At 43.3% G+C, this 71904-nt stretch overlaps 1 protein-coding gene, 1 long non-coding RNA gene, 1 other non-coding gene and 1 pseudogene across 4 annotated transcripts; 2 read left to right on the forward strand and 2 right to left on the reverse strand.

The window, feature by feature from the left end:
* Positions 1 to 21531: 21531 nt before the first annotated feature.
* On the forward strand, positions 21532 to 23142 carry LOC145513128 (uncharacterized). The gene is made up of 2 exons (XR_014059151.1): positions 21532 to 21705; positions 22205 to 23142. It is a non-coding gene; the product is annotated as an uncharacterized LOC145513128 (long non-coding RNA).
* A 15792-nt stretch (positions 23143 to 38934) lies between these two features.
* Positions 38935 to 39507, forward strand: LOC145515478 (nucleolar protein 56 pseudogene; annotated as a pseudogene). Its single transcript, XR_014060899.1, has one exon. The product of XR_014060899.1 is annotated as a nucleolar protein 56 pseudogene (transcript).
* A 5642-nt stretch (positions 39508 to 45149) lies between these two features.
* Positions 45150 to 45222, reverse strand: TRNAE-UUC (transfer RNA glutamic acid (anticodon UUC)). Its single transcript has one exon. It is a non-coding gene; the product is annotated as a tRNA-Glu (tRNA).
* A 13722-nt stretch (positions 45223 to 58944) lies between these two features.
* Positions 58945 to 60549, reverse strand: GSX2 (GS homeobox 2). The gene is made up of 2 exons (XM_081574431.1): positions 59973 to 60549; positions 58945 to 59285 (listed from the first exon to the last, which is right to left on the reverse strand). Exons 1-2 carry the CDS (start codon positions 60547 to 60549, stop codon positions 58945 to 58947), a joined length of 918 nt encoding a protein of 305 aa, XP_081430557.1.
* Positions 60550 to 71904: the final 11355 nt, after the last annotated feature.

A 71904-nucleotide genomic window follows, 5' to 3' on the forward strand; every position in this document is an offset into this window, starting at 1 on the left:
GAATGTTCGAAGATATTCTTGGACATAAACCTACATGAAACACAGCCAGAAAAACAAGTTATTAAAAGTCTCTTCAACAAAAGTCAGCCTTAGAACCATGCTGGAAAGAGTCTTGTCAGCTACGTAGATTTTAAACAATTTTCTTGAGGTATGTAATATGCCTGCCACGAAAGTCATCCATATAAATGAAGAGTCCAATAATTTTTAGTAAATTTTTACAGTTGTGCAATCACCACCAAACTGAGCCTTGGAACTTTTCCATCACCCCACAATATTCCCCTGTGCCTGTTTGCAGACAGCCCCTGCTCCCTCATTTGGGATCATAGAGTCAAGATCAACCACTTATTCTTAAATGAGTCCAATTAAAAAATGTTTGTATTATGTTCCAATATTTTTCTGTAACATTCTGATTGTTTTGAGACAACTATAATTAACTACAGATTCCTCTTCTCTCCCATTTCTTTTAACTGCCCCCTCAACATGGAGATTTAATATTTTAAATCATGCGTGTGTATGTTTTTATCTATATATAGACTTCCCTGGTGGCTCAGACGGTAAAAGCGTCTGCCTACAATGTGGGAGACCTGGGTTCGATCCCTGGGTTGGGAAGATCCCCCTGGAGAAGGAAATGGCAACCCACTCCAGTACTGCTGCCTGGAAAATCCCATGGACAGATGGAGGAGCCTGATAGGCTACAGTTCATGGGGTGTCAAAGAGTCGGACAAGACTGAGCGACTTCACTTTCACTTTCACTTTCAGTCTGAATTTATATTCATAAACAAGGTGTACTGTTCTACAAACTTTAGAACTCTGTTATCTGAAATCATGGTGTTTGTTTTTGTTTTCAGTTTTGGTTTTTTACTCAAAACTGTGTTTTTGAAATGTATCCCTTTTGATGCAGGCAGCTCACAGTCATCCATTTTAACTGTTGAATGCTGTTCCATGGTGTGAACATCTTACAGTGTATTTATTTATTTAATTTCCTATTAGTGGATATTTCACTTGTCTTTGTTTCCAACTTGTGCTTTATCCAGCCCAGCGTTTCTCATGACGCATTCTGCATATAAGTTAAATAAGCAGGGTGACAATATACAGCCTTGACGTACTCCTTTTCCTATTTGGAAATCTAGTAGAGTCTCAACAATATTTGTTAAATAAGTAAATAAGTTGATTAATGGATAAATGGTTTGTGTATTTTGTGTCTTAATACATCCTTCCAAACCCTGGACTCATAAAGATTTTCTTTTAATATTTCCTCCTAAAAATTTAGAGTTTTGCTTTTGTCTTTAATCTAGCCAGAACTGACATTTGCATATGGGGTGATGTTGGAATCTATTTCTCCTCCCCCACCCATCTGAATAACAAATTATCCCAGTATTATTTATTGAAAAGTTGCTGACCCTAGTTTTCCAATATGTGAGTTTTAAGGATCAGGTGTGGGAAAGAAAGTTACCTCGCCTTTTGTTTTGGATTCCATTGCCTCCTAGTGCTGCATCTTTAAAGGAAATCTATCTCAAAATGTTTGATCCTAGTGGAACATGACTGAATATTCTGGCAATATGACACAAGTTTTTCACTTTTCCTTCAAACACATGATGGGTGTTTAGTCAAATGACCTCCTGTTCCACTTCCAAATTCATAAATACTGAAGCATCTTTGCCTGGTATAGGATAGTCACCTATTACATGACAAATATTTCTCAATTCTTTGCATTTGGGGAAGTCTACAGGTTGCCAACTTGTAGACAGTTGCGATGTCTATCACAGACATTACAGCTAATCACACGAGTTCTCAGTCTTTAAGCACAAGATAAGGTTTCACTTTCCTAAAAGAATCGAAAAAGCAAGAGAGTTCCAGAAAAACATCTATTTCTGCTTTACTGACTATGCCAAAGCCTTTGACTGTGTGGATCACAATAAACTGGGAAATTCTTAGCGAGATGGGAATACCAGACCACCTGACCTGTCTCTTGAGAAACCTGTATGCAGGACAGGAAGGAACAGTTAGAACTGGACATGGAACAACAGACTGGTTCCAAATAGGAAAAGGAGTACGTCAAGGCTGTATGTTGTCACCCTGCTTATTTAACTTATATGCAGAGTACACACATCATGAGAAACACTGGGATGGAAGAAGCACAAGCTTGGATCAAGATTGCTGGGAAAAATATCAATAACCTCAGATATGCAGATGACACCATCCTTCTGGCAGATAGTGAAGAACTAAAGAGCTTCTTGATGAAAGTGAAAGAGGAGAGTGAAAAAGTTGGCTTAAAGCTCAACATTCAGAAAACTAAGATCATGACATCCGGTCCCATCACTTCATGGCAAATAGATGGGGAAACAGTAGATGACTTCATTTTTGGGGGCTCCAAAATCACTGCAGACAGTAACTGTAGCCATGAAATTAAAAGATGCTTACTCCTTGGAAGGAAAGTTATGACCAACCTAGACAGCATATTAAAAACCAGAGACATGACTTTGTCAACAAACGTCTGTCTAGTCAACGCTATGGTTTTTCCAGTAGTCATGTATGGATGTGAGAGTCAGACTATAAAGAAAGCTGAGCACCGAAGAATTGATGCTTTTGAACTGTGGTGTTGGGGAAGGCTCTTGAGAGTCCCTTGGACTGCAAAGAGATCCAACCAGTCCATCCTAAAGGAGATCAGTCCTGGGTGTTCATTGGAAGGACTGATGTTGAAGCTGAAACTCCAATACTTTGGCCACCTGATGCAAAGAGCTGACTCATTGGAAAAGACTCTGATGCTGGGAAAGATTGAGGGCAGGAGGAGAAGGGGACGACAGAGGATGAGATGGTTGGATGGCATCACCGACTCAATGAACATGGGTTCGGGTGGACTCCGGGAGTTGGTGATGGACAGGGAGGCCTGGCATGCCGTGGTTCGTGGGGTCGCAAAGAGTCAGACACGACTGAGCGACTGAACTGAACTGAACTTATACATGAGAAGAAGCACAGAGCTGGAAAAGCCCCTCATTATTAAAGGTTTTGGATATTTTTGTTACTGTCCTGTATACAAAATAAAAAGTAAAATTAGAAAAAGATCTTAAACAAACATAAAAAGATCTTACTTTCCTGCCATCCTTAAAGTTACAAGTGGTCATGTGATTTACTTGGGCCAATGAAATGTGAGTAAGGGGAACATTATACCTCTAAACAGATAAATTTAAAATCAAGCTCCTTTCCTGCCCCTGTGTCCTTGAATCCTGTGTCAAGATGTAACCTCCATGAGCCTGATTCACGGGATGACTGACTCACTGGACATTTTGCTTAAATTCTTGGTTAAGTTGTTGTTATAATATACCATGCTGGCTTATTTTTAAGCTACTGGGGCTGCTTGTTACCATAGCATGACGTACCCTACCTTAACTGATACTCCACTAAAACCATCTCAACTTTGCTAAAAACAAATAATATCTTACTACCAAAACAGAACAGGATTTAGAGGCTGAAAGCAAATAAGAAATAAAGGTGATGTCTCACTCTCTCACTCAAAAAAAAAAAAGTGGAAGGCTGAATTTTGTCCACAAGCCATATTTTGTCCACAGGTTCAATACAAATTTAGTAAAGGTATCTCTAGTTTCCACTTAGCTTGAGATTAGAAAAAATCCAGATATGCATTGTCCAACACAGTAGCCGCTAGTCATGTGTAACTATTGAGCACTTGAAACATGCCTTATGTGAAGAGATGTGCTACAGATACATGAGATTTAGAAGACTCAATCTGAAAACAAGAATGTAACATAACTCAAGCCTTTTTAATATTCATTAATTGCAGAAATAATGATATTTGCATATATTGTACTAGATAAAACAACGGACATGAGTTTGAGCAAACTCCAGGAGATAGTGAAGGGCAAGGAAGCCTGGTATGCTGCAATCCATGGGGTTGCTGGTTCAGACACAACTTAGACGTGAAAAGCAACAAAAATTGATTCTTAAATTTTTAGTGTAGCTTACAGAAAATTACATATGTTTTGCATTTGTGCCTTGAATTATAGTGTGATTGGGCAGCACTGATCTAGACCAGGGGCCAGGAAAATATGGCGTGTGGACAAAATTTAGCCTTCCACTTGGTTTTTTGGTTTTTTTTTTTTGAGTGAGACAATGAGACATCACCTTTATTTCTTAATTTCATCACCTTTATTTCTTTATTTCTTCTTTATTTTCCATTTCTTTCTGTCTTACTTCCTAAGAAATTGGAGTGGTGAGTCAAGGACTGAAAGTGCCTTCTGCTCCGGAGGCACTTTCCATTGGAAGGACAAGTAGGAACCAGAAACACGAGTCACATGCTTGTTTTAAAATTTTCTAGCAGTACCCTCCAATGAGAGGAATCCTTGTCAAGGAGGGGTTGGTTCAAGATGACAGAGTAGAAGGACATGAGCTCCTCTCCTCCTGCTAGTGTGCGTGGGCAGTGACTCACCACAGGGACAGAGGAATTGGCGGTAGCAGTCCTGGAAGGTGCCCCATCCACCACTTGTTTTTATAAATAAAGTTTTATTGGAAATTAGCCACACTCATTCATTTCTATATTGTCTACAGCTGTTTCTTGCTGCAGTGGCAGAGTTGAGCAGTTGCAACAGAGACTGCATGAACTACAAGGCTGAGGTATTTACAACCCAGTCCTTTACATCAAAAGTTTGCTCACCTCTGATCTAGCCAATACAGCTTGGGAACACATTCCAGGGGTAATGTTCTAATCTAAACATTTCTTTCAGAGTATTTCTGCAGAATGCTCCCTCCCCAATTCAATTGATTATACACGTATTGAGGGTTTCATGTGGTAGTGATAGAGGGCAGATTGAGGGCAGATTGAGGGCAGTTTGGTTTCAATATCTACAATATCCTGACCTCTCATTTTCTTAGTCTCTTCATCTGTAATGATTTTGAATCCATCCTGCTACAGTCACTCACTCCTATAGCCATCTGTAGATTTTTGTCATTTCATACTCTTTGTTACCCATCCATCCATAGTCTCAGTAAAGCATTCCAGTCTCCAGTCACCATCTTATATTTCCAGCTCACTCCTTTACATATTCAGACCTCCATTCTTCTGGGTCCTCAGGCCAAAAACCTTGGAATCATCCTTGTCACCATTTCCTATGGCAAAGAGAGGAAATGTGTAAAGAAGAAATGCAGGGAAAAGGATTTCCTCATGTGGGGTCATTAGTGACCTTGTGAAGAGCAATGATTTTGGAGGGTGGGGACAAAATCCTGATTATAGAACCTTGAGGACAATGTTGTATTTCCCCTGCAATTTGCTGGAGTGTGAAGAGTCAAATTCAGCAAATGATGTGGGCTAATCACAAGCTAATAAATAGCAAGGGGAGAAATATCAACAACCTCAGATATACAGATGACACCACCCTTATGGCAGAAAGCGAAGAGAAACTAAAGAGCCTCTTGATGAAAGTGAAAGAGGAGAGTGAAAAAGCTGGCTTAAAACTCAACATTCAAAAAGCTAAGATCACAACATCTGGTCCCATCACTTCATAGCAAATAGATGGGGCAACAACGGAAACAGTGACAGACTATTTTCTTGGGCTCCAAAATCACTGTAGATGGTGACTGCAGCCATGAAATTATAAGATGCTTGCTCCTTAGAAGAAAAGTTATGACCAACCTAGATAGCATATTAAAAACCAGAGACATTACTTTGCCAACAAAGGCCTGTATAGTCAAAGCTATGGTTTTTCCAGGAGTCATCTGTGGATGTGAGAGTTGGACAATAAAGAAAGCTGAGCACCAAAGAATTGATGCTTTTGAACTGTGGTGCTGGAGAAGATTCTTGAGAGTTCCTTGGACTGCAAGGAGATCCAACCAGTCCATCCTAAAGGAAATCAGTCCTGAATATTCATTGGAAGGACCGATGTTGAAGCTGAAGCTCCAGTACTTTGGCCACCTGATGCAAAGAGTGAACTCATTGGAAAAGACCTGGATGCTAGGAAAGATTGAGGGCAGGAGGAGGAGGGGATGACAGAGGATGAGATGGTTGGATGGCATCACCACCTCAATGGACATGAGTTTGAGCAAACTCCAGGAGATAGTGAAGGACAGGGAAGCCTGGTGTGCTGCAGTCCAAGGGGTCACAAAGAGTTGGACATGACTTAGTGACTGAACAACAACAATCAGTTTATGAAGCCCTTTCAGAAAGGCTTGAAACTTTAGCTTTGAAATTGTACTTTCTTGTTTTCTGAAGGTCTTTCAGAGTTTTGCATTAGGAAAATTACTCAGAAAGAAACTGGCACAAAATATCTTGATGAGTTGAGTGAGTTGAAGAGTATGCTGAAATATTCCAGCTACAAGCTAATGAGGTACTAAGATGGGAGGTAGAGGGACCAATAGCAACACGAGGAATCAAAAGAAGAGATACTTGGGATTTCCCTAGTGGAAGAGTGGTTAAGAATTGCCTTGCAATACGGGGGACATGGGTTCCATCCCTGCTTGGGGAACTAAGATCCCACACGCCTTGCAGCAATTAAGCCCACACCCCACAAATACTGAGCCAGCATACCACAACTAGAGAGTCCATACACCACAACTAAGATGCAACTCAGCCAAATAAAAATTTTTTTTTAAAGGAGAGATACTTGTCAGATGTTCCCAGAATTAATCAGATTTGGAACTCACTAGGCATGGGTGAAGAGAGAAAAGATTGAGTCAAAGACAGCCAGGAGTGTTTGAACCTGGATCTTTGGGAATCTTGAAAGCAGGAAGAGACACTGTACCTCAGAGTTGATTTGAGGGGAAGATGATGGCTTTGGTCTCAAATACTTTGAATTGATACAGCTGAGAGACAGACTGGTGAAGGTGGCAACTGGAATATGGTCATGGAACTAGAAAAAGTAACTTAATCTGCCGGTTTAGTGATCTGTGTAGAAATAAAAGTCGAAGTTCCAAATGACTATGAATAATAATACTCTCTTTCATTCTTTCTGCTAAGAACTACCTTAAATATCCTACATATTTCTTTCCCCATCTGTACTCTACACTGTAAGTAATCAGTAGGCAGGTCTGGTCTGTGTTAAAGACCAGAAAGCTGAGATGCGGGAGGATTAATCAACTTGTATTCACAGAGCTCACAGATAAAAGACGAGAACCTGAACCCAGACCTGCATGACTTCATGTAGTCTGAGACTTGAATTTGATCATAGAAGAAAAAGTCAATGAAGGAGACAGAGAAGAACCTTTAAAAGAAAGAAAATTTTAAGCTATAGGCTACTTAGGATAAAGAAAAAAGGAATTTCAAGGAGAAATTGACCAGTCAAATGCCAGCAGAACTTAAAAAAAAAAAAAAATGACCAATGGGTTTAGCTGTTAGTGTCCATTTCAGTGGATGGAGAAGCAAAAGGGCAGGTTCCCAAGGTTAAATCTGAACAAAGCCCAGAGTGATGAATGAATGAGCGTATTTTCCAGAGAATTTTACTTTCGTTTCAGGTTTGAAGTATTCGTTAACAAAAGAAACCACCCATTACACACAAATAAACAATTTTATTGTTTAATAGAGGATTATTTAACTTAATTTCAACATACAGTCATTAAAAAAAAAAAGAAATAGAAACAATAGAGAAGAGTAACAGCACATACATCACCCAGTTGGACCAACCAGCATCAGGGTTTAAACAGCCCGCTGGGAAGTCCCTTGTCAACAGCAATCTGGAGTCCCAACTGGGAAAAGGTCCCTGATAGGGGCAGTGCATCCACTCTATGAGACTTCAGTAGTTTTTGGGGTTCCCGCTTATAATCCCAGACTGCAAACTGATATCATCATCAGTTTGTCCACAAAAACGCAGGTTTGGTTTTACTTTAAACTTTTTATAGTGCTTTTTGTTTTTCCTTGTGAGTCGTAGGTTTCTTTAAACCCTTAGCAGTTGACCAGTGGCTCAAGAATTCCAAGACCCAGTCCTTTTCTTATCTAAAGCACCATCTGACTAGCTGTGCTTGCGGGCAGGCAAAGAATCCAGGAAGTGTCCAGGCAGGTCAAAACAAGAACAGAGGCCTGCTCTGCTGCCTCTGAAGCCTGAATAAGACTGCCTTCAATTTAATTTCTTCATCAGAGGATGGTGCCACCACGGGGTCACTAACTCTCCTGGTTGCCTAGGACTCTCCCAGTTTTAGCCCTGAAAGTCCTATATGCCAGGAACTCCCAGCTGTTTATCCTAGAGGTGACAGGTGGTACAGACTACTTTTCTCCATGTGTGTGTGTGTATGTTAAAATACACATCACATAAAATGTATCATCTTAACCATTGTTAAGTGCACAATTCAGTGATACTGAATACATAAAAAATATCAGCCATCACCATCATTCATCTTTATAACCCTTTTCATCTTCTAAAACTGAAACTCTATGCCCATTAAAAAATAACCCCGTCTTTCCCCTTCTCTGCTGTAGACCACTTTGAAGAGGTTGGGCAACAAAGAACAGAAAGATAAGGTGTGTGCTTGAAAGAGGAGCAAGTTCAAGGAAAGAGTCTTCTTAATTTAATTTCTTTATTTTTGGCTGAGCTGGGTCTTCATAGCTGGGTCAACTTTTCTCTAGTTGTGGCAAATGGGGGCTACTGTAGTTGCAATGCTCAGGCTTCTCATCGCGGTGGCTTTTTCTGTTGGGGAGCACAGGCTGTAGGCATGTGGGCTTCAGTAGCTGTGGCTCCCAGGCTCTAGAGCACAGGCTCAATAGTTGTGGCATGCGGGCTTAGTTGCTCTGAGGCATGCGGGACCTTCCCGGATCAGGAACCCAATCCTGTCTCCTGCATTGGCTGGTGGATTCTTTACCACTGAGCCACCAGGGAAGACCAGATTTTTTAATTTTTATTTCAAGATAAACAAACCTGTGAATAAGTGAAGAGATTTTAAAATGTGGGGCAAAAAAAAAGCAACCAAGAGCAGGAAAAATTTTTGGACCCAGATTGTCCCAGAGGAAGTGAGACTATATTGTCTTGAAAGGCAGAGAACCCTGTGCCGTGTTTACCCCAGTCTTCAGGTTGGTCTTGCAGCTAGCTACCTAATCCTGAGTCTCTAACTAGCAAGAGGTTCCTAGATCTCAGCCTTCACACACCTTCACAGATCTGCAGTGCAGCGTTGGACCCAAGTCAGAGACTCAAGGTCTTAAATTCCAGTTTTGCAGTACTTGTGAGACCATGGATATGACAACCCATCTGAGTCTCAGTTTCCTTCTCTGTGAAATGCAGTAATATTACCTTGCTTGGTTGGGTGGTTACAAAGGTAGAGTATGGCAGGTCGCAAATTCCCAAGCACTGACTACTTTTACTATTTCTCCTAGCTGCTGCTTAGGAATTTTCTCACTGGATATCTGTAGCCTGTAAATACCTCTTCCCTCACTCACCCCATCACCATCTGTCTTGAGGTGTAATCCGGGCGATAACAGGGCTGGGGCAAGGTGTAGAGGTGTAGTAGGGTAATGAAAATTCATTTCATGGCTCTGCTATTAAGAGCTGGGCTTAGAAACTAGCCTTCCTGCTTCCCTTTCCACTGCCAGTGGAAGCCTAGTGATGTGTTTTTGGATATAGGCAGAGGAAAAGTGAGATTCATATATGTTTCAGTAGAATCCCAGACTCTATCTAGCACAGGAGACCTAGGGTGGAGAGGAAGGGCAGCAAGATGGTGGAAAACCAGATAAAAAGCAGGGAGCACAGCAGCTGGCACATGATGGATACTGAACTATTGTTGCAGTGAGTTGGACTCTTGGCTTCCCAGTTCTATGCTTAAATTGTTTAGTTGATCTTCCCCAGGGCAGATCTCTGCTGTGCTCTGTGGAGGTTTTCCCATCAGATTGATACTCTGACTTCCAGGATATCTGGATGGAATATCTATGGGGAGATAACTGACAGGGAGATAGGGCAGGGCTTATCTACATGAAAGAAAATGAAAGTCGCTCAGTCATGTCCCACTCTTTTTGACCTCATGTACACCATACAGTCCATGGAATTCTCCATGTAAGAATACTGGAGTGGGTAGCCTTTCCCTTCTCCAGGGGATTTTTCCAACCCAGGGATCGAACCCAGGTCTCCTGCATTGCAGGTGGATTCTTTACCAGCAGAGTCACAAGACCACAAGTTCAAATTATTTTAAAACAGAAGTGTTTTGAAATCAAACTGATAGGCATCAACTATCTTGAGATAAGAGAAGTCCTTTGCCTTTCCTGGAAGAAACGTTTTTGATTGCTAAAACTCTTGACGAGAAAAAGTTATACGCTGTGGGAAACTAAAAAAATTAAACTATGGTAACAAATTAAACATTTCAGTATTCATTATTGCATAATCAGAAATTGCTATCATCATTGCCATGCCTTACCAGAATGCGTGCTCAGTCGCTTCAGTTGCGTCCAACTGAAAGGTCTTTGTGACCCTTTGGACTGTAGCCTACCAGGCTTCTTCTTCCTTGGGATTCTCGAGACAAGGATACTGGAGTGTGTTGCCAGGCCCTCCTCCAGGAAATCGTTACGAACCAGGGATTGAACCAGTGTCTCCTGCGTCTCCTGAATTGCAGGCAAATTCTTTAGCATTGAGCCACCAGGAAAGGCCCCCTTGCCAGAATTCTGTTCAGTTCAGTTGCTCAGTCGTGTCCTACTATTTGCGACCCCATGGACTGCAGCACACCAGCCTTCCCTGTTCATCACCAACTCCCAGAGCTTACTCAAACTCATGTCCATCGAGTCAGTGATGCCATCCAACCATCTCATCCTCTGTTGTCCCCTTCTCCTGTCTTCCATCTTTCCCAGCATCAGGGTCTTTTCTGATGAGTCCATTCTTTATAGCAGATGGCCCAAGTATTGGAGTTTCAGCTTCAGCATCAGTCCTTCTAATGAATACTCAGGGTTGGTTTCCTTTAGGATAGACTGGTTTGATCGTCTTGCAGTCTAAGGGACTCTCAAGAGTCTTCTCCAACACCACAGTTCAAAAGCATCAATTCTTTGGTGCTCAGCTTTCATTATAGTCCAACTCTCACATCCATACATGACTACTGGAAAACCAAAGCTTTGACTAGATGGAATTTTGCTGGCAAAGTAATGTCTCTGCTTTTTAATATGCTGTCTAGGTTGATCATAGCTTTTCTTCCAAGGAGCAAGCACCTTTTAATTTCATAGTTGCAGTCACCATTTGCAGTGATTTTGGAGCCCAAGAAAATATAGTCTCTCACTGTTTCCATTACTTTCCCATCTATTTGCCATAAAGTAATGGGACCAGATGCCATGATCTTAGCTTTCTGAATGTTGAGTTTTAAGCCAACTTTTTCACTCTCCTCTTTCACCTTAATCAAGAAGCTATTTAGTTCCTCTTTGCTTTCTGATATAAGGTGTCATCTGCATATCTGAGTTTATGTGTATCTCTCCCAACAAACTTGATTCCAGCTTGTACTTCATCCAGCCCTGCATTTTGTTTGATGTACTCTGCATATAAGTTAAATAAGCAGGATGACAATATATAGCCTTGACAATATATAGCCTTTCCCAGTTTGGAACCAGTCTGTTGTTCCATGTCTTGTTCTGTTTTTTCTTGACCTGCATACAAGTTTCTCAGGAGGCAGACAAAGTGGTCTGGTATTCCCATCTCTTGAAGAATTTTCCACAATCTTTTGTGATCCACACAGTCAAAGACTTTAGCATAGTCACTAAAGCAGAAGTAGATATTTTTCTTGAATTATCTTGCTTTTTCTATGATCCAATGGATGTTGGCAATTTGATCTCTGATTCCTCTGCCTTTTCTAAATCCAGCTTGAACATCTGGAAGTTCTCGGTTCACGTACTGTTGAAGCAATTGTGTGGTAGTTTGAACATTCTTTGGCATTGCCTTTCTTTGGGATTGGAATGAAAACTGACCTTTTCCAGTCCTTTGGCCATTGCTGAGTTCTCCAAATTTGCTGACATATTGAGTACAGCACTTTCACAGCATCACCTTTTAGGACTTGAAATAGCTCAACCGGAATTCCATCACCTCCACTAGCTTTGTTCATAGTGATGCTTCCTTAGGTCCACTTGACTTCGCACTCCAGGATGTCTGGCTCTAGGTGAATGACCACACTATCATGGTTATCTGGGTCATGAAGATCTTTTCTGCAGAGTTCTTCTTGTATTCTTGCCACCTTTTCTTAGTATCTTATGCTTCTGTTAGGTGCATACCGTGTCTGTCCTTTATTGTGCCCATCTTTGCATGAAGTGTTCCCTTGGTATCTCTAATTTTCTTGAAGGGATCTCTTGTCTATCCTATTCTACTGTTTTCCTCTATTTCTTTGCATTGATAACTTAGGAAGTCTTTCTTATCTCTCCTTGCTGTTCTTTGAAACTCTGCATACAGATGGGTACATCTTTCCTTTTCTTCTTTGCCTTTCACTTCTCTTCTATTCTCAGCTACTTGAGGAGGCCTTACAAATATTGTTATAAACAGACCCAATTATTATCATTAAGATAACAAAATACCTGAAATTATATTTAGTATATTTTTGGCTTTAAGAGCAGTTATAATATGCTAATTTTAAAATGATCATCTATATTTGATACAGATTATAAAGGTCTGATAACCAGCTGACATGGGCAAAAACTATTTACCAAGTGAATCTTCCAGAGAATGAAATCAGTTCATGTTCTTGTCTCTCCCATTCTCTCTACAGCACAGCTTCCAAACCATAGCTTTTTGAACAATGCTCATGTCCCATGGACGGAGGAGCCTGGTAGGCTGCAGTCCATGGGGTCGCTAGGAGTCGGACACGACTGAGTGACTTCCCTTTCACTTTTCACTTTCATGCATTGGAGAAGGAAATGGCAACCCACTCCAGTGTTCTTGCCTCGAGAATCCCAGGGACAGGGGAGCCTGGTGGGCTGTCATCTATGGGGTCGCACAGAGTTGGACACGACTGAAGTGACTTAGCAGCTTAGCATGTGGCTAAAAAGAGTTAACAAGACTTCTAAGAATCTTAGTTTATCACCTAAGAAAAGCTTAGGTGCTGGAAGATTCTGATTCATTTACCTCAAATACAAAGGGTGAACAAACAATCAGCCTACATTTTCTTTTGATAAGTGGTATAAATTTAATTTTTAAGTGCATTAAACTAAAATTTAGACTATATTTTAAAAGATCTTATCAAAAGAAACCCCATATAATGACAATTAGTCAACATTTATAATTCAAATTTTTAACTTGTGTCATTGTAGTTAACAATTGCCTCTCTATTTACATCACCTAATTTTTTTTTTTTGCCAGCAATTCCCTCCACTGTATCAAATAGGCATAAAAATAGAAATATGTTCGGGAGGACTGAGTATTTCCAGTTCTTTGCTTTCCCAAATTTACTGCCTTATAAGAGATTTAGTTAAATAATGGGTTTTAAATATTCTTTTAAAAAGGGCAGCTGTATACACTTATTTAATTTACAAGCTATATATTTTAAGAAGTTAATTTTATGCAAAACATTTACTTTCCTTTTAAGCTTATTTCTAATTGTTTATGTAAGTATGAAAATATTAAATATTTATTATTATTATTTTTTTTTACTTCATTGTCTTTCCCCTGGAAAATAAAGTTTTAGAGGCAAAGGTTACAAAATAGACACAGTCTCCACCCTAAAAGAGCTTAAGGTCCAGGAGAGTAGATAGACATTGAACAGGTCTTCACAACTGTGGTGATCCTTAGAAAAAGGGAGTTGGGGGGGGGGGGTGCTTGGGCATGTACAGCTCTTTGAGACCCCATGGACTCTAGCCCATCAGGTTCCTCTGTCCATGGGATTTTTGAGGCAAGACTATTGGAGCAAGTTGCCATTTCCTTCTCCAGGGGCTCATCCCAACCCAGGGATCAACCTGCATCTCTTGCGTCTCCTACATTGGCAGACAGATTCTTTTACCACTGTGCCACTTGGGAAACCCTTAGAAAAATGGGCATGCAGGGCAACTGGGAACAGGAGGAGGTTTATCAGCAATTTGGGGTCATTAGAGAAAGATACCTGTGCTGGGCCCTTGGGCGGAGGCAGCAGAAAGGAGGATGAGGATATCACTGGTACAGAAAGCATCCTCAGGGGTGCCTAGGGACAGAGAAAACTGTGGTGAGCAGAGGGAAAGAAAAGGAGAATGGCCCCAAGAGGGGATGGGAGAGGTAGACAGGGGCTGACTCATCAGAGCCTTATGGACCATGGTGTGAATTTAGACTTGATTCTCAGAGCATTGGGCAGTCAACTGAGAAGTTGTATGCAAGGAAGTGGCATGATCATTTTTTGCAGTTTTAAAAGAAAAATCAGACAGAGAGACAGAAGAAGGGAGCCAGAGTAGAAGCAGGGTTTAGCAGCCCAGTGGACAGATGATTTTGGCTTGTACTAGGATGGCAGTAGGGAACAGAGAGAGATGGTTAGCAGGTAGAATGGACAGAATCTCATGTTTGATTACATCTGAAGGATTAGGGAGATGAAGAGCCAAGTATAATTGCCAAATTTCTGGCTTGAGCCCCTAGATAGATGGTGATAACTCTTCATGCAGGTTAGGAACTCTGGAGGAAGTACAGGTTTGAAGAGAAGGTGACAAGTCTGAGAAGAAGATATGCAGTGGGCAAGTGGATGCTGGGATCTGAAACAGTACAGTCTGGTTGACGGCTTAAATTTAGGAGTCATTGTTTTTAAAAGGAATTTTAAGTCATGGGAGTTGATGAGATGCCCAGCCAATTCATGTGAACTGAGAAGAGCAACAATCTTACAATACAACCTGGAAAAACTCTACCGTTGAATGACAGAGTAGGTGGAGAAGACGAAAAAGGAGTGCTATATCACAGAAACAGGGGAAGAGAGATGTCTAAGTAGAGACCAATCAACAATTTGCTGAGCCCAACTGAGCTGTCAAATACGAAAAAGAATAACAAATATCTTCTGTACTTACCAACATGGAATGAAGGTCACAGCACGCCTTAAGGAAGCCTTAAGTTTGCATACACTGAGTAGGCCTAGAATGTTAAAAGATGTTTGTTTTTCATGCAGTAGACACTGGGGAACCACATCAATTTGGGGGCAAGAGGGTATGACTATAGCTATGCCTAAAAGGTATTAACTCAGTAACAAATACATAGGACACAGACTGGAAGTGGGGAGGGAGTTAAGAGGCTACTGCCATAGTCTAAGCAAGAAGAAAAACTGAATTAAGGAGCTTGAAGTAAACCTAGAAAATAAGAGTTAAAGGTTGTATCAATCAATGATCTTTCAGTTGCAAGTGAAGAGAATAACTTATTTTGGCTTCAATAATAAAAACGAGGACTTCCCTAGTGGTCCAGTGGTTAAGAATCTGCCTGTCAATACAGGGGACACAGGCTCAATCCCTGGTCTGAGAAGATTCCAAATGCTGCATAGCAACTAAGCCCATGCACCACAACTACTGACCCTGCACTCTAGAGTCTCTGAGCTGCAACCACTGAGCTCATGTGCTCTAGAGCTGGTGCTCCACAACTGGAGGAGCCACCACAATGGGAAGCCCTTGAACCACAACTAGAGAATAGCCTCTGCTCACTGCAACTAGAGGAAGCTTGAGTGCAGCAACAAAGACCCAGAACAGATCCCCGCAAAAAAAAAAAATCAGAAAAAAAAAATGTGAAAATGTTATCGACCCTCTGGAGTTGATCCCCAAGAAGTGTCCTCCTGCCTAGAGTCATTGGTGCCAATAGAATGAGACCAAGTTTGGTTCAGAAACAATGGAAAGTTTTATTCTTGGATCAAAGAATGGAGAGGTGCAAGCAGTCCACACTCTCCCCCAACAGATAGAGGGCAGGGCTGCTTTATAGGGATCTCATCATCAGTAGGCTTCCCAGGTGGCACTAGTGGTAAAGAACCCTCTTGCCAATGCAGGAGACAGAAGAGACGCAGGTTCAATCCCTGGGTCAGGAAGATCCCCTGAAGGAGGCCATGGCAAACACTCCAGTATTCTTGCCTGGAGATTGCCATGGACTGAGGAGCCTGGTGGGCTACAGTCCACAGGATTGCAGAGTCTGACACGAGTGAGACAACTTAGCACACACACATATGAGCAGGAGGGGAAGGGCAGAACTCTCGTGGGGCGGGTGCAGTGTCTCTACACACGGCCATCTTGAATCGAGATGTCCTGGGGAGCTGGATGCTGCCTACAGAGCTGAAGTGTGGGCGCTGCTGTTTAGCACTAGGAACTCTGGTTTAAAGTGCCAGGTGCTGGGCTTCTGTACATGGCACTTTGTGATAAAATGAATCTAAACTAAGAATAAGGAAAGGATAAAAAAAAAAATTAGACTTTATTTTATTATCATGATTCTGTTTTTATTTCCTGGGAATCGTTAATGGGTTTTGCTAATGAGAAATACTTCCTCTGTCTTTTGTCCCACTCTTCATTCTTGAGGGTCCAGGTCTGTCTTCTGGTTGCTTTCTGCTCATTTGGGGTGTTGTCATAATGCCGGGTAGAGGAGGAACAGAACTTCTCTGCAGTTGCCTTTAGAAGTGCTTGGTTGTCACCAGGTCTCAGCCCTGACTTTTCTGTATCCCTGAGCCACCATATGTCTAACCTTTGGAGACAAAGACACTATACAATTTAGGATGCATGGCCCACATACCAGCAAGAGAATAATGGTCATAAAGGGCCCAAGAAAGGTAGAAACAAAATAATGCTGGGGAGGGCCTGTTTTATCCCCTCTACATTTGTTCAGCCAGGTTAGTCTGCCTGGTTTCTGCAGCCAAGTTGCTTTTTCCAGTAGTCTGTCTGCACTTTCATCAATCAGGCCACTTCCACCAACATAAAACCAACACAAAGTTTTGACCAGTGCACAGGTCCCTCCCAGGTCAGCTAACAGATAATCTAGAGCAATTCAGTTATCTAGGACTACACTGGTCGGTGAATCAACAGACTTTCATTATAGCTTGAAGTCAAGACTTGTCATATTGGCCACTGTTGCCCTGGTAGTTGTTAATTTTTTTTTAAATCCTATTTATTTAGTTTTGGTTGTGCTGGGGTTTTGTTGCTGCGCTGGCTACTCTCTAGTTGCAGTATGTTGGCTTCTCATTGTGGTGGCTTCTCTTGTTGTGGAGCATGGGCTCTAGGGCATGGGGGCTTCAGTAGCTGGGTTCATGGACTCAGCAGTTGTACTTACCAGGCTCTAGAGCACAGCCTGAATAGTTGTGGCCCAGGGGCTTAGTTGTTCCACAGCATGTGAGATATTCCTGGATCAGGTATCAAACCTGTGTCTCTTTCATTGGCAGGAAGATTCTTTACCACTGAGCCACCAGGGAAGCCCTGTTACCTTTTTATTATGGTGACAGAGTTCCTCCAGCCAAGGTTGCTAGCATCCCTATGACTGCAATGATTCCTGCAGTTAGTAGTCTGCTCTTTGGGGACCAAGTTTCGTTCTGCTCAGAAGAGAAGCTTTAGGTGGGAGAAGGGTTTGCAGAAGTAGTCAAAGGGGTCTTTTGCTCCAGGTTGTACTTCCAGAGTTTGGGGCTTATGGTCCCTCCTCACTTGAGTATGATGTGCCTACGGAGTGATCCCCAGCAACTCCAGAGAAGAATGGGTGGTTAGAGTCACCAAGTGAGCTTCATTCCACTTAGGAGTGAGCTGATCATGCCAGCTTCTGGTTTTCCAGGTTTTTAGGTTTGCCCCGTCTCCAGGCCACAAAGGGTGGCAGCACTGGTTATATACTCCGTAAGAGGTTTCAGTTTCTCCTGTCTGGAGGACATACGTGAGTTGTTTCATTTCAAGGGGTCTGAGGTGTCCCTTCTCTTGGGCTTCGGGAATGATGGGTCTACCATATAGAAGTTCGAAGGCACTTAACTTTAACTTATGCCTTGGGGCTAACCACATGTTAAGCAGGGCAATTGGGAGTAACCTAATCCAATTTTCTTGAGTCTCCTGGCATAGCCTGAATAAGGTCTGATTGGATCTCCCTACTTTGCTCAAGATTTGAGTATCAAATCCCTCATGAGTATACAGTAGAAGTGACAAATAGATTTAAGGGACTAGATCTGATAGACAGAGTGCCTGATGACCTATGGACAGAGGTTTGTGACATTGTACAGGAGACAGGGATCAAGACAATCCCCATGGAAAAGAAATGCAAAAAAGCAAAATGGCTGTCTGAGGAGGCCTTACAGATAGCTGGGAAGAGAAGAGAAGCGAAAAGCAAAGGAGAAAAGGAAAGATATTCCCATCTCAATGCAGAGTTCCAAAGAATAGCAAGGAGAGATAAGAAAGCCTTCCTCAGCGATCAGTGCAAAGAAAGAGAGGAAAACAACAGATTGGGAAAGACTAGAGATCTCTTCAAGAAAATTAGAGATACCAAAGGAACATTTCATGCAAAGATAGGCTCGATAAAGGACAGAAATGGTATGGACCTAACAGAAGCAGAAGATATTAAGAAGAGATGGCAAGAATACACAGAAGAACTGTACAAAAAAGATCTTCACGACCCAGATAATTACGATGGTGTGATCACCTACCTAGAGCCAGACATCCTGGAATGTGAAGTCAAGTGGGCCTTAGAAAGCATCACTACGAACAAAGCTAGTGGAGGTGATGGAATTCCAGTTGAGCTATTTCAAATCCTCAAAGATGGTGCTGTGAAAGTGCTGCACTCGATATGCCAGCAAATTTGGAAAACTCAGCAGTGGCCACAGGACTGGAAAAGGTCAGTTTTCGTTCCAATTCCAAAGAAAGGCAATGCCAAAGAATGCTCGAACTACCGCACAATTGCACTCATCTCACATGCTAGTAAAGTAATGCCCAAAATTCTCCAAGCCAGGCTTCAGCAATATGTGAACCGTGAACTTCCAGATGTTGAAGCTGGTTTTAGAAAAGGCAGAGGAACCAGAGATCAAATTGCCAACATCCACTGGATCATCGAAAAAGCAAGAGAGTTCGAGAAAAACATCTATTTCTGCTTTATTGACTATGCCAAAGCCTTTGACTGTGTGGATCACAATAAACTGTGGAAAATTCTGAAAGAGACGGGAATACCAGACCACCTGACCTGTCTCTTGAGAAACCTGTATGCAGGTCAGGAAGCAACAGTTAGAACTGGACATGGAACAGCAGACTGGTTCCAAATAGGAAAAGGAGTACGTCAAGGCTGTATATTGTCACCCTGGTTATTTAACTTATATGCAGAGTACATCATGAGAAACCCTGGGCTGGAAGAAACACAAGCTATAATCAAGATTGCTGGGAGAAATATCAATAACCTCAGATATGCAGATGACACCACCCTTATGGCAGAAAGTGAAGAAGAACTAAAGAGCCTCTTGATGAAAGTGAAAGAGGAGAGTGAAAAAGTTGGCTTAAAGTTCAACATTCAGAAAACTAAGATCATGGCATCTGGTCCCATCACTTCATGGGAAATAGATAGGGAAACAGTGGAAACAGTGTCAGACTTTATTTCTTTGAGCTCCAAAATCACTGCTGATGGTGATTGCAGCCATGAAATTAAAAGATGCTTACTCCTTGGAAGGAAGGTTATGGCCAACCTAGATAGCATCTTTAAAAGCAGAGACATTATTTTGCCAACAAAAGTCTGTCTAGTCAAGGCTATGGTTTTTCCAGTGGTCATGTATGGATGTGAGAGTTGGACAGTGAAGAAAGCTGAGCGCCAAAGAATTGATGCTTTTGAACTGTGGTGTTGGAGAAGACTCTTGAGAGTCCCTTGGACTGCAAGGAGATCCAATCAATCCATCCTAAAGGAGATTAATCCTGGGTGTTCATTGGAAGGACTGATGCTGAAGCTGAAACTCCAATACTTTGGCCACCTCATGCGAAGAGTTGACTCATTGGAAAAGACCCTAATACCGGGTAGGATTGGGGGCAGGAGGAGAAGGGGACGACAGAGGATGAGATGGTTGGATGGCATCACCAACTCGATGGACATGGGTTTGGGTAGACTCCGGGAGTTGGTGATGGACAGAGAGCCTGGTGTGCTGCAATTCACGGGGTTGCAAAGAGTCGGACACGACTGAGCGACTGAACTGAACTGAACTGAACTGAACTGAGTATCCAGACTGAATGCAAGGTCCATTTTATGCCTAGGGCACTTGTTATCCCTTTTTTTCACTTGAGACACAAGTGCTGGATCATTATCATTTTGTAGGGATCCTGGCAGCCTAAAACTGGGGAGAGCTGCCATTTCAGATCTAGCAGGGAACGCTTCTACCCACCCTGAAAATGTGTCCACTAGCACCAAGACATACCTGAAATTGCCCAGTATGCTCAGCATGACAGTGAAATCAATTTGCCAATCTTCCTCAAGATACGTCCCTCTGGTCTGAATGGGCCTTATCTGGGGGCATCGGTGGGGGGGTCTGCATTCCCCTCCAGGGGTTGTTCATTGAAGATGGGACAGGCTTTAACTATCCAACTGATTATACTTTTCATGGTAGGAGTTACCATGACTTCAGCTAATCAATCATATAGGGCTTCCCTACCACAGTGAGTTCCTTGCTGAGCCAGCCTCCCTGGTGGCCTGAGAAGCTGTGGTTTGGAGAAAGAAGTATTGCTCGTGTTCACTAACTAGCCATCACGGCCTCCTAGATCTCTACTGAAGCCCCGTTTCTGGGCTTTGTCAAATTCTTCCTTTGTATTGACTGGGGAGTAATTGGATGGAACCAACCTCTTAGGTATGTGTGTGTTAGTCACTCAGGCGTTTCCGACTTTTTGAGACCCCATGGACTGCAGCCAGCCAGGCTCCTCTGTCCATGGGGATTCTCCAGGTAGGAATACTCGAGTGGGTTGCCATACCCTCCTCCAGGGGGTCTTCCCAACCCAGGGATCAAACTCAGGTCTCCCACACTGCAGGCACATTCTTTACCATCTGAGCCACCAGAGAAGCCAAAGGATCTCATCAGCAGCAAAAAAAGGGAGCAGAGTTCTTTCACGGCAGGCTCAGCTGTGCTGATCAGACTCCAGACTGCTCTGTGCGCTCAGCATCCCTGCACACTGCCCCCAGTCACCATCTTGAACTAACGTGTCCTGCAGCGCTTCTGCACTTGGGCCCCAAGCTGAAGTATCTGGCCCAGCTGTTTCACACTAAGAACTTAAGTCTGAAGTGCAGGGTTCAAGGCCTCTGCATGCAGCCCTCTATCAGTAAGTGAAACTAGAAGAAGTACAAAGGGGAAAAAAGGTTAGATTTTATTAGATTCTATTTTTATTTCATTTTTATCCCCTGGAAATTATTAATGGGAAATTAATTTGCACAGGACAAAAGTCCAGAGGCAATGTTAACTTCAGGCTAAAGCTGTATCTAGCCCCTCAAACAGTGTTTCTAAGGACCCCCTTTTTTTTTCTCTCTTATCTGCCTTCTGTGGTGTCACTTCATCCTTAGGCTCCATTTTGTGGCCCTCTGCGTCTCTAGAATTCTTCTCCCTACAGAAAAATAACTTCTATAATTCCAGGTCACACACCAAGCAGGGAGCCAGGCAAGCTTCTCCACATCAGAAATCCAACAAGCATTTCCTTGCCTCTTATTGGCTTAGACTGTGTTCTACATTCCAGAACCAACACAAGTAGCCATGGGACATAGGCCTATCTTTGGAATTTATAGTAAGATTATTCCCACCCAAATCACGTGACTAGGGGAAAGAAATTTTGGAGTAAGGATAGAGGGAAAGTGAAAGATGAATACCAAGGAAGTAACCAATAGATGGTCATCACAAATACAAAAAGTATTGCTTTATTCTTTGAAATTCATCTTCAATAGCTATCAGGTCAGTCCAATAATGGAGTTTGTTGTTGCTCAGTCTCTAGGTCTTGTCCAACTCTTTTCGACCCCATGGACTGCAGCACGCCAGACTCCTCTGTCCTCCACTCTCTCCCTGAGTTTGCTCAAACTCATGTACTTTGAGTCAGTTATGCTATCTAACCATCTCATCCTCTGCTGCCCCCTTCTCCTTTTGCTTTCAAGCTTTCCCAATATCAGTTAATTAATTACAGTAAAACTACTCTAATTAAGATTAATTAGCTAGGTAACCAGTAGAGTTAATTTATAAGTGAATTAACTAAAATTTTAAAAAAATGTATAGCATGTGGAACCAACTGCTGAAACAAGAATTCACTTGTAGGAATAATGCGTTTCAACAGAAATTAGACTCATTTATAATTATATTTTTAAATATGCTGAAATTATTAAGTAGATTATTCTCTTCAGTAAGCTAACCGTATTCCTAGATTCACTCAGTGTGTTTTTCCTATTTCATTTGTTTACAGCTGTCAATCTGCATATCAAGATCTGCCTATACATTTCGGCATCTTCTATTTTAAACTAGATCCCTGCAACTGTACCTACCTCTCTGTAGTTCAAGGAGATAAAAGAACAGCAGCCAGAAGCTTTCAACATCCTTTAGCAACTTGCATCACCCCCAGGTCATTCTTTAGTCATGGAAAAATCAAAACCCTGGTGTAGACAAAGGGTAAGGACCTGTGACACAGGCAGTTTGCTGACCTTGGCTGGCTTTCTCACATGTTGGTTGGCTATAAGCTGTTCTAAGATGGCCTTCACAGGGATAACTGGTCTCTCCTCCATGTGGTCTCTCATCCTGCAGCAGGCTAGCTCAGGTTTATTCACAGACTATGGCACGGCACTGGGGAAGATCAAAGTATACAAAGGCTTGAGAAGTCTATGTTAGGAACTAGTATGCTGTCACTGCTGCCTTTTGTTGGCCAAAGCAAGACACAAGTTCAGCCCTACTTCAAAGGATATGGAAAAAGACTCCACCTCTTGGTGCAAGTTGCAAAGGATGTGGATACCAGAAACCATTAAGGGAACCACTTAGGCAATCAGTCCTTCAAGGGTGCAAGAATTATAGGTCCGATTCATATTGTGGAGTATGTAAATTGCTGTCTGGGGCAAATGGATATCTTGAGTGATGGTGGTGGTGGCAGCAGTAGTTGTGTCCATTCTGGTTTGTGATGTGTCTTTAAAAATGTAGAGCATGCATCCGCTTTGAAGAGTTTTATCTTTCAAGAATTATGAGTAAGCAAAGAAATCTGAAAACAGACTGAGCCTTTTAGATGCAAACTTTTCTAAACCATCTACATTCTTATCAATATTTTTCTAAACAGTTTGGCAAATTGAGTATTGCATTTTTATGGAAACTGCATACTTGTTTATAATTTGTGACAGAGATTATATCTTTTTAAAGAAAGGAACAGGTGCACGCTCACCTTCTTGTCATTGTAAATGGTTCCAGATGGTGACTATTCATTTCAGAAACTTCTTAAGAAACATCTGTTCACAATATTTATATTTGACTTTATTATATTTCCCCAAAATTGCATTTTAAATACAGTTTGCTTTAAATTTAAAAAAAAACATTCATTTTTTCCTATTCATAAGAGAAGCCTTTGCGTTAGTTTAGTCTCACTTTGTGCACAAGCTCTACATTATTATATCACAAACAAAGCTAGATTTAAATGATAACTTTGTGAAAGGAAAATGGAGAAGAATCCATGGAGTCTTTTTTATAGTATCTAATATTGTCATGCACAAATTAATTATTTCTCAATTAAGAGAATCAAATTGGTTTTAGTTTTCTTTTTCAATTGCTATACATCTGAGTTTTTCAACTTATTTTAAATATTCTCAGGGGGAAAAAAAACAGGTTATGCTGGAATACTGATAGTGAAGCTGATCATTCCTCTAGTTGTATGAAAAGCTTTTATGACAAAATGCATTCTCCCAAAACAAAGTACATAATGATTATAAATGCAGCAAAATTGCACACTATGAAAAGCCAAAATGCAATGAAAGAAGAAAACAAGAATCCCTTTTCAACATTCAAACAATAATGTATTAAAACTCTGTATACTTATTGTAAGGAGGAGCTTTCCAAAGGATTTGTAAGAATTCTAACTTGTGATATGACGACAATAACGAGAGAAGTAGACTTAGTAGATTTAGTACTTTGTCCAACAATCCTTAGAACAGGACAATCTTAGGTTAGTCAGGTATCCAACCCATATCCCATTGATCGCCTGGTCTTCTCTGCTTGCATAGTTCTCCTTCACTATTATTCTGAATGAAGAGTCTTATATCATGGGATAGTGTGACTATTGGTTCTCTTAACCTGTCCAGCATTAACTTCTTCTTGGGGTAACAGTGTGCCTCCTTTCTCTCTGGACATACTACCGTCCCCCTCACCCCCCGCCCTACTCTCAGTCCCTGCAACTGAGATGGGTGGAGTTAACCTTTAACCAAGACCTGGCCACCCAGAGGAACCTTGCTCCCCAGCCACTGTGACTGCTTCAGGAATCAGCCTGACTCTGAGCCAATCTCACAACTTTTGCTGAAGGGATCAGGCCGTGGGTACTCTGTGCTGCTAAATGCAAGCTGTGAAGATTAGGCTGGCCCCTCTGCTGACCTTCACCTTTCCAACAAGAGCCTGTTTGACAGCAAGGTCAATGTAGGGAAAAGTCTAGCCAAGGAATGGACTAGACTCTGGTGATAGCATTTGGGAGCTGAAATCCAGCTACGCCTGAAAACTTCATTGTTAAAAACCAATGGAGTTCCTCATTTTGCTAAGGGCAATTTTAGTTACAGCTTTCTGGGAGTCCAAAAGAAAAAAAAAGGGGGGGAGAGAGAGGAAGACAAGGTGCACACCGCAAAGAGAAAGAGCACATTTCTCTATGCTATCCAAATCTCATGTGGGTAGGCACAGTGCCTTTAATGTCACTACGTTCCCCATACAGCAGAAATTTTTATCTAGAAGTTTGGTACACATACACATACATATGTTGCTGTTGTTTTTCAGTCACTAAGTCATGTCTCACTCTTTGCAACCCCATGGACTGCAGCACGCCAGGCTCCCCTGTACTGTCCTTGACTATCTCCCAGAATTTGCTCAAATTCATGTTCTCTGAGTAGATGATGCCATCCCACCATCTTATCTTCTGCCACCCTCTTCTCCTTTTGCCCTCAATCTTGCCCAGCATCAGGGTCTTTTCCAATGAGTTGGCTTTTCACATCAGGTGGCCAAGGTATTGGAGCTACAGCTTCAGCATCAATCCCCCCAATGAGTAGTCAGGGTTGATTTCCTTTAGGATTGACTGGCTTGATCTTGCAGTCTAAGGGACTCTCAAGAGTCTTCTCCAGTACCACAATTTAAAAGCATCAATTTTTCGGTGCTCAGCTTTCTTTATGATCCAACTCTCACATCTGTATGTGACTACTGGAAAAACCATAGCTTTGGCTATATGGACCTTTGTCAGCAAAGTGATGTCTCTGCTTTTTAATATGTTGTCTAGGTTTGTCATAGCTTTCCCTCCAATGAGCCAGAGTGTTTTAATTTCATGGCTGTAGTCACTGTCCACGGTGATTTTGGAGCCCCAAATCCATCACTGCTTCTTCTTCCTCTTCTATTTGCCGTGAAGTGATGGGACTGGATGTCATGATCTTAGCTTTTTAAATGTTGAGTTTTAAGCCAGCTTTTTCACTCTCCTGTTTCACCTTCATCAAGAGGCTCTTTAGTTCCTCTTCACTTTCTGCCATTAGAATGGTATTATCTGCCTATCTGAGGTTGTTGATATTTCTCCCAGCAATCTTGATTCCAATATGGAATTCATCCAGCCAGGCACTTCACATGATGTACTTTGCATAGAAATTAAATAAACAGGGTGACAATATATAGCCTTGTCATACTATTTTCCCAATTTTGAACCAGTCTGTTGTTCCATGTCCAATTCTAACTGTTGCTTCTTGACTCGCATACTGCTTTCTCAGGAGGCAGGTAATATGGTCTGGTATTCCCGTCTCTAAGAATTTTCCATAGTTTGTTGTGATCCACACAATCAAAGGTATTACTGCAGTCAATGAGGCAGAAGTATATGTTTTTCTGGAATTTCTTTTGAAATTTCTCTATGATATAACAAATGTTGGCAATTTGATTTCTGGTTCCTCTGCCTTTTCTAAATCCAGCTTGTATATCTGGAAGTTCTTGGTTCACATACTGTTGAAGACTAGCTTGAAGGATTTTGAGCATAACCTTACTAGCATGGGTTTCCCTGGTGGCTCAGTGGTAAAGATTCTGCCTGCAATGTGAGAGACACAGGCTCAATCCCTGGGTCAGGAAGATTCCCTGGAGAAGGAAATGGCAACCCATCCCAGTATTCTTGCCTGAAAAATTCTATGAACAGAGTAGGCTGGTGGGCTACAGTCCATAGTGTTGCAAAGAATTGGACATGACTGAGCACGCAGGTAAAAATTACTAGCAGGCAAAATAAGTGCAATTGTACAGTAGTTTGAAGATTCTTTAACATTGCCCTTCTTTTAGATTGGAAAGAGAATTGACCTTTTCCAGTCCTGAGGCCACTGCCAAGTTTTCCAAATTTGCTGACATACTGAGTGTAGCACTTTCACAGCATCATCTTTTAGGATTTGAAATAACTCAGCTGAAATTTCATCACTTCCATTAGCTTTGTTCTTAGTGATGCTTCCTATGGCCCACTTGACTTCACACTTCAGGATGTCTGGCTCTAGGTGAATGACCACATCATCATGATTATCCTGGTCATTAAGACGTTTTTGTATAGTTATTCTGTGTATTCTTGCCACCGCTTCTTAATTTCTTCTGCTTCTGTTAGGTCCTTACTGTTTCTGTCCTTTATCGTGCCCATCCTTGCATGAAGTGTTCCTTTGATACCTCGAATTTTCTTGAAGAGATCTCTAGTCTTTCCCATTCTATTGTTTTCTTCTACTTCTTGGCACTGTTCATTTAAAAGGCCTTCGTATCTCTCTTTGTTATTCTCTGGAACTATGCATTCAGTTGGGTATATCTTTCCCTTTTCCCCTTGCTTTTCACTTCTTTCCTCAGCTATTTGTAATGCCTCCTCAGGCAAGCACTTTGCCTTCTTGCATTTCTTTTTCTTGGGATGGTTTTGATCACTGCCTCCTGTAAAATGTTATGAATCTCTGTCCATAGTTCTTCAGGCACTCTATCTATGAGACCTAATCCCTTGAATCTATTCATCACCTCCACTGTACAAGCATAAGGTATTTGATTCAGGTCATACCTGAATGGCCTAATGGTTTTCCCCATTTTCTTCAATTTAAGCCTGAAGTTTGCAGTAAGGAGCTGATGATCTGAGCAACAGTCAGCTCCAGGTCTTGTGTTTGCTGATTGTATAGAGCTTCTCCATCTTCCATTACAAAGAATATAATCAATCTGATTTCTTTGTTGACCATTTGGTGATGTCCATGTGTAGAGTCTCTTGTGTTATTGGAAAAGGGTATTTGCTATGACCAGTGTGTTCTCTTGACAAAAACTCTGCTAACTTTTGCCCTGCTTCATTTTGTACTCCAAGGTCAAACTTGCTTGTTACACGTACATATGATTTAACAGCAAAGCAGAGCAAAATGGCTATTTGCTGCCCATTGGTATACAGTCATCCAGGCAGTTGGTCCTATGGGCAGCAATGTCCAGGCACCCCCTGCAGTGCCTTTACCTGTCAGCCAGCAATTTTGTCCCTGCTGCGCAGAAGGATTTCCTCTGCTGAGAAAGGTGGACACTTTTGAGACCCAGCCTGCTTGTTAACTGCTTTTTTAAAAAATTTATTTATTTTTGTGAGAAAACATAAAAAGCAGAGAAATTTTTTTTAGAACCAAAGAATCATTAGATGCCCAACAAAACCAGAAAGGAGGAAGCCATGTGTATCAGCTGTGAGTTCACATCTTCTCTTTTGAGGTGTCTCTTGTAAACCCATCATTAAGGAAATAAAGGAGAAGAATCATGATGTTGACTATTACAACTAAACAGTGGCTTCATGACCATTTGTTCTACCTCTTCTCGCTGGTTAGGAGCTGAGGCTGGAGCAGTGAATATCATGCCCAAGGGCACACAGCTAGTTGTTCACAGAGCCAGACTCAAGGGAACTTAGCTGACTACTGCTTCTGCTATGCTCTCATTTCTCCATATTTTCACAGAAAATGCCAGGAAAGCTGCTCTAAATGTATGCCCTAGTAGTATAAAACAGTGAGAGCAGTCAGTATTATTATTATTATTTGAGAGTAGTCAGTATTCTAAGTAAGGTAAAGGGTTAAAAAACTTGGCAATGTGGGACAAACCAAGCTTTCACTTTCATTAATGCCACAGAGTTAATGATCCCCAGAAGGGACATCTGGGCTTTTCCAGAGTTCTCTGTAGCTTCATTTGTTCCTCTAAAAAATGTTGTCAGATCACTTTACTTCTTGGTGTTCTTTTTTTTTGACCACACCCTGCGGCTTGCAGGGTGTTAGTTCCCGGACCAGCGATCAAATCTGGGTCCTTGGCAGTGAAAGTGCAAAGTCCTACCCACTGAACCTCCAGGGAATTTCCCCTTGGTGTTTATTTCTTCCCTAACAAAATAGAAAGTCTCTTGGTCTATGTGTGTACTTCCCTCCCTGCCTTACATAGTGCTGACACTGAACTTGACTGGATCTTCCAGAAGAAGCTCTGCCTACAGTACAAAATATTACTATTGCATTTGTCCATGGGAGAGTAAAACCATTCGTATTTGCTGGTAACTCAAGGGCCTCAGATGACAAGCATTACAGGAATTAAAAACATTTATTACAAGAAATAGTCTCATCTTAAAGGGGCCTAGATTAATGGGTTATTGACAGATCAAACCCTAACAAGAATTTTCTAAGTTAATTTCTGCTTTAATAGATTGCATAAAGGGATTCCCTCATAGCTCAGTTGGTAAACACTCTGCCTGCAATGCAGGAGACCTGGGTTCAATCCCTGGGTCAGGAAGATCCTCTGGAGAAGGAAATGGCAACCCATTCCAGTATTCTTGCCCGGGAAATACCATGGACAGAGGAGCCTGGTGGGCTACAGTGATCTTGTATTAGTGATCCTATTCTGAGATCACAAAGAGTCGGACATGACTTAGTGACTAAACCAACCAGATTGCATAAACTGAACAACCCAAGTAAATTTGAAACATGAAAATACTTCACAGGCAAACAGTTGTCAAAGGAAAATATATTTATCAACTATTGAGGGATTTAGGGTATTGAGACATTTGAAAAATATTTCCCACTATCTTTTTTTTTCCAGATGAAAGTAGAGTTCTCTTCCTTCTGTGACGACCCTCACACACACTGCTCTGTCTTCCCTGGGACAATTTTCTCTCTACTTGAAGGAAGATTCCCATCTTCTATCAACTTCAATCTCTCCATCAACTTAAATGTTTTGTCTTTCTAGCAACTTAAATGTCACCTCCTTGGCAGGTCCTTCTTTGAACAAACTCAGAGGGTCCTTTTTAAAAAAAATTTTCTTTGTCACTGACATCTGTGCTTTTTTTGTAGAACTTATCACAGTTTCTAATTTCTTTTTATTTGTGATTTCCTTTTGTCTGTGTCCTCCACTGGACTGTTAGCACCATGAAGGTAATCACTTTTGTGTGATTTATCCAGAGCCGCTCACATAGGCTTCCAACAAGTGATTGCTGGATGGATGGAGAAATGTACAGACTCACATTTAATTGAACTTATAGGTGAGGACTTTCAGGAGGCACAGCATTAATGCACTGGGATGGTGTCCCAGTAGGAGCTGATTTTCAAGCTTACTATTTTCCATAGAGGCAGGGATAGGATTTTCCTTCTTTAACCCAAGAAACCAGCTATATTGAGTGGGTTTGGGGATAAGAGTCGCATGAGAAGTGAAGTGAAGATAGCTCTTTGTCAGTTTTCTACCCCCATAAGCAATGACATAATCCATCATAGCTAAAGAATGCCCTGGAATCAGGACAAAGTTAGACCAGTACTTTATAATTTTACACAGGGTATGTTACAGTTGAGAATTTGAACTCAACAGCACTTAATTAGATAACTTAGGAAAATAAAAAAGAAAAATTAGCAGTAGGCTAAAAAGAGTGGGTTAGGTTTTCCTAAATTTGTAGTGAATGGAAGCAGTATGATTTTTGGAATTTCTACAGCAGCATTTGAGGGTCTATTATGTGTCAGATACTTGATAGGCACTAAGGAAAAAATGAATGAAAAAAGAACAGCAGGTGTATAAAGTTATCTGCTATTATTATATCTTTCTTTCCAGAAAATATACTTGGGAAAAAAGACCATCTCAAATTTTTACCCTGCCTTCTCTTGAGAACTGAATGCCGTCACCTGTGTTACTCTCTAAGTGCCCCTCTGCCATCAACCATCCAGGCTACTGAGAGGCAGCCCCTGTATTCTGACACTTTCCCGCCCCCTGGAGCACTGTCTTTGATGGAGGGGTGGTTATCTGTAACCGCCTATCTGTACTTCCACTATCATAAAGTGGAATTGTGAGTGAGAGTTACCAACCCAATTCCTTAGGCCCAGACTATTTTCCCTAACAGTTAGTAGTTTAAAACATACATCTAGATCCTGTAGACAAATGTTTGAAAAGGTTAATGGATTTTAAAGGGACAGAAAAATCATTTGTGGAAATCATGAATTATCTATCACTTACAAGAAACTTCTGTGATTTTCAGTGGGCCATTTGTTATTGTGGAAATATCAAGAAATAACAAGTTCCTTTAGTTTCTCTAGGTAAAGTTAGCCATTTGTTTTCAGGCCATGGCTTTGCTAAAGCCATTTTCATGTTGAATTGTAATGATTTGGTTTTGTGATACATATTTACTAAAATGTGAGCATCTTAAAAGCAAGGGTCATGCTGATGCCAGTTTGTAACCCTTGTGCAGAGCCAAAAATATAATAGATGCTCGGCTACTGTAGAAGAGATAAGTTATAATGGAGTCCTTGTCCTCTAAGTTGTACAATCTCCAAGATGGACAAATAATTCAAGACAGTTATTTGCTAAGGGCTAAAAGAGAACTTTGTAATAATTGCTAAAGAGATCCAGAAAAGAAAGAAGTTGGTGTGTGCTGGAGCACACAGGTATCTAGAGCACATGGTAAGAGATACATATTGAAAGAATGGATCTCCAAGCATACACAATGGCATAGCTAACACGCTGGGGCAGGAAAACACAATAGCATATTTAATAGAGTTTGATAATTAATTAATGATACTAATATATAATTAGAAATATTAAGAGCCTAAGTTTAGGTATCTGCAGAGTACATCATGAGAAATGCTGGGCTGGAAGAAACACAAGCCGGAATCAAGATTGCCAGGAGAAATATCAATAACCTCAGATATGCAGATGACACCACCCTTATGGCAGAAAGTGAAGAAGAACTAAAGAGCCTCTTGATGAAAGTGAAAGAGGAGAGTGAAAAAGTTGGCTTAAAGCTCAACATTCAGAAAACTAAGATCATGGCATCTGGTCCCATCACTTCATGGGAAATAGATGGGGAAACAGTGGAAACAGTGTCAGACTTTATTTTTTCGGGCTCCAAAATCACTGCTGATGGTGATTGCAGCCATGAAATTAAAAGACGCTTACTCCTTGGAAGGAAGGTTATGGCCAACCTAGATAGCATATTTAAAAGCAGAGACATTACTTTGCCAACAAAAATCTGTCTAGTCAAGGCTATGGTTTTTCCAGTGGTCATGTATGGATGTGAGAGTTGGACGGTGAAGAAAGCTGAGCACCGCAGAATTGATGCTTTGGAACTGTGGTGTTGGAGAAGACTTTTGAGAGTCCCTTGGACTGCAAGGAGATCCAATCAATCCATCCTAAAAGAGATCAATCCTGGGTGTTCACTGGAAGGACTGATGTTGAAGCTGAAACTCCAATACTTTGGCCACCTCATGCGAAGAGTTGACTCATTGGAAAGACCCTAATGCTGGGTAGGATTGGGGGCAGGAGGAGAAGGAGACGACAGAGGATGAGATGGTTGGATGGCATCACCAACTCGATGGACATGGGTTTGGGTAGACTCCGGGAGTTGGTGATGGACAGGGAAGCCTGACGTGCTGCAATTCATGGAGTCGCAAAGAGTCGGACACGACTAAGCGACTGAACTGAACTGAAGTTTAGGTAGTAATGCTAAAAATGGATGAAAAGTAAAAGACATCTTGTATATCTTAAGCCCAAGTTGCTGGGAGAATAGGCTTTCATTCAGAAGGCGTGATCAGTCATGACACAGCTAAGTGAAAGGGTCTGGCAACACTTGGAAATGTGGAGAAGGCACTCAGGGTAGAAGTTTCTAGAAGAGATGTTAGAATAGATATTTGTACATCCATCATAGCAGCATTATTCACAATAGCCAAAATTTGGAAACAACCCAAATGTCCATCAACAGATGAGTGGGTAAACAAAAAGTAGTATATTCATACAATGAAATATTATTCAGCTTTGGGAATTCCCTGACAGTCCAGTGGTTTGGACTCCATGTTTCCACTGCAATAGGCATGGGTTCAACCCCTGATGGGGAACTAAGATCCTGCATGCCACACAATATGGTCAGTATATATATATATATATAATTATAATTTAACATGAAAATGGCTTTAGCAAAATCATGGGCAGAAAAGGAATGGCTAGCTTTACCTAGAAAAACCAAAGAAGGCTTATATTTCCTGACATTTTCACAATGGCAAGTGGCCCACTGAAAATCACAGAAGTTCCTTATAGGTAATAGAATGAAAAATATTTAATAGAATTATATATATATAATTCAACCTTAAAAAGGAATAAAATTCTAATGGTCCAACATGAATGAATCTTGAAAACATGCTGAGTGAAATAAACTAGTCACAAAAAGACAAATACTGTATGATTCCACTTACATGAAGTTCCTAGTCACATTCATAGAGACAGAAAGTAGAATGGTGGTTGCCAGGGGCTGGGGGGAGGGGAGAACAAAGAATGATTATTTAATGGATAAAGAGTTTCAATTTGGGATGGCAACAAATTTCTGGAGATGGATCATGGTGATGGTTGCACAACAATTTGGACGCATATAATACCATGGAACAAGACACTGAAAAGTGGTTATCATGGTAAATTTTATGTTGTGCATATCTTACCACACAAAAAAAGAGATATTAGATCTGCATATTGTCCTCATAAAAAGGATCACTGATCCCATGGGAGAAGTGAGAGCTCTGAGGAAGAGTGAAAAACAAGAAAAGAATAGAATCCTAGGGAATGCCTAAAGGAAAAGAAATTTAGGCAAACCTTCCGAGAGTTTGACATACCTACCATTCAAACTTCTAGTCTACAAGTTAAATTTGAAAAATCTTAGTCTCATGGATTATTCCTGAAATGTTCGGTGGAGGCATTGAAATGTAAAATTGCTGGGGGATAGAAAAGATGGCAGTGATTTTAATCTACTTTCCAAGTTGTTACAGTGACAACTCTATGAATATATTTTGAACAACTATCAGTAGCTGTTTGGCAAGAAATGAGTTCTTGATAGTCATTGGCTTCTAGCCAGTTTTTCTCTCAGAGCTTGAAAAGAGAAATGAATACATCACAAAATATTTTCATTTCACTCAGTAGCAGAATTGTGGTTCTGTGCATGTGGGATGTAAGGAAAGGATGAGTGTATACACGTATGTGTATGTGTAGAGAAATATAAGGAATATATGTAAAGAATGTAAGACTTACAAAATACAGCACCCCAGCACCTGTAATTGTGTTTACTTAGAGAAAGTTTGCTTAAAAAAAAAACAGGAATATTAAAATGGTTTTCAAGGAGAAGTACTGATTGTCTTTTCTTTGCCATCCCATCCAAGTAGGCAGCTGAAACGAATAGGTCTTTAAATTGCAAATAAGACTTTGGTATGAAGAAGGTTTTTTTTTTCTTTTAAAGTTCATTTGAAATACACCAGATTTTTCTAGGAATATATACTAATAATCTTATTCTCTGAGAGATTCCATGCCCACAGAAGTCAGTTGTAAGGGCAAAAGAGAAATATAAGGAATACAGGAAATACAAGACAAAAGTGATATATGGCTATAGTATAAAAACTGGCATGTTGGAGAGTTTTTTGAACTGTTTCCTGAATATCTGGAACTACTATTAATATATTGCCTTCACAGTGGAAAATCTGCATGTAAAATAACTCCCCTGCAAAGCTAATCCACTGCCACATGTGATTGGATGAACAGTTTTTATATTATATATCTGCAAAATCTCTGCTGAAAAAGTCTCATAATAAACCAGCAACCAAATTTTTAAAAATTTTAACTTTAAAAAAAATTTTTTTTTTTTTACTTCAGAAATTCTTCCTTGATGATCCAAATTTAAGTCCTTTGGACTTTAGTTTTTATCCAATATGATAAAGTTGTACCACATTGATGACTGAGAACTGGTGGTCTATGGGCTGAATTAACCTAACAGATATTTTATTAGAGCTGTGAAAAGAAAGTGAAACTGGTAGTCACCTAGTCGTGTCCCACTTTTTGTGACCTCATGGAGCCTACTAGGCTCCTCTGTCCACGGGATTTCCCAGGCAAGAATACTAGAGTCGGTTGCCATTTCCTTCTCCAGGGGATCTTCCTGACCCAGGAATTGAACTTGCATCTCCAGAGGATTCTTTACCACTGAGCCACCTGGGAAGTCCTAATTAACCATATATGTGTGAGTTGATTTCTAGGCTCATTGTTCCATTGTTCCATCAACGGAGTTCCACTGATCTATGCATCTGTTTTAAATGCCAATATCATGCTGTTTTGATTACTATAGCTTTGTAACATAGCTTGAAATCAGTGACACTTCCAGCTTTGTTCTTTCTCAATAATACTTTGGCTATTCAAGGTCTTTTGTAGTTCCATACAAATTTTAACATTGTCTGATTTCTACAAAAACCGTCATTGGAGGATATGGAACTTCTATGGGCTAATTGGCTTAGGCCTGGGTGACTGTCCTTCCCTAAAACAATCACAGTGGCAAGAGGAATGAGATGGTGTTTATTATGAAGAATGCTTCTTCCTACTCCTGATATTGCTTATATTAATGTAACTCTAGCCTCTCTCTGCTCCTGGGAAGATGGATATACTCATCTGATATGGAAATTTTGTAAAGACTGAGAACATTCTTCCCAGCTCTGCCCTTCCTTTTGGAATAGATTTCCTCTCAAAAATCAGAAGTTCTTTTTTGTTACTCTGTGTTGCTGGACCCGTCACAGTCCATCATGCCCTGAGTTGCATAATTTGGGGTTGAGTATTAGTAAGTCCACTTGGTGAGCAGACATGAACCATATGCCTCTAAGAGAATAAAAGTGCAATTTGGAATCTTCATATTTAATCTTTGGTTTTTTTCCAAGTTGTTCAAAATGCCAGCGGAGAAGAGATGGCACTTACCAAGAACCTTCTTGAAATCTCTAAGGAAACATTGATTAACTTAGGACAAAAGAAGCCTAGCCTTAGAGCTAGAAGTAGGGTCCATACTACCTAAGCAGTGACTACTCCAATGAGGAAGAGTGGGTTCCTCAAAGGAAAGTCTAGGTGCTGTCAAAATAAGAAAAAACCCCAAATCTATTGGCTGAGAATCCAGCTGTGGGATTACCCCCTAATGTTGTTTGATTGATAGTCTCTTTGTTTATGTCAGTTAAACAGGAAACATGCTCACAGATTTAGTGACTGTTATTGCCTGAATGTTTGTGCCCCCCAACTCCAAAATTGATATGTTGAAATCTTAACTCCCAAGGTGATGGTAGTAGGAGGTAGGGCCTTTGGGAAGTGATTAGGTCATGAGAGCAAAGCTCTCATAAATGGAATTAATACTGTTATAAAAGAAGCCCCAGAGAGCTCCCTGGCCACTTCCACACTGTAAGGATACAAGAAGTTTGCAGCCCAGGAGAGGACCCTCACATGACCATGCCGGCACCCTGATCTCAGACTTCCAGCTTCCAGAACTGTGAGGAATAAATTTCTGTTATTCAAAAGCTAGTCTGTGGTATTTTGTTATAGAAGCCTGAATGGACTAAGATAGTGCTGAAAGCGTTAAGGCCAAATCTTAAAACCAAAATTGTTTAGGTGGTGTACTTTTTCATATTCAGTCCCTGTTACTCTCCATCCTGACCTTCCTTCATTTAATGGAATACACCTTGCTTCCTTCTTTCTAGAGCCTTAGTATACACTGTTCTAGCTGCAAAATCTACTCTCCTGCACCCATTCATTCTATTTAACTCCTTACATCCTTCAGATCTTATTCAAAGATACCTCCTCACAGAATTAACCCAAGGACTCTTTCCCATCATACTGTCAAGCATGACATACTTTGTGAGAGAGAGACAGAGACAGAGAGAATCACACTTCTGGAGCCCAGAAGCCCAAAAGTAACATGTTGGTAGGATCTCTCTCCCTCCAAAGTCTTGAGAGAAGAATCCTTTGTTGCCTCTCTCAGCTCTGGTAACCTGGTAGCTTGATGGTTGCTGGTAATTCTGCGTTCTCAGTCATGTACTTTTTATTGATAGCACTTCAAAGTTTGTAACTATATGTTTACTTGACTGATCAACAGGTGAATAAGTAGTGTCATCTTCATTCACTTTCCAAGTGGTGATTCATTTAAGGCATGTTGTTGTTGTTGTTTAATCACAAAGTCATGTATGACTCTTTGTGACCCCATGGACTATAGCACACCAAGCTCCTCTGTCTATGGAATTTTCCAGACAAGAATACTGGAGTGGGTTGCCATGCTCTCCTCCACAGGATCTTCCCAACCCAGGGATTGAAACAACACCTCCTGTATCTCCTGCATTGTCAGGCAGATTCTTTATCCACTGAGCCATCAGGGAAGCCCAATTTGAGGCATAGTTACAAGGAATATAACTGAAGCAGAATCCAACTGAAACAGTCCTCTGTGCACACTACAAATGGCCCAATCCCCAAACAGGAGTGTGGAGGCAAGATTGCAAGTGGACTTTAGGAACTTGGACATGCTGTCCTCTATACAGCTGGTTGTATTTCAGTCACTAAGTCGTGTTTGACTCTTTGTGACCCCATGGACTGCAGCATGCCAGGCTTCCCTGTCCTTCACTACCTCCTGGAGCTTGCTCAAACTCATGTCCACTGAATTGGTGATCCCATCCAACCATCTCATCCTCTGTCATCCCCTTCTCCTCTTGCCTTCAATCTTTTCCAGCATCAGGGTCTTTTCCAATGAAATGGCTCCTCACTTCAAGTGGCCAAAGTATTGGAGCTTCAGCTTCAGCATCAGTCCTTCCAATGAATATTCAGGGTTGATTTCCTTTAGGATGGACTGGTTTGCTGGATTAATCCTCAGAACACTTCAGTGGTTCCCCACCTTACTCCAACTAAACACTGAAGTCCTCACTGTGGCCTCCAGAGCCCTACACTGCTCTGACCTCATCTTTACTACTCCTTGTACCCCAGCAGTTCTCTACTGTGTGCACCTGGCCTCCTTGCTGCTCCTCAAACACTCCAGGAAAGTTCCTGCCTCATGGCCTTATACTGGCTTTATCCCCTACCTGCCTGGAATGCTTTTCCATCAGACCTCCTTTAGGCCATATGCCAATGACAACATCTTAGTAAGGTGTTCCCTGTCCACCCCAGCCTTGGGGACAGCAGTGAGGGTCACTGTGGCTGAGGCAGCGGTTAGTGGAGAGACCCACAAGAACAATGTCTCTGAGCCTGCCCAAAGCACTGGTGTCCAATAAATGGGAAGAACTGGTCGGGGTAGCAGAGTCATGGAGCAGAAAACAGCTGTAGCCATGAAACCCAACGTGTGTGTGTGCGCGTGCTAAGTTGCTTCAGTCATGTTTGACTCTTTGTGACCCTATGGACTGTAGCCCACCAGGCTCCTCTGTCCATGGGATTCTCCAGGCAAGAATACTGAAGTGGGTTGCCATGCCTTCCTTCAGGGATGAAGCTCAACACTTCCAACTAAAGACTTGGTCTCTCCCCATTGCTAGACAGGAAAACGACTACCCCTCCAACCTGGATTTTTAGAAGATCCAAACAAGAGAGGGAAATTCCCCAACAGAGCTGAGAGGGACTTTCTGAACACTTGGCTGTGAGGACTAGGAACTATAGCTGTTGGATTTAGAATATGTAGATAAGGTAACAATTCATACACCCAGTTGTTCACATGTGTACCACTGCATTCAGAGCAAAACTTTTCCTTGAGGCATTTGCGAGTATAAAAAGATGAAAGAGGGAGAAAACCATCCGGTTGTACACTTTAAAGACACAAATTCTGTCAATTATACTTTAATAAACCTGAAAAATATAATTTGTTTTAAAAAAGGAGCAAGCAGAACAACAAACTCCTAATTATATGAAGTAAATATAGTATTTCCTATTTCATGTTAAGTCACATCCATGGAGATGCTGATGTTACTATAATCATATGCATATCTGTTGATTAACACAATGAAATACCTCAAATCTCTCAAAAACTTTGCTTCACCCTTTATTATGCCAAAAAAATCACTACTCAAATTAAATCTTCACCTCTCTGATAAAGCCTCAACTATTTTGTAAGTTTCCCCTTTAAGTGATGCTGTGTTAGCCAAACAAATGTGCAAAAATCTTGTATTCATAAATAGTCTGATACCAGCAACCACTTGTTTATATTGTAAATAGGTAGCCAGCTGAAAAATTTTGACAATTTAATTGCAGCTTGCCAGCTAAGAAGACAAGCCAACGGGCTACCCTGCTGGCTCCGTAAATCTGACTCACATACATTGAACAAGCTGCTTGATCTTTGATTGTTCACAAAAGACAAATCAGCAGAGAGAGGAATTCATAAAAAGAGAATAAAGCTTTGCAAAATAGAATCTGTCTTTGGGTGATGGCCAGTCCTGGTGTCTGAGTGATTCCCTGGGCCCAGCAAAGGGACCAAGTTTCCAGAGCCTTGAAGACAAGGGGTAACACCCCAAAATACGGACTCATTTTCCACTCTACCTTCATTGGCCGAGCAGCTGCCAAGAACAAAGGTCGCATCTCCCGATACCTGGCAAACAAATGCAGTATTGCCTCACGAATCGATTGCTTCTCTGGGGTGATGTGCTTTGTTTACTCATATAAACGCATCCAGAGGTGCCCACCAGTGTTTTTGGGGAGAAGCTTCGAGAACAAGTTGAGGAGCAGCTGTCCTTCTATGAGACTGGAGAGATTCCCCGAAAGAATCTGGATGTCATGAAGGAGGCAATGGTTCAGGCAGAGGAAGCGGCTGCCGAGATTACTAGGAAGCTCGAGAAACAGGAGAAGAAACGCTTGAAGAAAGAAAAGAAAAGGCTGGCTGCAATTGCCCTGGCTTCTTCAGAAAATAGCAGTGCCCCGGAGGAGTGTGAGGAGACAAGTGAAAGACCCAAAAAGAAGAAAAAGCAAAAACCCCAGGAGGCTCTTCAGGAGAATGGAATGGAAGACCCATCTGTCTCTTTTTCCAAACCCAAGAAAAAGAAATCTTTTTCCAAGGAAGAGCTAGTTAGTAGTGATCTTGAAGAGACAGCTGGTACTGGAAGTCTTCCCAAGAGGAAGAAATCTTTTCCCAAAGAAGAACCAGTTACTGACCCTGATGAGTCAGAAAACAAGAGGGTCCCCAAGAAAAAGCGGAAATTGTCTTCCAAGGAGGAGCCACTCAGCAGTGGACCTGAAGAGGCTGCTGCCAGCAAGAGCAGCGGCTCCAAGAAAAAGAAAAAGCTCCGAAAGCCATCCCAGGAAAGTTAGAATGGACATCTTCCTAGTGGGGCATAACTTACAGAGGTATTCCCCATCCCATCCCCTAGACCCAGTAAAATAAAAACAAATTCACAAGAAAAAAAAAAAAGAATCTGTCTTTGGATTTTCAGAAGTGACTAACATATTTTAATAGGGTTCTTTTACTGTCTCTGCTTACCTATGAAATATTGACAGGTCTTCCTGACTGGAAAAAATAAAAACTCTTTAAACTCTCTATGTCTTACTTGACTGAATAAAAGGTAGAAAGATAGACTGGTTATTAAGAGAAAAGAGAAACAATAGAAAGTATGGAAATTGGGGCTCCAAACATCAGTCTTAATCTGTGCATTCCTGAGCAATTTTCTAACTAGACATCAGCTTCTCATACCTCTTGTGGTGAGCCATTGTCTCCTGGGCATGCAGACCTGCCAACCAGCACCTTCCAGTCCTTGTGGGCCTCACAGGTTTGTTCCATTTCCAGTTGCTTCAGATATTCCCCTCCATGATATGTGTGTTAACTTCTGTTCTGAGACTAGGTCCAAATGACACCTACACCGCTCCTGAATTGAAAGGATACTATAAGCACAGGAAAGTCAGCTAAGAGCTCACCTGAAGACACAAGCCTTTGTTCTTTCTGATTTTTAGATTAATGGAATATTATGATGAGAGGAAAACGGGTGGGGGAGGTGATAACTCATGTCAGGATGAAGCAAATATTTTAAAAATCTGATGCTATTGATAGGCAAATACTACAGTAGGACCCCCACGAGGCAAGCTGTAAATACTAATGCTTTCTCCCCCCACCCTGAGTGTTTGGCTCCTCAGATTAACAGCCTTGTTGTTAAGTTGTTCAGTTGCTAAATTGTGTCCAACTCTGCAACCCCATGGACTGCAGCACGCCAGGCTTCCCTTCCTTCAACCATACTTCTGATGACTAAAGTCTCAACATTTTCCTCCGTCCTGGCCATCTTGTTCATAAACAGATAATGTAAAATAAAACAGATAATGTAAAAATTTTGTCTTCTATTTTCATTCTTCTCACAGCTGTTGCAGTTTGGAAGAATTGCCTTGTGATTCAATATTTGTTGTGTTTTATAGCTTGCAATAATTGTTTATATATATATATTTATAAATTTATATATAATTGTTTTATAGCTTCCCAGGTAGCTCAGCTGGTAAAGAATCTGCCAGCAATGCAGGAGACCTCGGTTCAATTCATGGGTTGGGAAATTCCCCTGGAGAAGGGATAGGCTACCCACTCCTGTATTCTTGCCTGGAGAATCCCCATGGGCAGAGGATCCTGGTGGGCTACAATCCACGAGGTCGCAAAGAGTCAGACAGGACTAAGCGACTAAGCACAGCATAGCTTGAAAAGCAATATACATATGTTATCTCATTTAATCCCCACCGCTCTCAACTTTACAGTTAAAGAAAACTGCAGATCAGAGAGGTTAAATTGCTCAAGGACACACAGCTCACAGAAAAAAGAGCTAAAACCCAGGTAGGCCCTTATTATTCTAGTTCAGTACTCTCTTCACGCACCAATTCCACCTCAAAGAAGGAGAAGAGTTTTGAAGTTCTAGATAAAATTGAAAGTGAGGCTTATTTTCCAATATTGCTTATTAAAGTGTCTAGCTTTATGAGCAGTCTGAGAAAGATACAATTTCACTTGATTGATTCAAAAGCAGTAAAGAGAAAAAAGATATTATCCCATTTCTTCATTTTAAATTCAAGGTCTATTGGAGAACAAGGTAGCCTATAAACTCAAAATCCACTTAGAGCCACATAAGTCACTTTTTCTTTTTAATGCAATGTTCTGAATTTCATTTCTATAAAAATGTTTTGTTTTTAAGTCCTCTGATCAAAAAGTTCTAGGGATTAGAAAATACACTTTAAAAATAATATCCTTTTATGTCTCCTTCCTCAGAAGTTGACAGATTAAAACGAAAATTCATATATTACTGAGAGTGAACTTTTTCCAACAAACAATCAAAATAAAATATATAATCTCTTAACATATTTATGCATTGTGACTAGGTATTATACTTCCTGTGATTTCAGTTTCATTTGCACAGTTTCTTGCAAGCTTGTGAATTTCTCAATAGGCTGAAAGTACATACTCTGTGCACTGAATAGGTTTTTTGAGAAATGTTATCGGGCTGCTGGACTCCATAAGTCCAGAAGTTTGGAAAGTTTCCCTATGTTTCTGAGTAACAGATCTTTGTGTGTTATGTGTGTGTGTGTATACATACATACATTTTTATAATAAGTATAACGCCATTATTATAATAATTATCATATATTAATAGAATATAAATCAATAATATAGTTAACCATACTGTATTATGCTATGTTTTATATTCTAATATAAATTAGAATATATAGTTTAATCTCTTCCCTTTTAATATTGATAGCTGTTTATTCACTTTCTTTCCTTACAGCTTGCAAGAACCTACCAAAAAAGTCATTTAGTAAAATGATTAGAGTGGGCAGCTCTTCTTGTTCCCTACTTTAATGAGGATAGTATGACCATTTCACAAATTAGTAAGATACTTGCCATTAGTTTCTAACAAATATCCTTTATTAATTTAAAACAATTTCTTTCTGTTTCTAGCATATAACATTTTTTTATTAGGAATACAAGTTGAGAATGGAATTTTGGCTAAGGCATGGTTACCTCTAAGACCAGACCTGATCCAGTGTGCTTTGGGCTATTGAGAAAGAGATTTAGCAACTTCAGCATCATAAGGAAAGTCTAAATCAAAACAGTTAAAAATAAATTGTTTAGTGCTATAAGGCTCTCAACCTAGAGGAAAGTGTTTTTTAAAAAAACAAACATTTTGTATGCATCCATGTCTTGAAGTGAAGTGAAGTGAAAGTCATTCAGTTGTGTCCAACTCTTTGTGACCCCATGGACTATACAGTCCATGGAATTCTCTAGGCCAGAATACTGGAATGGGTAGCCTTTCCCTTCTCCAGGAGGGTCTTCCCAACCCAGGGATCAAACCCAGGTCTCTCACATTGCAGGGGGATTCTTTACCGGCTGAGCCACAAGGGAAGCCCATCCATGTCTTGAATGTCTCTATATGCACTGAAGAAGGAAGCTTAAATTCAAAATAATTATAAAAATAATCCTGACACATTCTGAATGTGAACTAGTTCTTATGCTACTTGAAACATAATTAAAGAATAATTTTTCTTAACGCATATATACGGAATTTAGAAAGATGGTAAAGACGATCCTATAGGCAAGACAACAAAAGAGACACAGATACAAAGAACAGAATTTTAGACTCTGTGAGAGAAGGTGAAGGTGTGATGGTTTGAGAGAATAGCATTGAAACATTTATATTCAGTTCAGTTCAGTTGCTCGGTCATGTCCGACTCTTTGCGACCCCATGAATCGCAGCATGCCAGGCCTCCCTGTCCATCACCAACTCCCAGAGTCTACCCAAACCCATGTCTATCGAGTCGGTGATGCCATCCAGCCATCTCATCCTCTGTCAGCCCCTTCTCCTCCTGCCCCTAATCCTTTCCAGCATTAGGGTCTTTTCCAATGAGTCAACCCTTCGCATGAGGTGGCCAAAGTATTGGAGTTTCAGCTTCAACATTAGTCCTTCCAATGAACACCCAGGATTGATCTCCTTTAGGATGGACCGGTTGGATCTTCGTGCAGTCCAAGGGACTCTCAAGAGTCTTCTCCAACACCACTGTTCAAAAGCATCAATTCTTCAGCGCTCAGCTTTCTTCACCGTCCAACTCTCACATCCATACATGACCACTGGAAAAACCACAGCCTTGACTAGATGGACCTTTGTTGGCAGAGTAATGTCTCTGCTTTTCAATATGCTATCTAGGTTGGTCATAATCTTCCTTCCAAGGAGTAAGCGTCTTTTAATTTCATGGCTGCAATCACCATCAGCAGTGATTTTGGAGCCCAAAAAAATAAAGTCTGACACTGTTTCCACTGTTTCCCCATCTATTTCCCATGAGGTGATGGGACCAGATGCCATGATCTTAGTTTTCTGAATGTTGAGCTTTAAGCCAGCTTTTTCACTCTCCTCTTTCACTTTCATATTACCATATGTGAAATTGATGACCAATCCAAGTTCAATGCATGAAACAGGGCACTCAAAGCTAGTGCACTGGGATAACCCAGAGGGATAGAATGGGGAGGGAGGTGAGAAGGGGGATTTGGAATGGGGGGACACATGTACACCCGTGACTGATTCATGTCAATGTATGGCAAAAACCACCACAATATTGTAAAGTAATTAGTCTCCAATTAAACAAATTGATTAAAAAAAGAAAAAGAAAAACAAAACAATTTTCCTGTTTGCAAATGATGCGACTGACAAGGGCTTAGTTTCCAAAATATACAAACAGCCCATACAACTCAACAATTTTAAAAAGCCCAACTGAAAAATGGACAGAAGACCGAAATAGCTATTTCTCCAAAGAAGACATTTGGATGGCCAACAGGCACATGACAAGGTGCTCAATGTCACTAACTATTAGAGAAATGAAAGTCAAAACTATAATGAGGTACCACCTCACACTGGTCATAATGGGCATCATTAAAAAGTGCTTAGCAAATGCTGGAGAGGGTGTGGAGAAAAGGAACCCTCCTACGCTATTTGTGGGAGTGCAGGTTCTACAAAAAACTTAAAATAGAGTTGCCATATGATCCAGCAATCCCATTCCTGGGCATATATCTGGACAAAACTATAATTAAAAAAGATACAGGCACCCCTATGCTCATAGCAGCACTATTCACAACAGCCAAGACATGAAAACAATCTTAATGTCCACAGGCAGATGAATGGATAAAGAAAATGTGTTACATATACACAATGGAACACTACTCAGCCATAAAAAGAACAAAATAGAAACAGACTCATAGACATAGAGAACAGACTTGTGGTTGTCAAAGGAGTGGGGAGGGAGAGGGATGAACTGGGAGTTTGGGATTAGCAGATGAAAACCATTATATTTGGAGTGGATAAACCACTAGGTCTTACAGCACAGGGAACTATATTCAATATTCTGTGATAAACCATAATGGAAAAGAGTACAAAAAAGAATGCATATGTATGTGTAACTGAATCAGTTTGCTGTACAGCAGAATTAACACAACATTGTAAATCAACTATACTTCAGTTTAAAAAAAGAACAATTTTTCTTCTGGTGTCTTCTAGACTAATTGATCCAAACAGGTCATAAGAGCCAAAATTATTTTGTGATTATTCTTATTCTTTGTGATTGTTTTTGGAGTTCTTCACTGTTATAGAAAGCAATTTTACACATAACAGTTCACATTTCTAAAACTCCATCTCAATAAACATTATCTCAATATTTCCAGGCATTTAAAAAATATGATTTATTTAAAGATATGTTTTTGAACTCTTTTATCTGAATTTTCACATTTACTAATATAATCCTCATCTATTTAGGAAAACTGTACACACTGGCTTTGGGCATAAATCCAGGAGCAGTTTTTTGAAGTTTGCTTTCCATTTACTCTGTAGAAATATGTTGGTATTACTCAGTAGCCCTGCATAGTTTATTTAAAAGAGCGAAAATCATTCCAGCATGATAACACCAGCTTTTGTGGGGTGGGCAGGGGGCATATGTGACTTTTGGGGTCTTATCTCCCTGACCAGGGATTGAACCTGGACCCTCAGCAGTGAAAGTGCAGAGTCCTAACCACTGAACCCTCAGGGAATTCTCAACACTAGCTAATTATTACCAACTAATCATGTGTTAAACAAAGATTAACTCTAAATGGATTAAAGACAAAAATGTAAGACCTAAAAATATAAAATTCCTAGACTAAAAACTAACATATCCCAGGGCAATTATCCCTCAATAATATAAGCTCTTGGTCATTAGGATTACAGAAGGAGAGGACAGACTCATTGCCATCCTTGGGAAGAGGAACTTAAGCAGGAAGATTGCACGTCCTGGCTGTCCTTCTCAGATGAAATTCCAGTTTGCCCTTCTCATATGATGCTCAGAATATAAATCAGCACTTCAAAATTGCTCTATTTCTTTTCCTCAATCATTATGCTTTCACTAATGAGCTTTCTTATTTCTATTTATTGATATCACACTAACATTACTTTTTATTTTACTTTTTTTACATTACTTTTTACTTTATTTATGTTATAGTCTTTAATAGCTTATTAATTATATCTTTTTTGTTTGTTTTGGTTTTACTATTGTTTTGGTGTGTACAGTATACAGCCTTAATATCACAGTTTCCAAGTAATATTGTACTACATACAGTGTAAGAACTTTGCCTTATTGCATGAGATCCATACAATGCATTCTTCCATTTTTTCCCTCCCAGCTTCTGTGCTATTGTTGCATACACTTTCTTTCTAAATATAGTTGATCCTCATTATTTGCAGATTCCATATTTGTGAATTCATCCACTTAGTAAAATTTATTTGTAACCCAAATCAACATTCATTGCACATTCATCGCACTTTCTCAGTCATTTGTGGACATATGCAGAGGAGGAAAAACTTTGAGTCACCTGAGGCACACGGTCCCATCTGAGGCAAAACAAGGCAATGCTCTGCCTTGTTTGTTTCACCTCTTACAGAACCTCTCAAATAGTCCTTTTGTAGTCTATTAGTGCCACCATTCAAATTTTGTACTTGTTGCCTATTTAGTTGTTTAACATGGCCAAAAGCCTATATACTGAAAACTACAAAATGTTGTTGAAAGAAATAAGCAATACAGATAAATGGAGCAACATCCCAAGTTCCTGAATTGGAAAACTTTGTATTGTTAAGGTGTCTCAGTTCAGTTCAGTTCAGTCGCTCAGTCGTGTCCGACTCTTTGCAGCCCCATGGACTGCAGCATGCCAGGCTTCCCTGTCCATCACCAACTCCCGCAGCTTGCTCAAACTCATGTCCATTGAGTCAGTGATGCCATCCAACCAATCTCATCCTCTGTTGTTCCCTTCTCCTCCTGCCTTCAATCTTTCCCAGCATCAGGGACTTTTCAAATGAACCAGTTATTTGTGTCAGGTGGCCAAAGTATTGGAGTTTCAGCTTCAGAATCAGTCCTTCCAATGAATACTCAGGACTGATTTCCTTTAGGATGGACTGGTTTGATCTCCTTGTAGTCCAAGGGACTTTCAAGAGTCTTCTCCAACACCACAGTTCAAAAACATCAATTCTTTGGTGCTAAATAATCTACAGATTCAATGTTACCCCCATCAAAATCCCAGCGACATTTTTTTTTTTTTTGCAGAAATAGAAAATTTATCTTAAAATTCATATAAAATCTCAAAAGACCCCAAATAGTCAAAACAATCTTGAAAAAGAAAAATAAAATAGGAAGTCTCACACTTCCTGATCACAAACCTTAACTATGAAGCTATGGTAATCAAAAGAGTAGTAGTGGTGTCCAAACAGACATATAGACCAATGGAATAGAATAGATGACCCAGAAACAAATTTCAAATGATTTTCAACAAAGGTGCCAAGAGTATTCAATGGGAGAAAGGATAGTCTCTTCAACTGCTTTCCAAACTGGATAAAATAACAAATTTGGACTCTTACCTTAAACAAAGATTAACTCTATATGGATTAAAGACCAAAATATAATACCTAAATATATAAAACTCTTAGAGGAAACCATAGGGGAAAATCTTTATGACATTGAATTTGGCAATGATTCCTTGGATATGACACCAAAAGAACAAGCAGTAAAAGAAAAAAAAATAGATAGGACAAATAAAATTTTAAAGCTTTTGTGCATCAAAAGACAGAATCAACAGAGTGAAAGGTAACCTACAAAATGAGATAAAATATTTACAAATCATATACCTAATATATAAAGAACTCCTACAACTAAACAAACAAACAAACAAAATCAAATAACCCCATTAGAAAATGGGCAAAGGGACTTCCCTTGTGGTGCAGTGGATAAGAATCTTCCTGCCAATGTAAGGGACAAGATTTTCATCCCCGGATTGGGAAGATCCCCTGGAAAAGGGAATGGCAACCCACGCCAGTTTTCTTGCCTGGCGAATTCTATGGAAAGAGGAGCCTGGTGGGCTACAGTCCATGGGGTCACAAAGAGTTGACACAACTGAGTGACTAACACTTTCTTTTCACTTACAGCTTATCACTCCTCTATTCAAAATCCTCCAAAACCTTCCCAGTTAACTAAAAATAAAAGCCCAAGCCCTTATTCTGATCTACAAGTCCTACCTCATCATCACTTCACTCCTACACACACACACACACACACACACACACACACACACACACACACACTCACTCACAAACTCTAGTCATTCTGCCTCTTTATTGTTTCCCAACTATTTCAGGTGTCTCCCCACCTAGATATTTGCTTGGAATTCTTTATCTATGTTTGGAATTCTCTTGTCCTAGCAAGCCACATGATCAGTTCCTCACATTCCCTTCAGGTCTTTTTTTAAAAGTTACTGTTTCAGTTCAGTTCAGTTCAGTCGATTAGTCATGTCTGACTCTTTGCAGCCCCATGGACTGCATGCCAGGCTTCCCTGTCCATCACCAACTCCTGGTGCTTACTCAAACTCATGTCCATTAAGTCGGTGATGCCATCTAACCATCTCATCCTCTGTCGGCCCCTTCTCCTCCTGCCTTCAATCTTTCCCAGCATCAGGGACTTTTCAGATGAATCAGTTCTTTGCATCAGGTGGCCAAAGTATTGGAGTTTCAGCTTCAACATCAGTCCTTCCAATGAATATTCAGGAATCATTTCCTTTAGGATGGACTGGTTGGATCTCCTTGCAGTCCAAGGGACTCTAAAGAGTCTTCTCCAACACCACAGTTCAAAAGCATCAATTCCTCAGCACTCAGCTTTCTTTATAGTCCAACTCTCACATCCATACACGACTACTGGAAAAACCATAGCTTTGACTAGATGGACTTTTTCTGGCAAAGTAATGTGTCTGCTTTTTAATATGCTGTCTAGGATGGTCATAACTTTTCTTCCAAGGAGCAAGCATCTTTTAATTTCATGGCTGCAGTCACCATCTGCAGTGATTTTGAAGCCCCCCAAAATAAAGTCTGTCACTCTTTCCATTGTTCCCCATCTGTTTGCCATGAAGTGATGGGACAATATGCTATGATCTTAGTTTTCTGAATGTTGAGTTTTAAGGCAACTTTTTCACTCTCCTCTTTCACTTTCATCAAGAGGCTCTTTAGTTCTTCTTTACTTTCTGCCATAAGGGTGGTATCATCTGCCTATCTGAGGTTATTATTTCTCCTGGCAATCTTGATTCCAGCTTGTGCTTCATCCAGTCCAGCATTTCTCATGATGTACTCTGCATATAAGTTAAATAACTTTTTCAGTTAAACATTATATAATTTTACTAAATATCTATATATCTTCTTGTGTCTTTCCTTATCCTATGAGCAAGGTACTATTAATTATCCCCATTTTACAAATAAGGATAATAGAAGTTAGAGAGGTTAAGTGAACTGCTCAAAGTCAAACTGCTAGTAAATGGTTGAGCTTGCAGACAGATTCCAGAAGCTTCTCTAAATCCTACCTATATTTATTCTATATATAGGATAATTAGCCTGTTTATATATATATATATTTATTATATATGTATATATAGCTACAATTAAATACAGCTGTTTCTAACCTCCATGTCTGATGCAACTGGTAGAGACTTGGAAGTTGAATGATGCATTGACCCAGCTGCTATTTATTGGGCATATACTAACCGCTAGGCATTGTGATGAATGCTAAGGATGTAGAGATGAAAAATGCAGTTGCTGTCATTAACAGTTGGGAAAAGGGGAAAAGGCAGGCACCTGAAAGTCCCATGGGGAAAGAACTAGATAAGGACCCATAGATAGAAATTATAAAGGAAGATTCTGATACAACAAGTAAGTTTTCTTAATAGTCAAAGCTGTCTGAAAATGGCATAGGGTGATCCATTATAGAAGAGACTGAATCAGGAATAACATGACTGATCTGCCACTAGGCAGTCACTTTGAGCTGGGATTTTTAAAGAACGATTTCAACAAAATGACTAATTGCAGAGATGTGTGCAGGACTGAGGGAACTAATGAGAATTTTGATGCTCCTGTTGTTGTTGTTCAGTTGCTCAGTGTTGTCTGACTCTTTGCAGCCCCATGGACTGCAGCATGCCAGGCTTCCCTGTCCTTCACCATCTCCCGGAGTTTGCTCAAACTCATGTCCATTGAGTTGCTGGTGCCATCCAGCCATCTCATCCTCTGTCATCCCTTTCTCCTCCTGCCTTCAATCTCTCTCAGCATCAGGGTCTTTTCTAATGAATCGGCTCTTCAAATCAGGTGGCCAAAGTATTGTTCCTAGGTACTAGCAGAAGCCAGAAGACATTTCCACCCTTTTCCATGAAGGTGCAGGAAGAACCTGATTTAAAGTTGGGGTCTTGGAAAAGAAATTCTCAGAGAGAAAGGGAATTTCTGGAAAGTAGCAGAATTTGCTAGAACTGGGACAATGTAATACCCCCAGAAACAATCAATATACTTCCACTTCTCTCTCATCAGCTTATTCTGTTACTTGCTATGCCACTCATTCACCAAACACAAATGAAAGCCAGAGTCAAGAGGCTACAGGAAAGTGAAAGTCGCTCAGTTGTGTCTGACTCTTTGCAATCCCAAGGACTATAGAGTCCATGGAATTGTCCAGGCCAGAATACTGGATTGGGTAGCCCTTGCCTTCTCCAGGGGACCTCTCCAACCCAGGGGTTGAACCCAGGTCTCCCACATTGCAGGCGGATTCTTTACCAGTTGAGCCACAAGGGAAGCTCAGGGGCTACAGGTGAAATAGTTAATAGACCATGTAATACAATCCAAAGGGGCCAGTGTCTGTGGCCCCCACAGGGCAGAGGAGAATGGAGATGGATCTAGACCAGCAAAAGGAGACTAAACAGCACAGTTGGCTAAGAGCCCTTCTTTACTAAGAAGCAAAAAATTCTCCCTGAGATTTGCAAAAGTGAACAATTAGGAAAGTGAATCTCAGTGATGTTAAACAGCCAGTGGAAATTTACTGTATGATGCAGGGAGGTCAAATCCGGTGCTCTGTGATAATCTAGAAGGGTGGAATGGGATGGGAGGTGGGAGGTGGGAGGGAGGTTCAAAAGGGAGGGGACATACATATACCTATATGGCAGAAACCAACACAATGTTGTAAAGCAATTATCCTCCAATTAAAAATAAGTTAATTAAAAAAAAACCTCAAGAATGGGAGAAAATTAGAGCTCAACAGAAAATCCGACTCTACTCTTCCCAAGCCTGTTTCCCAGCGCAGCATCCCCCTGCTGCGCTCCAGGGTGAACCACCTGCCCTGGCGTCTGGGCGAATCACCGGTCAAGCGGAGCGTCCTTCCGGCGCCGGGTACCAAGACCAGCCCGGCGCGGGTTAGCCCAGCTTTCCCAGGACGAGGAAGCTAGGCTGGGGCAGGCGTTCCGCCCCGCCCAGGCGCTGGTGTCCGCAGGGTCCGCCCAGCCCTGTTCTGCACGCTGGGTTCGCGGAAACCATTCAGAATGCCCGCTGCCAGACAAGCAGGGCTCTCCACGTGGGCAGAGGCAAGGCTGTCAGGTGGCAAGGATCCAAGGCGGAGCCTTCTTCCCCTCCGGGTCCACCCACCGCCCCTCCCCATCCCCGACCCAGAAAAAGACACGCACACAAAAAACTTTTGCCACACTATTAATATATTCGCGTTTCCTCCCACTTTCCCAATGGGCTACCAGCTGCAGAACTCCTGAATAGAAAGCTTAATTGTGCTTTGTCATGCAGAGTACCTCGATTTTCTATAGAAGGTTACAAAGGGCCATTTGAAGTATTTCTTTCTCGCCTAATAGTGAACCATTTGCATAGGGCACCTCTGCGCCTGCCAGACCCAGGTAGTTCTGCTCAAGCTCCCAGGGGCCCCCGGGTAACAAAACTCAGGGCGGTGTCCAAGGGGCGCCCCACCCCGCCTCCAGTCCCCGGTTCCCACTCCTCTTTCCACTTTCTCGGACCACGGCCAGCCCGGGCAGCCAATCTACAGGATGTGAAGCTTGAGGCTGGCAGACCGCGGTGGCCCTGTGCCTCCAGCTGACCTCTCCCGGGCCTTGGGCTATCCAAGCCCTCTACCCTGGACTTGGGGCCTGCTCTAGGCCTGGCCTCCGAGCTCAAGCAGTTTTTTCAGCTCCTACCTGTGGGTCCCGAAACCAGGCTGTTACCCAAGGGAGGCCCTGGGTTCTCTGGCCGCTGGCATAAGGCCCAAAGGAGTTACAGAAGGCACTCATCCTGAGTTTGATTTGGATACACGCTGTTCCATTTCTCCTGGGTGATTGGCAGGACTGCCTTCCCAATATCTTTTCTTGTTGCTTGTTTTGACAGTTCAAATCCAGGTCTATGTGACATATAAAGCTAATAAAATTCTAATTTCATTGTTAATCTTATTTCATTGCAGTATAGAAAGTTTTTACTCTCACACCTGCGTGGCAGGGTGTAATTCCATTAATAAAAAAAAATCAACATATTCACTGCATGTCTTTTCCCTGATGATATATTGTGAGCAGTGTGAGTTGAAAAAGAACCATTTATTCCCACCGTGAATGAGCCTGCATGGGGCGGGAGCTTCACCTGCCCCTCAGTCAATTAGGAATGTATCGAAAAGTCTAGCAGAAAACGAGTTAAATTAACCGTTGGCTAATTTCCTTGTGTCCCTCCTACATAATCCCCCCTTTTCAGCTTGCCCCAGAAATTACCACATGTTGCAAGGTTCAAATAGTGCCTAATGAAACAGTGACTAAACTCTTCTCCCTCCAGTGCCACCGCCGGGGGAGCCTTTTCGCTGGCCTTCAAAGCCTGAGCGATTCTGGTTCTCAGGTCTCGTAAAAATGATCTTTTTTCTTTGTCAGAAAAAAAAAATTATTTTTAAGCTGTCAGTAACTCGTGATCCAGCGGGTGAACACTGCTGCCCACTCACTTCCTGCCACTGAGGATGCGGTAAAATTTAGAGCTGAGGTGTCCTGACAGGGGCTGCTCCGGCATCCTCCCGTGTCCGGGGGACAGCTGGGGTCCTGCTGTTGCGAGGGTTGAGCCAGGGCCAAGGGAGACTGGAGGAGGATGGGGAGATCGGCCTGGAGAACAAAGAGGATAAAGATTCAGAGAAACAGAGACATACCAAGGCAGAGGATGAGAGACAGGAAGAAAAGCAGAGGCCGACACCAGGAGGGAAGCAGATAGAGAGATACAGACAACACTGCCAACTTTCAACTTTCTTCTCCCAACTTAGAACCACGTGCCTGGCTCAAGCAACTCATCAGCCCCTGGGGGAAGGTGTTTTGAAGTCTTGAGATGCAAGGCCCTAATAATTAATCGTGGTCATTAATTAATTAAGGAGGAAAGGGGGGAGGTGGCTTGCTGCTGCTTGACCCCAAACAATTTAAATTGGGCTTTGTGAAGGTAGACTCCAAGAGCCTGCCCTCCCCCTCCTTCCTATTATTTCTCTTTCACGCTCTCAAAAATTTCCATTATAATCCTCAGCGGTCTGGGGCCAGCAGAGCTGCGTGTTCCTCTCTCGAGCCCTTCCCAGCAAACTGAGGCCAAACTGGCTTCCACTCCTCCCCGGAGCCGGCTGCCGCCCATGGACAGGGAGCTCTTTCCCATAAAGGGTAGCTCCCACCTGCCTTTTTTCTCTGCACCTGCTGCGGGTTGTTTCTCCCTGAACTTCAGAAATCAAACAGTTGCTTAAAGTTGAATTAGTCTGCTGCAGTGCTCATACAGGCTAAATATCACTACAGTCTCACTCTCTCCCTCTCTCTCTCTCCCTCTCTCTCAGTCTCCTTTTTCTTCCCTCTCACTAGAGACTTGAGTTCCTTATTTGAAATGGGGCAGCTAATACAAAGTCATCAAAGCACTATGGTTCTTGTCTTAAAGTGACAGCCCTCTTTATGAGGCTGTTTGAAATACGCCCCCTGCTTTTCAATGTCTCTCTATCCATCTTTGTCTGCTCTTCAGAAAAGCGGACAATATAAAGCCCAGCCTGGCGAGCTCCCCACGCTCAGGCCTGGGCAGTGCCAACCTCCGCCTTTAAGCAGATTGAAATTGTCACTGCTTCATTAATCTGAAACTAGTTACTTTCCTAAGCACACAGCACACACTTCCGATCTGTCCAGATTCACTCAGAGGGGCCCCTGGGGCCTTCCTGGGTTTGGAATTTGGAAGATTCAACAAAGGTAGGACGAGAATTCAGAAACACATAGGGCTTTGCTTGCAGAAGTACAATGCCCGGTGCAGAAGGGCAGGCACTGACCCCAATATAAGGGCACGCAAAACACCGTTTTCAGAGACAGTCGATGGCCAAGCTTTTGGAAGGTGCACACCAGCTATGTGAACTGATAAGGATATCTATCTCCATATAGAGTAGTTTATGGAAGGGATGTGAGGGGCTCACAGGCTTTGGATTTTCTGTCCCCAAACAGAAGAAACTTGCTTCCAAATGGGAGCCAGGGTTGGCTCTTGTTTCTTCATCTGAGCTCTGCTTCAATTCTGTTCCTAAGAGATCTCCTTAAGTTCTGGTTCCAATTGTAGCCTATGTTACCCACTCCAAGTGCCAGAGCCTTGAGTGAAGAGCCCTTCATTCCTGTGGAATTTCTCATCTTCTGGGAGACAAGCTGACTCTTTTCTCTATACCTCCACCATTAACAAAAGACAATACAAATTCCTCTACTTTTAATATTTCCAGCTGGTTTAGAATAGCAAGTTTTTGGATTCTATTCCATCTAATTTAGGGGAGAGACATGGGCTTTTTGTTTTTTTTTCAGAGAAGCTCAATCTTCAGTAATGTGAGCCTAAAGATTTATAAAATAGATTTATATTAAATTATGTTAATAGAAGCCTAGTAAATGCACCATTTAATTGCATGGAAAAAATTTTCCCTTTTAAGAGGTCTGTCACCTTAACAGGTACATTCAAAGATTCCCTGTGAATAATGAAAATAGGAACAATTGCTTTGATGCACTGAGCTGCATTCATGTCTAGGACAGCTTTAGTCTGTGTTTGGAGAAGATGGGAGGAGTTCTTTTTAAAGCAGTGATTGCTCCTTTAAACCCAATTTCCTCCAGCAAATAGGTTCTATTGGAAGTGTCACTTTCCCCCCTCTCTTACACCCTTAAGGCTGGACCTGAGATCTTACCCAGAGCTGTCATGGTGGTTTACTCATGCTAAGTCAGGTCTGACTCTTTCGACCCCATAGACTGTAGCCTGCCAGGCTCCTCTATCCATGGGATTTCCCAGGCAAGAAAACTGGAGTGGGTTGCCATTTCCTTCTCCAGGGGATCTTCCCGACCCAGGAATTGAACCCAGGTCTCCTGCATTGCAGGCAGATTCTTTACTGACTGAACTACGAGGGACTTTTTCCCTCCTTCTTCTAGCCCAACTCTCAGTGTCTTCCTGCCTCCCTCAAAGAAATCTCCCAAGCAGTGCCATGAAAAAGGAGTGGAAACTGCAGAAAAGAAGTGGGAAGAAGAGTAAAAAAGAAAAAAAATCTAGCAAAAATAACCCTTTCCTTTCCACTTACACACAGGAGTTCCCCCCACATACACAGGAGTTCCCCCCACATACACACACATGTATGGGTACATGCATATACACACACAGACCCAGTTGCCCTCTGTGACCACCTTTCATTTAAAACAATCACCTTTCTGGCAATTCTCTGACCACAGTCAGGATGGACCTAGCAAACTGCGTTCCTAGTCCTGATTAGATGTAAGTGGGCAGCACTGGTGAGGAGTCGGGGCAAAGGGAGGAAGGAGGAAGTCAGAAGATCAAAGACGTCACTTCAAAATTTTTGTTTCTCCTAAACTATCTTTGGATATCCTTGGGGGGATATGTTGAGGGTTGGCAGTAGGGAGTAAACTATGATGGCTGTTTCAGAATAAGGAGAAGAGTAGATCTACCATCACAGTGTCTCTATCACCTGGGTCCATGAGTCCATGGTGATAGTGCCTCTTTCACCAAGGATGGCTGCTGAGTCCCTTCTGCCCTTGTTGTGGTTTGGGATCAAGAAGACTTGCTGAGTGCCACTATTATCGTTAGGCCCTTGGCCTTGGGTTTGTATTGGTCACTGAGTGGGAGGGTGAAGGCAAAAGGTCTCTTCTCTTCCTCTTTGCTGGGAATGTCTGGACTGGGTCAGGACACAAAGGCAGGAGGTCATTCTTCCTGCTGTCCCTCCTCCCCAATCCCCAGCTCTTTCCCTGTTTAAAGAAGTGGATTCATCCACACTAATGGCTCCTGCTGCTCACTTCTTTTCTCTTAGTGGAGCAAGGTCCTGATTTCTAATTATCATTTTTATTCTATTTCTCTTTCTATGATGTGGTTATAGGCCCCCCAAGAGGCCAAACTTTGTGGGAACAGAGTTCTGTGTCTCAAGTGGGATATATTGAAAAACTAGCATCTAGTGCTTTCCCAGGTAGAAAAGTAAGGGTGACCCCATACATCTTAAACATTCTTCTTTTAACAAGTCTGGGGACAGTTCTCTTAGAGTGGCTGATGTCAAGATTGTTGAGCAGAGTATTTGTACACCTGAGTGTTGGCTTAGGTGTTCTTAACCTAAGAAGAACCTATAGGCCTTTATAAAGTCAGACAGATCCTCACAACCTTATTTCCAAACTTCCTAAAAGCTCAGCTGAAATTTTTCTGGGAGGAAGGGGTTTGGGGAAGTGTAAAATAGTAGAAAAGGAGACCTCATGGTCCACTCTGACAGTGACAAGAAGATTCACTATGCTCTAAATGTTCTAGGACAAGGAGGACCTTCCCAGGAACCCCGGAGAAACTTTCTTTGGAGAATGTCCAACGTCTTTGCCTGAACCTTTTTGCCTCTGGTGCAGGATCCCCTGTTTATTCTCTCTTCCCTAAGGAATTTCCCCAAGACGGGAGGGAGAGGTACGGAGACCATCCAAGGAGGACTGGTATCGCGTCTCCTTCTCAGGGAGGTGGAGCTGGGCAAGGAGCGGCAGCCGGTGTGGCAAATGGGTGGCTCTGGGCGCTGGATCTGGGCGGGGATGGGTCAGGCGAGGTGTAGATGCTCAAATCCCAACTGGGCAGAGACTTGGGGAGGAACAAGCCCGAGCATGGGGACGACGGAGGGGCCGGGGCGGGTGCGGATGGGACGGGGACGAAGTCGTCTGTCCAGAACCAGCTGAGGCTTCCCTTTGGGCAGGAGCGCTCAGAAGTGCAGCCGGAGCTCTTCGGCCTCTTTGGCCTTCGGTTACTTCCTGCGAAGGGATTCTTCCTTAGACGCCGGTTCTTTGCGCTACGAAACTCCCTCCTTTCCACCCCTGTACTGGTGCCCAGAGATGCCTGTTTATTAGGAAGGAGGAGGAAGGGATCTTCGGAAAAGGCAGCGGGCCAGCGCCCCTTCCCCTTAGCGGCGGCAGGGCGAGGGGCCCGAAGCTCTGCTTGTGTGTGAGCTAGAGAGCGATCCAGAGCCTGAGCCTCTGCCCGGGGCAGGAGCGAGCCGGTTGCCTGTGACCACTGCGCAGGCCCAGTCCTATGTCCCTGCACAAAGCACCAGCAGCTCCCTATTCAGGGCGAGCCGTCCAGCCTCACCCCCCCACCCCCACCACCGCACCTCGCCTGCCCTCACTAGCACCAGAATAAGAGTTGACAGCGGGCCTTGGGAGTGTGAAAGGAGACTTTCCTTCTCCCTGAGTTCTCTGGAGTGTGTGTGTGTGTGAGAGAGAGAGAGAGAATCTCTGGCCAGGGAAACCATGGTCACATCTTCCCCCCTTTTTCCTCCTTCCCGTACTAGATCTGCAACCTCACCTGTTGAGATTTCAGTCCCTATAGACCTAAAGAAAATCAGACCTAAAGAAGTGTGAGTACGTGTTGTCAACAGTTTCTATGGCTTGGACCTTTGGGGTTGCATCTTTACAGAAAATTATCAGAAATAACACCAGTGGGTGTTAGTGGGACTCAGCCTTCAGGGAATGAGATCTCCTAGTTTCCATGTTTCAGCTTCACTCTCTCCATGAAAGGACAGAACCTAGCTGTGCTGAAGAGAGTCAGGTTGCCTTGCTTGGCAGAGCCAGGGCAGAGCCAAAGTCTTCTCCAGGGCCAGGCTTGCAGGAGTGAACTCTGCAAGGTGATGGAAAGAGTGGGACTAGAAAGGAACTAATTTAGGTGAAAGGGAGACAAGGAAAAAACCCCAAAGTCCAAGGGCACCTCTGAGCTATTTTGGAAAATTGAGAATGTATATCTTGGGACAGACTAACTCTCTATTCCTGAGTTGTTTTTTTTTAACAGCAGTGGTGGAAACCAGCTAATTTCTTAGCTAGACAAACATTCAAAAACAGTATTGTTTCTAGTCACTTGTAGCATCATTCGTAAGTTTCCATGCCTTTGCTTCCAACCTGTTTGATGGATTGTTGCCCTTCCTAAAACAATTCCTACTATTCAGATTCCTTCACATAATTCGAGTTTTAGTATTTGAGAGAAATGAAGAAGGAATAAAAAGGAAGAGGGACTGCTGCAGAAAATAAATACGAGTAAGGGACTTTCAACTTCCCCTGCTAAATAAATTGAAAGGTTTGCCTGTCATTAATTGTCAGTGTCATTCTAAATGGATTTATCCTGTCAATTGTGAGGAAGACAGCTATTTTAAGAATGGAGAGTACTACCTGGTAGGCAGCATCATGACTGAAAGTGTCTTGGCAGAAGTTTTGGTGACACAAATCCTACAGAGTCACAAACTCCCTCAACCAAGAGACTCGAATTATCAAGTTACAGTCATTACTTTGCTGTAAATTCTCAGACACTTTTATTCTCTATCCATATGGGGAAGAGAGAGGGGCAGTTGGTGAGAGCCAACACCACAAATTTAAAACCTTGATTTTTGTCTCATTTATTTAAATAAATATAAATATAAATTTTATATAAAACTATTCACAAAGAGACTTCCAGTGACTTGGATTTGAGACTCTCCTCAGGCAAATTTTCAGAAAGCAAGACCTACAGGGTTTAATTTTCTAAGTTATTTGCAACTCAATACCTTCATTTAAAAAAAATAATCAAGAAACCCCATGTTCTTATCTGGTTCTGAAAGACAGGGAAAGGGAAATTACATGCACTTTAAAAAAAACCCACATACAGTTTTAAACTTAAACCAATCCTGTTTTTCCTTTGTTATATGACAAAACTGAGTTGAATCTAGATTATTTACATAAAAAACAACGACGACCTATAACTACGAGTGGAGCTCCAAACGTACAGATCAAGGAGACAGGAGAAGGTCAGGCCCGGTATGCACGCCCCTGGGGAATGCTCCTCTCCAGCTTCTCCAGGTGGGAACACCGGAAGGGTGAGGATTTTGGCCCCTGGGTGCCAGCCACATCTGGAGTTAGGGGAGATGCCGGGAGCGTGTGGTGTGTGTGGGGTCGGCCCTCCCTCATAAGGGGGAAATCTCCTTGTCGTCGTTGGCCGAGGCCGGCGACAAGGAGTCCTCATCCTCGGAGCGCGCGAAGTGCGCCTGGCTGCCAACGCACTTGCAGCCCGCGTGACTGTTCCTTTGCGTGCCCTTCCCTTCCTTCTTATGCTTCACCCTGCGGTTCTGAAACCAGATTTTCACCTGCTTCTCTGACAGATTCAGGTACGTGGCGATTTCGATCCTCCGGAGTCGAGACAGGTACATGTTGGAAGAGAATTCCCGCTCCAGCTCCAGGAGCTGCGTGCTGGTGAACGCCGTCCTCATCCTCTTGCCATTGGGTACCTGGCTGGCGTCCGAGCCCCCTGCAGACGGGCCAAGAGAGGGCAGAAAGGTAATTCTCGGGTGAGGCGCTCCCAGCCCAGGGCCCTCCCTTGGAAACGATGCCTCTCAAGGAGCCACCCGCGAAGCTCAACCAAACACCTGTATCCATCCCTCACTCTTTCTCATTTGGAGACAAATCGTTACTTAGCTGGGAAGGACAGAGACGCCCAAAGCAAGCGAAGGCCTTTGATCTCGGGGATGTAAAGTCAGAGGATTAAAGTGGGGGCGGGGGAGGGGTTGGCAGAGTCCTGTGGTCTCCTGTCCAGCCTAGCGGAAAGGCAGGCAGGCTTAACCAAAAGCATCGAAATGCTTTTAGCCAGCCTCGACGCCCGATTGCCACACTTCAGTTCGAACACACCAACCCCAGACCTCAGTCAGTTAACCTCCGGTTTCTCAGCCCTCAAGTTCAAAGTCTCAAAGGACCCGCTATTATCCCAGACTCGAGCACCAGGTACTGGAGTCGAGCGCACCAAGCTGCTTGGAGAGGCTGGCAAAGCTAACTTTCACCTTCTCGGAACTTAGGGGGACGACTCCGCAGTTATTCTAAAAGCCCCTCCTTCGTCCCCTCCGCCCACCCTACAGGCTCCCACTTCCTCCACTGAAGGCGAGACGTTTTACTCCCGGGAGCCGGCATGGCGTAGCGCGCAGGTGCCCAGGACCCGCCCTACCCATGGTGAGGCAGTGAAATCTCCGCGGGTCCGCCACGTTGTAGGTGGTGGCGGTGCAGACAGGTGCGTGGTGCTGCGGGTGCCCCAAGGCCGCCGCGGCCGCTGCCGCTGCCGCCGCGGCCGCTGCCGCTGCTGCAGCCGAGCCAGGCTGCTGGGGCTGGTGGTGGTGATGGTGGTGCTGCGGCGGGTGGTGGTGATGGTGCGCGTGGGTCACGCGCGGGCAAAACTGTGCGTCCCCAGGACCCGAAGAAAACTGACTCTTGAGCAGGGGCAGGGCCCCGGCGGCTCCTGCCGCTCCGCCACCCGCGGCCCCTGCACTTCCGACCCCTGAGTTCCCGCCGCCGGAGCTCGCGGGCCCACGAGAGGGGTGCAGGTGCGAAGTGACGCAGAGCGGGCAAACGCAGAACGCGCCGCTCTTGCGGGACGCGCAGCCTGGCCCGGACATGGACATCACCAACGGGGACGGCATGCCCAGCGGGATGAAAAAATCTGGCCCGGGGTGCGGCTCGGGAAGCGAGGGCGCGGGCCGTGAGGAGTCCTTGATGATGAGCGAGTCGACATAGAAGGAGCGCGACATGTCGGGAGGGGTGGGTGGCTGGAGGGCCCGGCCGGTCGTGGGGACACCCTCCCGTCTCCTGTCCAGAGCTCTGGCCCCGGGCGCGGCGCAGACGCAGGCGGTCAAGCCCTTGGGGACGCCGAGGTGTCGGCGCCTGGACTGCGAACAAAGGGGTCCCTGGAGAGGGCTGGTCCTCACGTCCCCCGCCCGACGCCCCGGCTCCGGGATTTTATAGCCCCCACCCCGACACGTGATGCTGCGGAGTACCGCTCGGCTCTTGCTCCTCGGCAGCTCCCCACCCTCGGGATAGGCTGCCCGAGTCACAACAGAAGCAGCGAGGAGGGGCGGGCGCGCGGCAGGGAAGAATTCGGAGGAGGGGGTGGGGGAGACTTTGCAAAGTGTAGGTTTTGTTAATTTCCCGGGGAGGCCGGCCTCCTCCCCCTCTTTCTCCACGCTTTCCCGAGAAATCACAGAGCTGCATCCTCCATCCCACCCCTCTTCCTAGCCTGGGCCCCAGACCAACTCCTCCAAGCTTCCGGCTGCACAGCGCACCAGGTGGGGACTTGGAGGCCTTTCTAATCGGAATGCCCCGTGCTCCCTGCTCCTCTGTGCCAGCCGTGGATAAGGCACGGAATAGTGTGAAGCCTGAGGTTTAGAACAGGATTGTGCCGCTGTGGACTGGCAGCGGCCCAATCCTGGAGCGAAACGTGGGACAGGCACACACAAGCACACAGAGTCCCCCAGCTTTTGGACTTGGCCAATGTCATTCAGGTGGTTAGTTGTGAGGGATCTGGGAGGCATAACAGAGAGGCCTCCCGGCTAAGAAGAGAAACTTTTCATTTTGATGCTTGAGAAGTTCTAAAGTGCCTTTGCACTTGGGGCCTTCCTGGGACCACTCAGATCAACCACCTTTCCTTGAGCCTTTTTCTAACCTGAAACTCCCACTTTGGCAGAGAGAGACACTAAAGGGGTCACTCTTTTCTTTCTCCACGGGGTTCCATTGCTACATTTCCAGGCCAACCCTACGAACTCCTTCCTAAGGACTTTGGGGAGAAGACCAAAATCTGGTCCTTCTGGAAACTGGGCAGGGGTTGAGGGAAGCCTTTGCTCTGGGTCTTGCCATCTCCCATCCCTTTGCATTTTACAGATCTTAGGCAGCTAGAAGACTAACTAGGAAGCACTCTCTCTTCTATGCACCCCCTTTAAAGCCCATAAAATTGAAAGGAATTGAGCTACTCAATGCCTCAGTATGGGAGAAGTGATTTGGTAAAGGAAACCTCCCTGCATGGCAGTGGAAGACGGGTGCGCCAAGCCAATGACTGTGTGTGAGAGACTAGCTGCCCCCCTAGGGGCTATTGATCTTTGCGGAAGGCAAGGCTACAGAAATGAGAGCTTTCTCTTCTTTCACCCTGTAGAAAATCTGGCTGGAGCAGGGAGGGTGAGCAACAGCTCCAAGTCCAATCCTTTTCCTCAGACAGCTAACTTCAGGCCTGAGATCACAATGATGCGAAGAAACTTGGGGACCAGGCCCCTCCACCGATGAGAGCCAAGGGTCAAAATCCTAGGGGAGACCAGCTTCTCAGCTGGTGACATGGCTGTCTCTCTCTATTTTTCTGTCTCTCCTTTTCCCTTTCCATCTCTGTGACCATCTCTCTTGCCTGCTAGAGAAGTATAATTGGGTTGTAGGGACGCCCCGCTCTGGGGAGCCCAGGATTTATGGATGGCAATTAAAGTTTTATGAATTGCAGCTGAGGCTGGTTATTGAGCTATTTGAATGTGATTAGAATTCAATTAGAAAGCGGTTAGTGGACAGTGGGTCTCCAGAGTGTAAACAGACAGCTATTCCAGAAATGTGCTAATCCAACATCTTGTGACAACAATTAAGGAGTCTCAGGGCTTAACTCAGGGCAGCTCAGCTGTAACTACTTTTGTACCACAAGGTTTGCCACTGCAGCCATTGCAAGCTCTCAGCCTCAACCCAGCCTGCCTGGCCCAGCCCATCTTCAAATGGGAGAATCCAGGCAGTCCCCAAGTCATTCCAGCCTCAGAAAGAAGACTGGGAGCTCTACCATTGGGAGATGCCCAGTGCCAGGATGTTTTTACAGGCCTAAATTGTCCAAATAGGTGACATGATTTCCCTGTTCACTTTATAAGTATATACATATTTTTTCACTTAAATTTTATATAATATATGCATTTATTTATTCACTGTGATCTGCAGTGGTTCTAGTTCTGTGCCTGGGGAAAACTTCTCTGCTAATATGCTGGGAGTTGTGCCTATGCGAGGACCATTTTATTTTAGAGAATCCTAATTATGATGCTTGAGCATCTAACTCAATTAATGTCTGACTACAGAAACATCCGGTTGGTATGCTGGCGAATTTTGAAAAATGTGAGAGGCCCCTGGGGTTGCTTGGGACTGCAAGGAGGGCAGCGGCTCCGGACTGAGGCTGAAAGCAGACCACGACTGAGAAATGTGTCTATTAGGGTACTGGGTTAATGGCCAGAGCCCACCACAAGCAAGTATTTTGGGCTCATGTTCCACACTGGAGTCTCTCTTTAGTTCTCTTTGAATCTCTCTGTCTCTCCTCTTTCCCTCACTCCAGCCCCATCTTCAGAAGCTCCCCTTCCCTGTGCGTTGCCCCCTTCCCCCCCACGGCCCTGGACAGCTCTGTGACTGACCCTGCTAGCCCTGCCCTTCCTCAGAATAGCAGCTCCTCCAACCCATTTGAAGCAGAAGGGGACTCTGGGCAGGCCATTGGCGTGCCCCCATGGGGCCCCCGCTGCCACCCAATTTTATTTCTCAGTGATCCTGTCCGATAAAATTTCATCGTCCATTAAGTAATCCCCGAAGTGAGAGCTCTTATGAGCCTATAATGAGCTCTAATTGCCACGACTCGGGGAGCCACGTGGAAGGATTTATTCTGCATTAAGCAGTCGGGTACAGAGTACAGGCTGTTACCTAAGCCATTGCTTTCATAATTCAAGGAGAAAATTAGTTCTTTTTTGGGGGGGGGGATCCTTTGATTTTTTTTTTCCTCCCTCTTGCTGGGGATGATAGAGGATGGCTTTGTTTTGTCTTTGATGATGTCACAAATGCAAAGGTAACAAAAATTGTCCCCCACCATTCCCCACCCCTGTACAGTCGGGATACCCCATCCTTACCCTCAACTGAGGGGAAAAAAATCAAAGCAGTTCAGTAGAGCCACCTTCTTGCCTCTAAATTGTCCAACTCGAGACTGGATGAGCGGTGTCCTCGCAGCTCAACCCTGAGATGTGAATTCTTGGATGGCTTTCAGAAAGTCTTCCAGTACTTTCCCCCATCTGGGATCACACCAGACCTGAACCCCACGTTTTCCTCTTCCTGTTTCCTGACACTGGCAAAAACAGGGAAATAAGGGGCGGCGTGGACTTAGCATTACTTATTCAACAAACATAGAGTTCTGACCCACTGACGTTCTTACTGTTGTTTTTTTTTTTCCAGCGGCTGTAACTCCTTCTTTGCCCCTCCCTCTGCTCCCCGCCTCCCCCAACTCCAAGTCCTTTTTTTCCTCTCAATTTCAGCATTTGCCCACACGGTTTTCCTGCCGGATCTTGTGCCCGATACAGAGGAGGCCGCAAGCAGGGCTGGACAGCCGGGAGTTGGCGGGGCCGCCTCGGATTTATTTGCTCCTCTTACATTGATTTCATATTAGTTTCCAAAGCGATGAATGATCTCAAAGCTGGGTTTTGTTAGCCGAACACAAACAGGAGACAGGACTTACTTGCCCCCAGCTCCCTTTAATGAGGTCATTATCAAAGCGTGAACAAGTCTATGAATGTTTTATTGAAAGCGCATCGTTAACTTGTATCCATCCTTTTCTCCGAGTGGCATTGTGATATTGCTGTCTGTGGCACATCTTACCCGATATAGCCCGAGATTTCCCCATTCTCTGTAACCAGGCAACCCTTTCTGAATACCCCAAAATTGAAAAGAACCGCTTAGTCTTCAAGAAAGTCCTCAATAATAGTGGAAAAGAACAAAGATCCAGGAGACAACAAAATGCCACAGGGGTGACTTTTCATGAGCAATTATCTCTCATTAATCAGAAGAACAGCTGCAATATTAATTTTCTCTCTTTCTTCCTCTCTTTTCACAGTCCCCAACATTTGAATAATCATAAATTTTGATTTTATGAAGGAGTCACATTTCAGGGGCCGCAGGAAAGCAGCTACCTAGGTGAAGACAAGGAGAAAATGCTCTCATTTGATTTTTGTTGTTGTTTGGGTGAAGCTGCCAACAAAGCAAAATCGAAATATATATATAAATTAGAGAGAAATACAGGAAAAAATGGTCCTCCCCCACCACTTCTTCATGTATATGGCGACTGAGAATCAGGACTTTTCCCGCTCCCCCTTCTAAAATTCTCACCCTCCTCACCCTCCTCCCTCGGATCCACTACCCAGTTATGTTGTGAGCAGGGTGGAGGGAAATGCCCCCGGCGTCTGGCGTGGGAGTTTCGGCTGGGTTTCTGCCGGTTTAACTTGCAAACGTGAAGCCAAGCGTTGTCGATATGACCAAAGGGACACTCTTTGGGCGTAACTTGCATTGTGGCCATCAAAAGCCCGCCGGCTTTGGATGAACTGAGAATGCATTCAGCAGAATTGGGGCGCTCGCTCGCTTTTCAGGAGCCAGAGAGGAAATTGTTCATGGGATGTGTAGCCAGGGTGGAAAATGAGGGTCCCCAGATGAGGCTGTAACCTGCAAACGGGCTGGGGGGAGTTGAAAGAATCTCATTAAGGCCGAGGCTGCAATTAGCAAATACACACTCTTAGAGAACCCAAGCCCCCCTTGAAAAGCCACCGGTGGGGAGAAAGATGGGCAGTTGGAAGTCAGTCCCCACATTCCTGCGCTGGCTGAGTGGTGAGGACTCAGGCCCTGGCTGCCCCTTCAGCTGCCCCAATACTGTTACTTTTAATGCATGGCTGGGAGAGGCCAGTCCATGGAGAGCACAGGCTGCAGACCTTGCGCTCACCCACCACCAAAAATGATCTTGCCTGTCCCCACTGTTTATTCAGAACCGATGGGTCTTTGAGAAACCTGAATTCGCCTTTGTGCTCGCCACAGGCGCAAGAGTTCAATTCGGCCCTGATAGAGGAAGGGGTGAGGGAGGTTCTGGGAAAGAATTGAGGAGTTTGGCGGAGAATTTCAGGAACGGCCTTCAGAATAGAGTTTTGATGGCACCCAGTCCCCACCACACAGCTCTTCTGCTCCCCACTTCACCTTAATTAATATTCACCCAGTCCCAAATCCCTAAGCCTAACAAGGCATCCCTCCCCCATTTAAAGCTCTCCTCTGTCACCAGAATAAAATTTATTGAGCGCCTTCTCAGTGCCCAGCGTGTGCTGGGCTCCGCGGGGAGCAAGCCTGAAAAGGCCCAGACTGTATCCTATAGAATATTGTTTCATTTTAGTAACAATGGTCTGAGGTGGGGAACAATTATCCAGATAATTGAAGCAAATGCTGCATCTCCCTCCCTCTCCAGTTCTCTTGGCACTTGCCTTTTTTTTTTTTTTAAACTGGGTTTTTCAAAGTTAGTGGTTTTGGTTGGAAGGGGGGAGCTGGGAATATAAGGGGGGGCTGAATTAACACCAATTCTCCACTTTCCTTGGCCTAAGTTTGCTGAAAGCACTGGGCCCAAATGGCTCCTTAGTAATGGGATTCAGGACGTTTTTTTATTTTAAAAAAAGGTTTCCAAAGAGAGAATGAATCATTATACTTTTTAGTAAGCAGGCCTTTCTGGTGTTCAACCTTGGCCATTTACAAAAATCACCTGGGGAGTATGGCTGCCCTAGAGATTTTGATTTAATGGTGTGTGGCCAGAACACTGAAATTTAAAACAACAAACAAAAACCATGGCACACTTTCTATGTGGTCCTGATGCTGGTGAGGGCTGAAAAATAATGGATAAATCCTACCATCACTTATCCAAGATACTAACCGCTTTGGGTCCCATTGAACAACTGTTAGGGGTTGAAAGTGTGTACTGAGAGCCTACTATATAACAGGTTCAGGACTGGGGGATCCACTGCACAAGGCCCGTCCCCTGGAAATTTCCACTTTGTCGAACGAAGCGATAAACCAACTCAGAGCTGGTGAATTACAAAAGGTCGCGTAAATGTGAAAGCAAAGCCCTAGCGGCTCTGGGAGAGAAGAAAGCCCAAGTGTGAAGTGACCTGCGGGACCACTGGCTATCTTCGGCCTGGGACGGGATTGGAGGGAATGTGTCAGGCCACCCGAGGGCGCGCCCAAATGCCGAGAGGAGTTTCTTTTGGCTAATTGAAAGGAGGTCTCCCTTAGACTGGTAGAAGAACATCAGGGTCTGCCTCTGTGAACCAGGAAAACAACTGCCGGCCACTTTCTTCTCGAGGAATTAGGGGCTGCCTAGCACCCAGCCTGGTGCTTAGTGAGAGCTCGTGGTGTCTCTTGTTTTCTGTAATTATCTGCGATATGCAGCTCCATGGATCCTGAGGTTTGGGAAGGAGGTACCAGAGCCCGGAGTTTGCCAGGAAGCCGGGGCCTCTACCCAATCACCACTCCGTCCCCAAATGCCTTTTCCTGGTGGAATTTGCCAGCTAAGGCTCCTCCGCAGCCTGGCGTCCGCTCCCTAAAGGCTCCCAGTGGGGTGGTTTTTCCAGCCCTCTGTTTTCTGGGCAAACAGTTCAGTAGCCTCCTCAACCTGGGCCCGCCAGGAAAACCTCGCCACCTCCTATTCCCCACACCGGTCAAAGGCCTCGAGCTCTATCTTGGCAGTCCCTATTTAGGACTGCACTCTAAATTTCAAGGCTCCTTTGGCCTTACAGCTTTGAGGACCGTTTTACAGAGGAGGAAACAGGAGGGTATGAGCATATCTATTTCCCGAGCTCTCACTGTGTGCCTTGCCCTTAATCAGGAGCCTTGCTCACAAAACCTCATTTAATTTGCATAGCTGCCCTACCAGATGAAGTGCTTTTTTTCTGTTATTTCTCCAGTGAGAATCCTGAATCTTATTAAAGTTCAAAGGCTTATCTAAGGTCACAGAGCTAGAGATGAGGCAGCCACGACTCAGATCCTGTCTGTAGAATGTAAAAGTCGGAAGTTTTAAGCCCTAGGTAATACTATCTCCTAATAACATATCCAGCATGTATTGTGCACCTACTATATTTTTAAAAAATGATTTTTATTGGAGTATGCATGTGTGCTCAGTCGTGTCCAGCTCTTTGCGACTCTATGGACTGTAGCCAGCCAGGCTGCTCTGTCCATGGGATTTCCCAAGCAAGACTACTGGAGTGGGTTGCCATTCCCTTCTCTAGGGGATCTTCCTGACCCAGGGATTGAACCTGCATCTCCTGTGTTGGCAGGCTGATTCTTTACCACTGAGCCATCTGGGAAGTATTATTGGAGTATAGTTGATTTACAATGTTGTGTGCTAGTTTCAGGTATACAGCAAAGTGAATCAGTTAAACATATATCCACTCTTTTTAAGATTCTTTTCCCATATAGGTCATTACAGAGCAATGAGTTCCCTGTGCTATACAGTGGATCCTCATTAGTTATCTATTTGTACGTATAGTAGTGGAGCACCTACTATGTCCTCAGCTATGAGTTAAGCCTTTAATGTATCATTTATTTCTCATAGTGACCCTGTGAGGAAGATACTTTTATTATTTCGAATTTGTTTATTGTCCACTCCTTGGTTAATGTGGCTTTCCTGCGAATTAAAGATTACAAAGGCCAGTCTAATGTAGCCCATATTACAGAAAAGGCATAGACTGGAGTGGGATGAGATAGGGAATATAACTGTTTTTATTCACTTCCTCCCAGAACATAGTAAGTGCTAAAGACAGTCGGCCAGGTGTAAGCAGCATGTTACTCTTATTTCAAAAGCTGTCATCATAATCAGTATTTATGTCTTCAGGTTTATTTCAGTGCTGGTTGAGTACCTCCCCCAGTTGACTGCAAGCTGCACTGAGCAGAAACTGCGTCTGTTTTGTTTATTCGCAGGTGTCTATAAAACGTCTAGCCCAGAGGTGGCATATATTAGGATTGGAATAAATACTTGTTGAATGACTAATCCCTCATTTTGCAGATAGGATAAATGAGGCTCAGAGTGGCTATGCCACTTGTCCAGAGCCACTCAATTTAGAAGTGGCAGAGGGAAGATTCAAACTGAGGACTTTCTAACGCTGACCCCGTCCCCCCTTTCACCCTGGCCCACAGCTTTCTGCGCTGTGTCCTCTGGGTCACAAGGACTGAGCACTGAGACTGGCGCTGCGCGGCCAGGGGCTGTCCCAAGTCCGTGCCCAGTCACTCCCCTCCCCAGGCCGAGAGATACAGAAGCTGTCGGAGGCCGGCGAGGCCGCTCCCTAGACGCGGTGAACAGGCACTCCCCGCCGGTCGGCCCCTACCCAGCGCTCCAGCTGCCACCGCGGGAAACCTGCAACACACTCCTTCCCGGTGTCTGGCTCCCTCTCTGGGTCTTGATCTGCTCCTCTCCCTGGCTAACTTCTCACTGGAAAACGAAGCGACTCTAAGAGATCGCCTTGAACCCACAACCTGCAAACGCTTCCATCAGCAACAACCCCCAAACTCCAAGCACATCAGCATCCACGCTGGGCACAGCGTCCTCACCGTAGCAGGTGCGCATGCGCAAGCGTGCTGGGCTGGAGAACCGTGTGAGTCTGTTCGTGCGCAAGCGCGGGTGAAGCGTGTGTGAGAGAGTGTGGGGGTGAGCGTGAGTGAGTATGAGAATGAGTGCATGCGGGAGGGTATGTGTGATGTGCATGTGTGTAGCAGCAAGTGTATGAAGAGGTGAGGAGTGTGAATATGAGTAGCGTGTTAAGTGTAAAAGTGAAGAGTGTAGGTATTTAGGAGCTTGAATGGGGGTTGTAAGCATAAGGGTGCCTGTGAATATTGGGGTGTGTGGATGTATGAATGTGAGAATTAAAGAGACTGTGTGAGGGTGTATGTGTTGCCGAGGGTGTATGAATGGGCGTGTGACTGTGAGTTTGTGAGAAGTGTGGGGTCCCATGCGTATGTACGAGAGTATGTGCGTTTGTGGAAGTGTGCAGGCCCGCAAGTGTGTACTGAAGAATATGGGGAGTATGAGCGTTTGAGTATGAGGGTGAATATGGAAGAGAGGGAGAGTGTGTGTGTGTGTGTTTGTGTGAAGTTGGCATGTGAGACCACCTGCCTTCGTGGGCGTGTACATGGGGTTCAGGTCCTTCCGCGGGCCTCATAGCTGCTCTCTCCCGCCCACCCAGTGGGCATCCTCCTTAGCGCAAGCTCCTCCTCCTACCTGGGGCCTTGGAACCTGCCAGGTCAGAGTGGGGGGCGGGGGTACGCAGAGCCTGGAGAGAACCTCATGGTGAAGCCAGGACCTGCTAAGTGGGAGGGGCTTTGAAGCAATGCCTCCAGGAGTCCCCTTCTTTTCTTCGCTGCCTGCCTCTAGTTTCCCTCATTCCTGTCTGGATCATCTCTCCATCCATTTTCTCACTCAGTGAACATTTATGTGTCCTCTGCTTTAGGACAGTTAGACAAAGCCAGGCTCTGCGTTAGGCGCTGGGGAAACCAGGATAACTTATATAGCTTAGGTCTCACTCACTATGGAGTTTTCACAGGGCTTTCTGTTCATGAGTAACTTGCTTTGCCAAATACTGATGATTTGATACAAACTAAAATTTTGGCCTCTGCCCTCAAGCAGAAGGGCACGGAAGGCTTTTAAGACAGACAGTGATATCAATAAGACAATTTACTGAACTAAATGCTTGTGCATCCCAGCTCCATTCCAGCCTCATCCCTTTCACTGCTCTGCTGAGCTTGGGCTTAGGGTTAGGAGGTCCTGGGTGTGAACCTCCCCTCCTCTGACAATGAAAATAATCATGACTCTTCTCATAGGGTGGCTGTGGGTGTTAAATGAGTTAAGTCATGATAACTGTGGGAAAATGCCTGGCACATGGTAAGCACTCAATATACCAGCTATGATGATGGTGATGATGATGTTCCCCAGGTCACATGCAATGTGGGAGAAGGGGAGATGCTGTGTTTGTGGGCTACAAGTTTAAGAGATTATCCAAGGATTTGAATTAGTCTATGTATGATTATTCCAAATAGGAAAAGGAGTACGTCAAGGCTGTATATTGTCACCCTGCTCATTTAACTTATATGCAGAGTACATCACGAGAAATGCTGGACTGGGAGAAACACAAGCTGGAATCAAGATTGCCGGGAGAAATATCAATAACCTCAGATATGCAGATGACACCACCCTTATGGCAGAAAGTGAAGAAGAACTAAAAAGCCTCTTAGTGAAAGTGGGAGAGGAGAGTGAAAAAGTTGGCTTAAAGCTCAACATTCAGAAAACTAAGATCATGGCATCTGGTCCCATCACTTCATGGGAAATAGATGGGGAAACAGTGGAAATAGTGTCAGACTTTATTTTTTTGGGCTCCAAAATCACTGTGGATGGTGATTGCAGCCATGAAATTAAAATACACTTACTCCTTGGAAGGAAAGTTATGACCAACCTAGACAGCATATTAAAAAGTAGAGACATTACTTTGCCAACAAAGGTCTGTCTAGTCAAGGCTATGGTTTTTCCACTAGTCATGTATGGATGTGAGAGTTGGACTGTGAAGAAAGCTGAGCGCCAAAGAATTGATGCTTTTGAACTGTGGTGTTGGAGAAGACTCTTGAGAGTCTCTTGGACTGCAAAAAGATCCAACCAGTCCATCCTAAAGGAGATCAGTCCTGGTTGTTCATTGGAAGGACTGATGTTGAAGCTGAAACTCCAATACTTTGGCTACCTAATGCGAAGAGTTGACTCATTGGAAAAGACGCTGATGCTGGGAAGGATTGGGGGCAGGAGGAGAAGGGGACGACAGAGGATGAGATGGCTGGATGGCATCACTGACTCGATGGACATGAGTTTGGGTAAACTCCGGGAGTTGGTGATGGACAGGGAGGCCTGGCGTGCTGTGATTCATGGGGTCGCAAAGAGTCAGACACGACTGAGCGACTGAACTGAACTGAACTGAACTGATGTATGATTATCCTGCATTCCTCTCCAGAATCAGGCTGTATCAGATACCTGGTCTTCAGTCTTCTCTAGTGACTTCTTTATTTATTTATTTTTATTTGGCTGCACTGGGTCTTCATTGCAGCATGTGGGATCTTATTAACAGTTGCAGCATGCAAACTCTTAGTTATGGCGTGTGGGATCCAGTTCCCTGACCAGGGATCAAACACAGGCTTCCTGCATAGGGAGTGTGGAGTCTTAGCCACTGAACCACCAGGGAAGTCCCTTTAGTGACTTCTTATGCTCCAGAACTAATGACACCAATAGTGCTGTTGTCAAG

The sequence above is a fragment of the Giraffa tippelskirchi genome, chromosome 1 (genome assembly GCF_054371585.1).
Source record: "Giraffa tippelskirchi isolate mGirTip1 chromosome 1, T2T-mGirTip1v1.2.pri, whole genome shotgun sequence".
In the NCBI taxonomy this organism is placed as follows: Eukaryota; Metazoa; Chordata; class Mammalia; order Artiodactyla; family Giraffidae; genus Giraffa; species Giraffa tippelskirchi.

Bases quoted from the DNA above. Each gene is read 5' to 3' on its own strand.
- GSX2 (XM_081574431.1), bottom strand. From the start codon at position 60,549: ATGTCGCGCTCCTTCTATGTCGACTCGCTCATCATCAAGGACTCCTCA. The intron at 59,286-59,972 runs GTAGGGCGGGTC...GCCCGTCTGCAG, and splicing joins ATTTCACTGCCTCACCATGG to GGGGCTCGGACGCCAGCCAG.